This window comes from Amblyomma maculatum, chromosome 11, assembly GCF_055883805.1.
Source record: "Amblyomma maculatum isolate TAMU_Amacu chromosome 11, ASM5588380v1, whole genome shotgun sequence".
NCBI lineage: Eukaryota > Metazoa > Arthropoda > Arachnida > Ixodida > Ixodidae > Amblyomma > Amblyomma maculatum.
Genome location: NC_139354.1, coordinates 32,987,481 through 33,059,569, shown reverse-complemented (window position 1 = coordinate 33,059,569; position 72,089 = coordinate 32,987,481). Strand labels below are relative to the sequence as shown.

General features: G+C 46.1%; 3 protein-coding genes across 3 annotated transcripts; 1 reads left to right on the top strand and 2 right to left on the bottom strand.

Annotated features, from left to right (window-relative positions):
• The first annotated feature begins 14,433 nt into the window (after positions 1–14,433).
• On the top strand, positions 14,434–19,569 carry LOC146173442 (chitinase-3-like protein 1). The gene is made up of 3 exons (XM_084585196.1): positions 14,434–14,628; positions 15,377–15,540; positions 17,718–19,569. The coding sequence occupies exons 1-3, from the start codon at positions 14,434–14,436 to the stop codon at positions 19,216–19,218; spliced, it is 1,860 nt and encodes a 619-aa protein (XP_084441322.1). The 3' UTR covers positions 19,219–19,569.
• A 1,755-nt stretch (positions 19,570–21,324) lies between these two features.
• Positions 21,325–51,222, bottom strand: LOC146173441 (neprilysin-1-like). Its single transcript, XM_084585195.1, has 10 exons — positions 51,087–51,222; positions 49,420–49,585; positions 48,868–49,025; positions 38,028–38,305; positions 37,508–37,618; positions 34,152–34,393; positions 30,610–30,934; positions 25,313–25,503; positions 23,275–23,652; positions 21,325–21,559 (listed from the first exon to the last, which is right to left on the bottom strand). The coding sequence occupies exons 1-10, from the start codon at positions 51,220–51,222 to the stop codon at positions 21,325–21,327; spliced, it is 2,220 nt and encodes a 739-aa protein (XP_084441321.1).
• An 18,987-nt stretch (positions 51,223–70,209) lies between these two features.
• LOC146173440 (transmembrane protein 229b-like) lies at positions 70,210–70,773 on the bottom strand. The gene has a single exon (XM_084585194.1). It carries the CDS (start codon positions 70,771–70,773, stop codon positions 70,210–70,212), a length of 564 nt encoding a protein of 187 aa, XP_084441320.1.
• Between the last annotated feature and the right edge of the window lie 1,316 nt (positions 70,774–72,089).

Below are 72,089 nucleotides of genomic sequence, written 5' to 3'. Positions count from 1 at the left end.
AGTCAGATCGAGGTAAGGAACCGCACTACACTTTCCATTTACGTGGCTGGTTGTCGTTGTTTATAGCTTCTCACCACCAACATCAAGGACAGAACAAGGGGCCGCAAAAAACTGCACAGGCGTGGGCTTCCACTTACGGCTACCGTGTGTGAGAGCGGAAGTGAAGTCTGAAGTCTGAAAAGTTGACTGTGCCCAGTGGAAACGTAGTAAAGTTTTTTTTTACTCATTGCGCCATCCCACTACGCCTGAGACGCAACTTTCCAACCAGCGAAACACTATCGCCAAGCGTGTGTAAGGTGTTTATGGCGATCGGGATTACTACACGTGTTTCTTTTAGTCGCTTTAATCATTTCCCATAATCCTTATTGCCTCTGTAAGGACGTCCGCTTCATGAGCTTCGCTGTGAGCCAAGTGCAAAGTCAAACTCATTGAAGGTTTCGAAGCCGTCAATAAGGTTATCACTGTGAAAATAAAATAAGTTGTAGTTTAACTCTGAGTGACCCTAGTTGAATTAAGATAGCAACGGCGGAAGCTTCTTTTGTCTGATACATTATTCTCCTATCACGCCCTATCAGTGTAAGGTGCTACATTATTGGGGACACTTAAGCTCATCCTTTAAGAGTATGACGCGCGAGGCATGATTCCGTTCTCTCAACGGTAGGATCCTCTGAGTAGCGTCACCTGGCGACATATAGCGGAAATATTGTAAACATCAATACGAGCGCATTTAAAGTCTGCTGTATTCTTTGCCTCAGTGGCGTAATGGATTAACACTACTTACGTGAGCACTTAGCGAATAAAGTATATGTTCGAATCCTGTGTTTCTTACTTTTTTTCTGAATTTCTGTTTTGAACTGCAACATTACAATAAGCTACAAATATCTTTCCTGGGGGATGTTCCCCTTTAGGTTGCATCATGCGATGTTTTTATTTGTTAACAGCCACAAAAACCAGCCGTGAACACAGCCATGAGACAACAGCATGGCAATTCTAACACTATTTAATTATTTTCAACGTAATCATTTCCTGCCTTTAGTGAGTGTATGTTACCTTTAGGTTGCGTTCAGACACACCTCTCGGTAAAAATCGCCGTTTAACCCGCCGAGAGGCAACCAGTGACAAAAAAGAAGATGCGGGACCCTACCGTTGAGGAGACGGAATTACGCTGGTGCGAGGGCGTAAGTTACCAGTCTTCTTCTCCTTCTGCGCCTCTTTCTCCTCGGCTGTTCAAGGTCAAGCGTGTCCTCTGCCGGGATCACGGGACGGTTCGAAACCTGGCGCAGTATTACTATCGCAATTATAAATTACCATTATTTGCGCCCTGAGAGCGGTATGATTACGTAAGAACACATATATAACCACAGAGGCGTACAGGGTGACGCTCGCTGTGTTTTTGCACCCGTTACGTATGCAAAATTCGCTAAGCTGCCGCGATGGTTCGGTGGCTACATAAATAAGATATTCAAATTTTCTCATTCAAAATTGCATGTCAATAAGATTAGTTTTCACTCAGACAAAGGGAGGCAGGGAAATAAAAAGGGCGGACTGGCGGGAAGATGGGAGGTAAGTCAGCAAATGTGTAGATGGCGCGAAGATCTTTAATTCGCAATTGTCGTCTACAAAACTTGCAGCGCTGTAAAGACGCGAGCACATGTTGTTCGCTTCGTATATGTCAGCCTCTTGAAACGCAATTATCTATTCATGGTAACAGAGGTCACCCGAAAAGACACCCCGAACGGTTATGGGATCACTGTAGAAGGTGTCGAAATGTTCGAGGTTCTTGACCACTTCCTAACTCGAGTTATAGATGATACTTGCGGGAGAGCAGGTTACGCTCGCGCGTGTAATCCCCACGGGAAACACTGTGGTGTAGGCCATCCACACCATTTGCTTAATAACTTAATTCATAAACATAACTGTAATGATGTAATGTAATGTGATGTAATGTAGTGTAATGTAATGATGTAATGTAATGTAATGATGTAATGTAATGTGATGTAATGTAACGTAATGACATGTAATGATGCAAAATGTGGCGTGATATTAACTTTTTTTCCGTATGTTTCCCCACCATCTTTTTTTGTACTTCTAGCCGGAGACGACAACCTTGGCCAAGGACGAGAATACGACCAGCATTAAGGACGACGTCGGGGCCATGCTCAAAGAAGCGCAGAACAACTTCGTGGGTGATGACGAAGGCGACCCAGGAATAATTTGAGGCACGGTGCCAGTAAACATCGAAATAAATATGTACAAGTTGCAGCAACAGTAGCGTATTTCTGCGTGACCCTGCCTTTCGAGTGTATTTAGGCGATGATTAAATTGTAACTGTTGTAATACAACTATGGCAGCTCTCAAAGCATTACAGACATGCAAGAACTGCATCGAAAAACAAACACCGTGGCATAACGGGACCTTGCAATTTTGTAAAGTAGCTGACGTAATAATGTCGCAACTTTATGGCACTGAGTCACTGCCAAAGGCGCTTTTTGTGGATCTACCAAAGTCCAATACACAATACAACATTGGTCCAGCGTAATATACATTAATTCACCCCTAATCCACCATATTCCACCTTCATTACAAGAATTTTCTACCCCTGAAATTCCGTATTTTTCTTTTCTTCTTTTAGTTTCGCTCCGATTGCTGATTGTTGTCCAGGGTGATGACGTCGTAACCGTGCTTGACCAGTCTGGGGGTTTGGTGTTCTTTACCACATCACAACAATCATCAATGGGAGCGAAACTAAAAGAAGAAAAGAAAAATACGGAAGTTCAGTACTTGTAGCGTTGTTGTTTTGAGCATGGTAAAAGTGTGACTACTGCGTTGGTTCGATTGAACCAACATACCTAATATTCGTATTGTTGTCTTTTCCGGGATGGGTATTCCTTTCAGGTAGATGTTGAGTTTGAGGTCCTCACTGGTTGGGACGGTCCGGTTTTGTTTGCCTCTCCACACTCGAAGCAGTTCCGATTTCTCGGTCGAGCATGCGAGTCCTCTTTCTCAGAGATATTTCTGTGCACACGAGGCCGCTTCCTGTAGTTTTTCTTCCTTCTCCCCGAGGGAACCGGTGTTCGTCCAGACTGTTATGTCGTCTGCATACATGGCGTGCCTGATGCCTTCGATCTTCTCTAGTTTTCGTGCTAGATCTATCATAGCTATATTGAAGAGGATAGGTGAGATGACTGATCCTTAGGGTGTTCCTTTGTTTGGCACGTGAATTTTGTTCGATCGAAGGTCTCCCATGCCGATGGTGGCAGTTCTATCTGACAGGAAGGCTTTGACGCACCCGTGGATTCTGCGTCCGCAGTCCAGGTCGTCTAGGCCTCTAAGGATCGCCACGTGACTGACGCTATCAAATGTTCCCTAAATGTCGCGGGCCATTGTGACATTTTCACCCGTTCAGGGTACGTTGCGGAGCACATCTTCTTGTATTTTAAGCAGCACGTCCTACGTCGAAAGTTTTTCTCTGAAGCCGAACATGGTATGGGCAGCCCGAGCATCACCACCCGCTCGTAAAACTTGCCGAGGCACGACGTGAACGAGATGGGCCTGAGATTTCCAATTTGGAGCTGTTTGCCAGGTTCAGGAATCATAATTACTTCGGCGTGTTTTCAGTCTCCGGGAACCGTCTCCACCTCCCAGTGTTTGTTTAGAAAGCTTACGAGCTCTTGTATAAGGTCGTCACTCAGGTTTCGGATCAGGGCGTTGTCGATTCTGTCGGCTCCTGCTGCCGTGTTTCTGGTTGTATTCCTTATGGCCGCGTAAACGTCTTCCACAGTTATTGGGTTATCGAGTCTATCGTTTTCGGCTCCGCGATAGGTTCCTTGGTGTCGTGAGGGGTTATGATCACCGAAACATTTTTTTCGTGCCTTCTCTAAAAGGTCGGTGTCCGAATCCTCGAAGGAGTGGATGAATCTGTGGATGCTTTTATTGTTTTCTGATTTTGTTTTGATCGGATCGATTAGTGCTCTTAGATGATTCTAGGCTCTGGCCGTACCCAAGGTTCCCTTAAGCGAGTCGCTGAATTGTTCCCACTTTTGTCTCGCGAGTTGCGCTGCGTATTCTTCAGCTTTTGCCGTAACTTCTGCTATCTTTAGTTTTAGTTTCCTAATGTGTTTTTGCTTCCGCCATCTTTTTGTGAGACTGCGTATGAACCCCAGCGTCAGGCGTCGCCGCAACCCTTTCGAACACCTTGTGTTCACTGTGGTTCTGTTTTTGTTGTGGCGTCGCAGGTGCCTCGCTGAGGCGCGCCGCACTCCCGGCCGCGCAGTGTAGCCAGCCTTGTAGAGGCTGCGTCTCGTCATCTGGAAGTATCTGTCTGGACAGTTAGAAACGGACGGCGAGACGCGGTTTCTCCGGCGCGTGCTTCTATGTTGTACGGAGGAGCAGACTTGAGATGCCTGTCGTACTTTATTAGACCCCCCCCCCCTCCTTCTATTGTTTTCCCCTCTCTTCGGAATCGTGTTTTCGAGTTTATTACGTATAAGTACCCTATAGTTTTTTGTATTGTGCTTTGGTCTGTGACTAATGTGCGTTTTTGTATGAATGTATGTACGCAATAAATTCGCTTTGTGCGTTTCCCCGACAATTTTTTAACACAGTTCGTTGTTGTGAGCGCTAGAGTGACCGCACCTATTCTTCCGTACTAGGAAGGTAGGCAAGAGTTTTTTAATGTCTCAGTTATGTCGTACAGTTCCACAGAGCAACGATACACATATATTATGATTGCAAACCAATAGCCTGTGTGACATGGATATTGTGTGCATGTGCGTGACTTACTGTTTGTTAGAGCAATAAGTGTCCCACAAAAAATGTACTTCAGTTTAGTAGACTATTATGGAAAATAAAATTCTCGTAAGAAGGCGTGCAGCAAACCAAAATGATCCACGCGGAACTGTCATAAGGAGCTTAACATTTATGAAGTGCGCGTTACCGCGTGCCTTTCTAAGCATTTCCACAGTTTGCATGAAAATCCGTGCCACACACGCATCACGAACCCACATACACGTGCACTAAGGCCGCTGTACAGCGCGGTTCCAAACCCGCCGTGATCTACGGTAACGTCGCAGAGCAGACTCCACCTGCCTACAGCGTGGCAGCCGTTATCTGCAATAGCTTGCAAACTAATGGCCTCTCCTTGCAATCCTTGAGAGAAAAGAAGGCTTAGGTGGTGGACGACGGCTGTTGTTGCGGCGCGCGTATTTTTCTCCCTCTTCTTTTTCTTCTCTATTTTCTCTTCTGTGCGCACGAGGCAGCGAAGGTGGCTCAGCTACAGAGCCAGTAGCAGGCCCGTGCATTTTCTTTTCCTTCCTACAGCCACAACAACAAAAACAGGGAGGTGGTGAAGCGTGGCTGTTCCTGACCCTACGGAGCTGGGACAGTAGGTCAACGCCAGACTAGCCAGCCACCGAATTCTTATCTGTTGTAGGCCGTCATTGCACCTGCCACCGCTGAGGTGGTGGACGACGGCTGTTGCGGCGCGCGTTTTTCTCTCCCTCTTCTTTTTTCTTTCTTTTCTACTTTCTCTCTTCTGTCCGCACGAGACAGCGGGGCCCCGCCGGGGTGGTGCAGTGGTAAGACGCCCGACTGCTGTGCCGGAGTACCCGGGCTCGAACCCGACCTCGGCGGCTGCGTTTCGATGGAGGCGAAACGAAGAGGCGTCCGTGTGCTGTGTGATGTTAGCGCACCTTAAAGATCCCCAGGTGGTCGAAATTACACCGTAGACCTCCACTACGGCTCCTCTTTCTCTCTTTCCACTTTCGCTCCCACCTTCCTCCCTTTCCTTACGGCGCGGTTGCGGTGTCCATAGAAAACAAGCGAGACAGTTACCGCGCCTTTCCCTTCCTATAAATAAATCAGTTTAAATCAGAGACAGCGGGGGTGGCTCAGCTACAGAGCCAGTAGCAGGCCTGTGCATTTTCTTCTCCTTCTTCCTACAGCCACAACAGCGTATTCACTTGCGAGAGCCGGGTGGGGGGGGGGGGGGGGTGGGGGGGGGGGGGGGAATCGGTGGCTGCTCTTAGCCATACGGGGCTGGGACTGGTGGCGGCGGGGGGCAGCCTGCCACCGGACATTTAGCTCTTCTAGGCCGTCATTGCACCCGCCATCGCTTCGGAGGTGGATGACAGCTGTTGTGACATGCGTCCTTTATTCCGAAAGATATACTACGCCAGGTTTCGCCTTTTCGCCGTACCGGAGCCTACCCTTCACGGTCGGTGGTCGGTCATGTGAGAACTGACGTCATACCAGAGCGACAGACGGGGTAGCAAGTCGGCTCTTCGGCGCACCGCGGCTACGCTGGTCGACCACCTGCGAACGGCGGCAAGCGAATGACGTCATACAAGTAGAGAGCACGAAAGTTCCCTTTTGGCCTCGATTGCCTGTCGCGGCCTGGAGGCGTTCCTCCGTACTCAAATTTTCCAATTGTGGGGGTTTTCCCAGTTTGGATATTAGTATTATGTTTGCCATTTTCCATTGATCTGGCAACTGGCTCGTTTCCCAAACTTTTCCAATCAATTCCGTTAGAAGACTAATAGAGTCATCGTCCAGATTCCTTAGCATTTTATTGGTGATCCCATCGGGGCCCGGGGCTGATGTAGTTTTTAGTCTTACAATTGGGACGTAGACTGGTACGCCCGCCAGACGTTAGACTAAATAATAGAGAAGCTGTCGCGTGGAGGCGGCTACAAACTAATACGTTCATTAACCCGGTCTGGGCGTTTCACGCGCTACCAGAACTTTGGGCCAATGATCTGTGCAAACACTGTGGGGCGAGAGGGACCCTCGACCACATAATTTGGGAGTGCCCACAATCTCCAGGGATAGGACAAAATATTACAAGTAGAGTAACCTGGTATACCCTGCTGCGAAGCGCGAACCCTGCGATCCAGCACCGCACCGTCCATCTGGCGGAAGAGGCCGCAAAAAGCCAAGGGCTACCTGCCAGCCTCTAATCCACGGGCGCACGACTCCCCGTCTTCCCCGGCACGCGTGCCGGGGGCGGGGAAAAGGACGTCCATTTCCGATGGAATTAAAAGTTGTACAACCAACCAACCAAGAGCTGGCAGGCCTTGTGTGTTGGATGTGTGTTTTGCAGCTTGTGGTATGACGTTCGTAGAGAATAGAATAAAAGTATATATATATATATATATATATATACTTTTATAGGCAGACGGCGTGCTGCCATCTGCCTTTTTATACCCTCGGCCGGTTGCGCATCGGCCTATCGCCAAGGACGCGCGCTGCCCACGCTGCCCCGGAGAGTCATGTCGAGCATGTTCGGAGTAGCGGGGTGATCCCGTAACTTCCGCTCTGTATATGAGGCAGGAGATCCCGTAACTTTCGCTCTATATGTGAGGCAGCTTGTGACAAGCTCCTGCGACTGCTTTCTCCGCTCGCTATCACCAGAACCCAAAGCAACCTCGTGTACAACTAGTTGCCAAGAGATCACTATTTGAAATGGCTACGCACGAGTATCTTTCGGTGCAGCGCATACTACGAGGACGAGAGGAGACAGACACAGCGCTTAGCATTTCTTTGTCGTAAGCGCTGCACCAATATTGTCTAAGGCGACCAAGGCTCTGTCTTGCCAGGAGCATCTGGCGACGAACACGAAGGAATGTGTAGGTAATAAAGTTTGTTTTATTACTTAAATAATCTTATCCCGCAGATTAAAAACATACGTAGCAGAGCAAACTCAATGCGGCCAGTATAATTGTACTACATATTTCAAATAGAGATTTAAATGCTGCAGGAAAAATTGCAGACTTATCTTGCAACACTATGTAGGCTTCCTAACATGACATTGAGGCTCTACTAAGCTTATTCGTTTTGTTCAAAAGCGTTATTTCTACGCAGTTTTTCAGCATGCACGGGCTATCGATGCACCCCTAAACTCCTCCACAGCATGATTCGGACACGCCCACGTACTTACGAGCCTTTGGCGTGTCGTGACGCCTCCATACATGACCTTTCACGTGAACGTGTGACGTCACGCTAGACCGAGAGACAGGGCCCCAGCTCGCGCCATCGGATGGTGGCGGCGAGTCCATACACGGCGCTGTGTCGCAACAGAGAGAGGGCGCTCGCTGTTTGTGACGTCACGCCAGCAGGATAAATGGGGCTGTGGCTCGGCTCCTCGCAGTAGTCGGGGCGCAGCCTTACGGTATGTCGGATGATGCGTATGAGGCCCATTTAAATGGGCAAACAAGAAGTAAAGCTACTAGAAGCAACCAACAGCAGCATCCGTGCTTTCGCATAACTCCAATCTAGATTCTGCAGTGCTCTAATTTTATGCAATTTGGTTTGATTTAGGTTGTTTGGTTAGTTTCTACTTTTATTTTCATGATGGCTGAGCTTTGCTTCCTTTCTTTAAACATGCAATGCTTCCGTACTCCCGATAAACAACTGAAAGTACTGGAGCTTGTCCGTTTGTGTAATACCACACTGACGTTTTCTTTTTGCAGCAGTGTAATTTTCGCACCCGTGCCGATATTTCTTTTCGGTCTCGCTTTTCTGTTGACACCATTTCATTGCCGAATTCGCTTCGTTGCGCATTTAGAGCCAGTGCGCATTGTACATTTGGAATGGATAGCAGTGTAATAGCAGTGGACATCTTCATCGATGGCCGGAGGACTCGTTTTGTCAGCATCTATGCGCCGGTCACTCGCAGTTTGACGAACGATTTCTTCCAGTCTGTTAGGTCACATTTCTTAAGTGATGTACCTTATGCGCTCCAGGGCGATTTTAATTGAGTACTAGATTCCTCTCACGACCTTAGGGGGCCTGTACAGGGAATGTCTGATTACAAAGCGAGAGTTAAGGAAGCTTGTTCAGTCTCTTACACCTGCGTAAATTTACACGGTGAGCAGTTCATTGCAACATGTGCTAAGGTCCGGACTGCAAGCCGTCTCAAACGGGTGTACATCGTCTCCGGCCTGATGTCTTTCCTTCTCAAATGTGATTGCTACCATGTCCTACAGGTTCTGGCAATATTAGCAATCACTTGCCGCTCTTTACAGCGCTGCCAGCAGCGCCTGGCAGCTCCAACAGCCCCTGATGCGGCGGATTGATGCATCAATACTGCACAATCAAGCGTGTCTGACAAAAATCCGCGCAGAACTCAATTCTGCCATGGCGGATATGACTTCGGTGACCCCTGTGGTTTGGTTTCCATTTAGACTAAGTGCTGCGAGGTTCTACGTGCGGGTAAACACTGCGCATTCGTGTCACAACAGCGCTAAATGAAATTCTCCGGCGCATGCGCATAGTGCCGCGACGGAGGACAGCTAACGTTTGCGATGTGCAAGTGCGCAATACACATTTCTCTGTTATTCTTCGTACGGACTGGCCATGCCTGCACTGTTGTAATAATTATTGTCAAGTGTATGCTCTTTGTTGTAATGACTGGCTGACTTGCGAAGGGAGTGAATGTCCCCATTTTTTCCCCTTCATGCTGTTAGGGATGTTGAAAGGGTAACACGTGCATGTTGTGTACTTCTCAACTTGGCATCAACGTAGTAATAATTGAGCACGACAGACCTGCAGCTTGTATTGCATTGTATAATATAGTGTTGGACAATATGTATATCCGTATCTATTCTCAGTTCTCTTAGCGTGCAGGAAACCAAAACGATCCAGGCGGAACTGTCATATATAGCTTATCATTTATAAATACTTATTTCTACAGCTTGCATACGATCCCATGCCACACATGCCACACACATCACGAATCCACATACTCGCACACTGAGGCCGCTGCACAGCACGGTTCCAAACCCGGCGTCATCGGCGGTAACGCAGCAGGACCGACTCCATCGGCCTACAGTCCTGCTACGTTACCGCAGATGACGCCGGGTTTGGAACCGCGCTGTGCTGCGACCTCAGTGTGCGAGTATGTGGATTCGTGATGTGTGCGTGGCATGGGTTTGTATGCAAGCTGAGGAAATTCTGCGCAGTCTTTATAAATGATGATAAATGACCGTTCCGCGTGGATCGTTTTGGTTTCCTGCACACGTAGTATGACCGACTCCATCGGCCCACAGGAATAGGTGGCAGTTCCTGGCCCTACGGGCCTGGGACGATAGGTCAGCGCCACTTGCGGCGAGGGCTAGCCAGCCACCCAATTTTTATCTGTTGTGGGCCGTCATTGCACCCGCCACCGCTTAGGTGGTGGACGACGGCTGTTGTTGCGGCGCGCGTGTTTCTTTGCCTCTTCCTTTTCTTTCTTCTCTGTTTTCTCTTCTGTCCGCACGAGGCAGCGGAGGTGGCTCAGCTACAGAGCCAGTAGCAGACCCGTGCATTTTTTTTCCTTATTCCTACAGCCACAACAACAACAAAATCGACCTACAGCGTGGCAGCCATAGTCTACAAAAATTTGCAAACTAATGGGCTTTCATTCCGTGCTAAATGTGTCGACATGGCTGAAAGAGTTGGCATCGCTCTTGTTAAACTTCTCTTTTGACAATTTCCCAAGATGCATTCATTATAATATATTTAACTTGTAAAATAAGCTCACGAAGTTGTTTCGCGCTAGCATTGAAAGTAATGACGTTAACTGCTAACGAATCGAGGCAAACGTTAGGCTTCTCCTCAAAGCCCTGCGCCACGCGGTGAATCTAGACAATGACGTCATTATGGGTGACGTTTTGAGTTTCACCGGTTTTAGCCCAACATTTCTGTGGGTCTCCCGATGCGGCGAACAACGCGTATTGGTTGTTTTGCTATGCTGTAATTTTGATACCCTCACCAGGAAGACAAATCCGATGGCTTGTGCATTACGGTCAGCTGCTTCAAAAAGAATTCCCTATTTGTGCGACCGAAATAAACGATTGAGGGGAAGTAAAGACGAAAACACCAGCGGCACGCGACTGCCTTTAGCGCGTGCGGAAGGCAGAAGAAGTGGGCTGCTGTCGGCGGAGCGTACCTGCCTCGAATTCGCTTCCTCACTGAAGCCAGGTGAGCGCCTTTGGCATACCGCTACCACTGGGAGACGTCTGTCACACCAGTGTTCGTCTGTCAGCCAATATGGCTACACCGGGCATATCACGTTTGGATGTAGCAATATTGACGACGTCAGGACACCCTTGAGGCCGTAGTAAATGTTGCCCTTAGGACTGGGAATGCAACCATACTTCACTTAGGGGCATTCTCGAGGAAACGCTCTTTTTGACACGACTGTGCTAAAGGTCGCGTTCATAAAAAAAAAAAGCGTCGGCCTTGCGAGCGATAATTCGCGGGAACGGCTCTGGTAGGCGGTAACTTGCAGGTTGCATAGCCAAGCACTGACTGGTCCTGGGGACGCGTTACGTCATTAGCCTGTGGTGATCTTTCACATAATCTGGTATTTTACAACTTTATGCTAAAGAATATGCGCAGGCCGCTTGATGATCAAATAAAGAAAATATAGAGTGTGTAATTGACCAAATAATTGAAATAACAAAAAGAAAAATGGGGTTCAAATGCGGTAAATTGCGTAGAACGAAAAGCCATTCCTTGATATACTAATCAAGAAAATTTAGAGTGTGCAACAGACCAATTATTTATTCGAAAAACGAAAAACTGAAAAATCATGTAAAGGGGTCAAAATGTGTGACGTCATTAGTCGGTGGTGATCTTTAACATAACCTGGTATTTTACAACTTTATGCTAAAGAATATGCGCAGGCCATGAGGCACAAATAAAAGAGCCCTGGGCCCGTATTTCGAGTTCGCGCCGTTATCGAAGTGTCGCTATCTCGCATGACCTCGAGTTATCTGATTGGTCGCAACGCCGGAAATACGGAACCTGAAGAGGATGGCCACATCATATTCCGGAGTTTCCACCAATCAGATGACTCGAGTTCACGTGAAATAGCGACACTTTCGATAACGACGCAAACTCAGAATACGGGCCCTGATTAGGCAATCATCAAAGTGGTTAGACGCTAACTAGGATCCGCAGGGGGAGCCGGCGAACGACAGCCTTTGTTACTGCCACGTCATTCCCTTGAAGGTTGAGCTCGTCCCCAGATTTTTTTTCTTTAATTTACCACGCACTTCTGTATGACGCACAGTTACCGTTCGGGATTTCATTTCTTACACGAGGATACTAAGCGGAATGGGGGTAAAAATCTGCCGCATTAAATACTAAGCATTTTATGTCCTGCAAAACCTCCTTCAGCGATTTAGCGACAAGCTCATTGGTTGAAATTAAGTACAAAGCCATCCTTTGTGCAAGCTGAGTGGTTGAGCGCTCGACTACGTACAGTCACCCGGACCCTGTTGCGGCTACGTTTTTATGGAGGCCAAATACAACCGTCGCCCGTGTGTTCTGTGAGGTTAGGGCACATCAAAGATCTCAGTTTATGTAAATTTATAAAAAATGCATCACTACGGCATCTCTCATAGCTTACGTCGCTTTGAAACGTTAGATTACGCATAAAATAGAAAGTACACACCAGAAGCTACGCCGAAACAACAGATTTATGTGGCCAATATACTTCCTTCAGCTTATCTGTTGCTTGTCGTCTTCCTTTCTGGCTTAGCAACAACCAGCTATAATGTATGGCTCGTTTTAGATAACGCGATTCTACTTTTTGTACGTTTTACTTTTGCTTTGATCTACGCATGAAATATTGAATGAAAGAATGAATCAATGTTAGAAGACGCGTCCTCAGTTTCGAAGCCAATTGACTTTTGCCGCCGCCCTTGCCAGCCTCACCCCCAAGAGCTGTTCTTCCGGTCGTGAGCTGTACCGCGCTTTGTCTCAGCTTTCAAAAGGTGTGTCATTGACTCTGGCATTATCTAGATTTTTATGGCATGCTCATACCGTGTTCTATTAGTTAGTCACTTCATCCCAGAAGGCGTAATGCGGATCGTAAGAATTTGGTAACACAACGCTGTATTCGGCTTTTTTAATGGAAATATTTGTTTGTAATGTTCGGAGCATAATCCTTGCTCCCTCCTTCAACTTTGGTCCGGCTAGGCGTATGCTTCTCTTATTAATCTCAAATGTTTCAACAATTCCTTATGGCTCATAACGGCTATGAATATTTATAATGCAGCGAATGTTGGAGGGACCGGGCAAACATCGCGCGGCCATCGGCGGTGGCGCATGCATCTCAATCTGCAGTGTATCCTTAATCTTAGCCCTTCTTTGATTTGTGTTGTGACCTCGTGCAAAGGGGGCTAGAGCGCTTCACGTGTGATGTTGGTTGGCTGGTTTGTGGGGTTTAACGTCCCAAAGTGACTCAGACTATGAGACACGCCGTATAGTGGAGGGCTCCGGAAATTTAGACCACCTGGGGTTTTTTAACGTGCACTGACATCGCACAGCACACGGGCGCCTTGCTTTTCGCCTCCAGCGAAAAGCGGCCGCCGAGGTCGGGATTCGATCCCGCATCCTTGGGAACAGTAATCGAGCGCCGTAACCACAGCGCCACCGCGGCGGGGTTTCACGTGTGATGTGAATGCCATTCATGATAGAGTTCCCGCACGTATTTCTAGTCCTCAGGCATCCTTCAATAGAACCTATAGCTAGGGCTTCAGCGCAGCTGTCTCTAGGGTTAATATTTTTTTTTTTTTGTAGGCACCAGTGTAGAATTGGCGATTAATTTACTAGAAGCACATTCGTTCCGACATGTTTACAAAGCTCAGATTTTCAAAAAAGGTAACAACAATACATGTCAGCTGACACTATTCTTCGAATGGTAGACCGCTACCTTCGGCAGTACCTGTCGCCGTAACTGTAACACTTCTCTGTGGGCAACTGAACCGTTACGAGGAAGCGATGAAGGTGGGTTTCAAAGAAGAAATAGATGCCGTAGTGCAGGAGAGCTGCGGAATTATTTTAACAATCTGTGGGTCTTTAACTCTAACTGCACTGCATAGGGCACGGATGCCTTTTGTGTTTCGCCCCTATTGAAACGTGACCGATGTGGTCGCTTTCGAACTCCGCTACTCTTGTTCAGGCAGGCTGCTCCGGTTCAGTCATTGAGCCATCGGGCCGGGTACTTTCGCTCGTCCTAAACAGGTTTAAGTTGGGTTACGTACCTGCCATTTTATCCCTGGAACCTCACTTCTCATAACTTCGACAAGCTGAGCAAGGTACCTAGTTGGTGAACTTTTTGCTGGGCTAGTTGGGGCAACATTTCAAAAAATGGACGAAGTGCTAACAAGACATTCACAAGAAAGGGGACACGGACAAGCGCTTTTCCGGGTCCCCTTTCTTGTGAATGTCTTGTTAGCGTTTCGTCCATTTTTGAAAAGTACCTACTTGGTGGAGGGTTTGGGTGTGAAATAATATTTTGTCGATCGAATGTTTTCTCCTCGACGGCGCATTACTCTGCTTTCGAACATGACAAAATTGACAAAATTTAGGATCGTATCGAGTGGGCACCGCTTAAGTTTTCTCCATCGCTCCTTTTCCTCTCTTCCGCAGCAAGCGATACCGATGGGCCAGCATCGCCCCGCAAAGCTACGCCGCGTTCGCCTTGTCAAGGTTGGATCACCGCAGCCCGAAGACGACCACTCCTCAAGGACCAAGGTTGTCTACGGCCTCGCCTTCTGCGTGAACACCGCCATCATCATGGCACTGGTCTGGGCACTGGCCAGTCGAGAGCCGCCGCCCGATGATTACAGGGAGAAGGTGACTACTACGGCTACTCCACGGCACCAACTCGCTCCTGTCATGTGCACTGTAGTGGGCTAGACGTGTAGTAGGGGACTCATAGGTGGCAGGCTCTCCGACTACACAGGCTGTTTTGCCTCTCCAAATTCAGCCATTGCTGCAGATTTTCGTTCAGCAATCTTCTGACCACAGTAACATGTCATAGAGACTACGCATTTATGAAAACCATTTAAATGTTTTTAGAAAGCAATAGCCTCAAACATTCGACATTGAGGAAATCATTCCGCGTATTTGTAACGATAATTAATGACCTCTTTTTGTCAAATCTAATGGCGAGGCGACAATAATGCAAGCCTTAATATTTTTTTCTTAATCTTCTGGTTTAATTCAGCCGCCTAGGGTTCTTTACCTTCGCAGGCGTGGCTAACCAGATGGGATATTCGGAATTTTTCCTCCATCGGAATGTACCCTCCCGTGCTAGAATTCAACCTCATGAGCCGCGACTAGATCAGAAGAAGATGTAATTAGCCAAATCAATTTTGAAAATTTGGGAGCTCGTCGCATCTTTCTTGACGACAGCAGATTCAATAAACAGTAAACATGTATAAGGCAGGCTTTACTGCTATATTTCGGAGCGTCATATGGGGCCATTATCTGCCTGAATAGCGGCTGGAATCAAGGGTTTACTGCTGTATCAGGAGCGCATACCCAAGTTCATCAATGTCTCGTGACATTGTCATGAAATTCGGATTTTCATTTGTTGAAGGCTCTGGACCCATCGAGCAACTCTGTCCCTGGAAACTCTGGTGAAACTGACGGTCGTGGCAGACACGGCCCTCGCAAGCATCCGCCGCACAAACGGGGAAGGCGGCCTGCCACGGAACCATTTTCGGACAGCGAGAATGGCGGAGAACCGCCAAGGCCTCTGGGGTATGTAGAAATAGCCTATATTGCTTACCGTTGCATGGTACCGGACGAGGTCGAACGCTAACACGATGTCATGTCTCCTACAGCCTCAAAATAACGGCTTGAGGGGCTAGTTGGTGCTGCATTGTATTCAGATATGTGGCGCAACAAACACAAACACAAGAGAAGATACACAACACACGCGCACACTACCAACTGTAATAAGAATCTGAAAACACTTCCTCTTCACCACTCCTCCTCTTCTACACTCAGGCACGTCTCATCTTCCTCTTCTTCTCATCTTCCTCTTCTTTGCCAACGGGATAATGGCACCCTCTTCCTCGCAGACCATAACATCGTCCAAACATGGCAGTGACCAATCTCATCTTCCTCTTCTTCTCTTCTTTTCTTTACCAAGAGGATAATGGCACTTTCTTCCTCTCTTCTTCTCTTCTTCCTCTTCTTTACCAACGGGATAATGTCACTTTCTTCCTCTCAGAGAGGAAGAGAGTGCCATTATCCCCTTGGCAAAGAAGAGGAAGATGAGAAGAAGAGGAAGATGAGACGTGCCTGAGTGTAGAAGAGGAGGAGTGGTGAAGAGGAAGTGTTTTCAGATTCTTATTACAGTTGGCAGTGTGCGCGTGTGTTGTGTATCTTCTCTTGTGTTTGTGTTTGTTGCGCCACATATCTGAATACGATCCTACAGCCTGCCTCGCACAGAATCACGCACCCAGTCGCACTCAACTGCAGAACCGTGCCAAAACAAAGACAGAATTGTACCCAGAAATGTGGCAAAACAAACACAATCCCATGAATAAAAAACACAACACAGGCGCACACCAACTCGCCCCTCAAGCTATTATTTTTAAACACAATATTTGGTAGGTTTTTCTTATTGACGCGTTTTTATAAATGTATAGACCTTTTCCATAATTTAGTTCTTCTGTAGTACTCGTTTGTAGTCTCTTTCTTGTAATATTTCTCTGTCATAACAAACGACGCCATTTTTATAACAGAAATTGTGTTGTGACACATTTTTCTCGGATGTGGTTCACTCAGGCTATGGATGGAAAATAATTGTTAGATATTTAAAACCCTAGTTTTCAGCAAGTACGGTTGTTCGGTGGCCAGAGAGTTGAAGTTTTCGTGGCTCGCGGCTCACGGCTTATGTACGCTACGGAAACATAATCGCTTAGGTGTCAATAAGAGTGCGTCACAAAGGTGTCTGCAGCAATTTCATTGCGCGAAGTCACAACCTGTTCAATGCTGTGCAGGTAATCGCAATATTATCGTTGTAACAATCAAGTAAAGCACTGGTATAACTCTCAGAATCGGAAAAACTCAACTATTGCTGCACCAGGCCACAGCGCTGAAGCCGCTGAGAGTACTGCCACTTTCACTTCATTGCTATATATTACCAGGACATGTTTTATATCCAAGGGAAATTGTACCTAGGGTAAGTTTCAGGTGCGTCCTTTTTTGAAGACAAAAGCTAAACGACTATTATAGCAGGCTATATATGACGAGAGCTGTGGGCTTCTAGCTCATATACAATTTCTCCCAGTCGTGAAGTGCATAAACTATAGAACTCTTCACCTGCTTATGAAGCAAGTGATGCCAGCAGCATACGCAACCTAGGTCAGTGAAAACCAGACGACCCTGAATAATTTTAACTAATATTTTGATTGTTTTTGTTACGTTCAAGGCGCCGTCATCTTTCGCGCACGTGCAGTATAAATTAAGTTTTCTCTTTAATCACGTGAGAGCTATTTCATAGTTACAGAGGCACGCCTGATTCAAAGCAGATTCCAAATTGTATTCATCGAGCTCATTTAGTACTGTCGCCAAAGCATAGATACAAGCTTAGTGTCGCATGCGAACGACAGAGGAGAGCCTTTTCGCGTCTTCGCACTTGCGGCACAATAACATATGTGCTCTTACAACCTAGGTAAGAGGTGACATGGGCAGACTGTACCACGAGAAATCTGGAAGTTTCGACCACCTGGGGATTCTTTAACGTTAATTATTTGACGTTCTTCAAGTTGATTGAAATAATTTCAATATATAGACTTCAATTTCGGCTCTGCCGCTAACGGTTTTCTTTTTCAGCGACATACACAAGGGTTGTTTGCGAAACACTAGATATAATTTAGTTGAGAGGTTTGAAGTAGACTCTTCGCGTATTAATTCTGCTTTCGCAGGGACATTACCGAAGACGCCACACACATGGAAAACAATGAGAACGTGCACACTGATGACAGCACCATGAAGTCCACACTTGTTCAGAATGAAACTGAGGTTAAAACAACTATCCTCTCTTGGATTTCAACGGCCGGGACAACTAAAGCTGCGACTTCAGAAACTACCACAATGAGTGCGACAATAACCACAGCGATAACTTCGACTTCTCCGACGACGCCACCACCGACTACTAGCACTACGGTGACAAGCACTGCACAGACGACATTCCTTGTCACAGATATCTCCACCTCGACATCATCGGCTCCACCAACGACCACCGAGGAAATCCTCGATTTTGAGGTCGACATCAGCCCGTCGTACAGCATCGTGTGCTACTTCAACCACACCAGCTACAGAAGAGAGGAGCCCATGTCGTTCCACACCGGCCACGTTCCCGTACCCTACTGCAGCCATATTATCTACGCCTCCGTTGGCGTCAACAACGAATACGCACTTATAGCGAAGGATCCGGTGTTCGATGTCGAACGAAGCGGTTTCGCGAAGTTCGCGGCGCTGAAGAAGCGGTACCCCCAAGTGTCCGTCATGGTTGCCATTGGTGAAGACATTAGCGACTCTAACGCCTTCCAGCGCATGTCCTTGCAAAAGCAAAACGTCGTTGCCTTTGCACGCAACGTGGCATCCTGGATCCAGACGTACGGGTACGACGGCGTCGTCATCCAGTGGAAGATGCCGATGAACCGTCAGAACGACAGCGGAGCTAAGGCATCGCGATACCGCCGAAATATCATCGGTGTTGCTGCTGCTATCCGCGACGTCTTGGGTGCCAAGAGCGAGCTCTTCGTAGCGGTGCCCAACAACGGAGAACTTCGCCATACTTACTTCAACTTTGGTGAACTGTCCCGCCACGTCGACCGGTTTTTAGTGATCGGGAACTGGGTTTTAGATCAAGATGGCGGGAACGGCACAGGAAGCAGCGGCGCGGCAAAAGTTACGACGTTCGCAGATCCCCTCAACGACGTCCTCCAGACGCGCCACGCTCTTGTCGGAGCTGGCAACGTGCAACTCTTCCGCAAGTTCTGCTTCGTCCTGTCGGTCGGAGCCAGGACCTACACTTTGCTCAGCTCGCATCAGCACGACGCCCACGCTCCTGCTACGGGGCCCGGGAAGCCCGGGCCTTACACCCGTCAGCCCGGCCTGCTGGCTTATTACGAGGTCTGCAATCAGACCTGGCCCACCATGGTGCAGGGAACGTTCGCGTCATATGTGGTTAGAGACGACCAATGGGTGGGCTTCCTGGATGCCAGTAACGTGCAGCGTCTGCTGAGGATGGCGCTGTATAAGCACAGAGCTGCCTGCCTCGGCATTTGGGACGTGTCCCTCGATGACTTTCGCGGTGTGTGTGGTGACCCATTCCACTTCACCAAGGTGATCTCTGGGTGGCACGACAAGGAGTGGAAGTGGCGTCACCGTGAATTCGGGCCACGACCTATTGAAAAATGACGTGCTACGTGGACGTTTGTTTTAGACAGTATTAAATGTTCAAGTAATTAGCGGCTCAAAGCCAGGTAACGTTTGGGGGGGATGGGCGTTATGTAAGAAATTTTCTCATGTCGTACGCCTTTTTCTTCTCGCCTCGTAATTCGTGACAACGTTAGCACAATAATTATTATTGCGCAGCGGTAATACAAAGCAAGCTAAACTAAATTCCTCATTCACCCCATAATAGTTCTCTTTGTTCTACCAGTGGCCTATCAGACATACGGGTCAGCCTTGCCGTGATCTATAGCTAAACCTCAATCAACCTCAAGCAATGACTTCGTAAAAGCAGAATGATGAGTTTAAAAATAAATATGCACCAACCCAAAGTACTCTTCTTCTGTCCTCGAAGGGCCACTTCAGTTTACTGTAGTTATCGAGGTGCTGAATTTACACAAGGAATACATCTACTTAGTGGTGGTAACTATCGCTGATCCAAAGAATAGCGTGAATTTGGCAGCTGCGCTAGGATATGAATGGTATTTTGTAGCCTTCAAGGTTACCACTGCTTCATTTAAGCATCATCGGCCTCTAAAACTGGCTGTGCGCTTTATAAGAACTATGTTAGCCACTAATAAGTAAACAAACATAGGACCGCGGGCCGAGCCCTAACTTTCCTTGCTATGGGCTGACAACCACTAACTTCTATGTATGTCACATTTCTCTATAAAATTTGTTAATCTCTTAGCTAACAACTTTTAAAAGTCCGCATTAATGCATGATAATATATTGTAATTAGTATGTTATTCGCTATGACGTCCGGATCATGCCCTTTGTATGCAGGGGCTACCCTTCTTAGGCATAGACACCTGTTATGATCATTTGAATACATCTTCTAAACATTAAACAAAACAGCAATATTCTCCTTTAGTAAATTTATTGATATTCAACCGTAGCCTAAATCCTTATTTGCTTTCTTCCGGCCAGTGACATCAAATATCTCTTGTGTCGTAATTTCTGTCAATAGGAACGCGTTATATACCGCAGTTGAAAGAGCCATGTGTCATGAGCCATTAGATGTTGACTAAAAATGATTGCCTATTCGAATAAAAAGTCGCTAAATGCTTCAGCCAGATATGCGTGATCATCGTCAAAATATGGTAAAACAACGTTTCAGGACGATGCTTTTATGATCGAGTTGATGTTACGCCATTTATCTTTAGAATCATCATACATCTCGAGACTGGTGTCTAGTCCTACTTTTTGAGCTTGTGCATCAGGGAGAGGAATAGATTTCGAGTAAAGAATGACAGTTTTCAACATCGCTGTCTTAATTTAAACGCTTTAAAATCAGTGATATGGCCTGATATCCAAAGCAGCGCATATTGGCATGGAGGAGCAGCCTCGCTGTACGCTGTCCGCAAACAAAGGCAACATCCACTAAGAGACGAAGGAGACAAAGACCGCTTGCATGCTTGCGGATTTATAGCATGCATATATTTACCTTTAATTGGCACGGTTATTTGTGCCGTAAAGGTCACATGAGATTGTTTATGACATAGCTCCGTCTAACTAATCAGTTCGATCCGTAAACGTGTATACAATACAGTCGTGCACAAATAAACAATACAGTCAGCCACTAAAAATGTCCAGGTGCCATTTGTCCCTACATGAGCGAAGCGAGTCCTTTTAAGAAGAGTATAATCACATCAAAAACCTTCACTATATAACATTTCTTACAAATATTTATGTAGCGATTATTTCCAGGTTATTTTAAATGAGGGATTATGGCGCAGACAAGGTGGGACAATAACCAATAAATTCTGCATATAAGAGTGCCGATTTTATCGCATCAATAACGTCTCCAGGTGACACCTATTAATGCTTGCCATTATGTTCAGGCTGAGGCCTGCTCCAGTCTTAAAAACTAAGACATGTGCTCAGGCGGCAGAAGCATAAACAGGTGACTGAAGTGGCACAAAACACGGTGATCAGGCACCAGCGGACGAAGCACAGCATAGCACAGCGTAATAGTGGCACACTCATCACTACATCATCACTACAACTACATCACTACTCATCACTACAACTGAGCGGAGCTGTAGCCTCTCCAGAATTTTCCGCCGGCAGTCACATGAAGGGGCACTTTGGTTCCACGTTGAGCCGGTCGTAAGTGCGGCACGAAAAGGCGTCCGCAAACTCTGGCATGTTGGCCACCGACATGTGACAGCGGTATCGGGGCCACAGCTCTCCCACTTCCTCCCGACTCGTGCACGTGAGCATGCACAAACGCATGAAGAAAACGCGGTCGTGCAGGCGCCGGTCTCGGGTTCGAATCACGCGGGTCCGGTACTTGATGCGGTACCTGCGACAGTGAACGGTAGCCGTATCAATTTATGTCTTCAATAATTGCACTTTGTCTCGATGTGCCGGCCAGACTTGTCTGAAGAATACTCCTGGAGATGTGCAGGGCTCTCCGGATGCAGATCAAGTTATCGTATCAAGGTCAGTTCGTGCTGTAATAATCTCCGACTAGAGCCGAGATCGGTCGCTAATAAAAATTGGAACTTTAGTGACTAAACCTAAAGAAAGAGGATAATGTAAGTGTCAAAATACTTGCTTACGCGCCTACGAGTTTTCTCGACACGTTGCCATTTTATTCTCAGCCTAAAACAGGTGAGGACAGGGTCGACGAGCCAGAAATAAGAAAATCTAATCATTTGAGAGATAATGTTCAGCATTCACCGGTGCTGCAGTTTGGTTTTCAATTCAGAGAACATAATCCTGCTGGTGACTCGCTGGACCCCGCACATAGCGTGAAATTGGAGCCAATTCCGAGCTGACTATTGCATTAACTCGCAGCCGTCAAATACCACACTGGAAAAATTACATGTTATCCTTGTTTAAGAGCCTTGTAGCCTAAATAAAGAACTCTATCGCTTCAGCAAGCTTGGTTCAGTCTTTTCTGTTACGAGCTGCTAATTTTTGGCGTTCAAAGATCATTACTCTTCGATGTTTTTGCAGATTCAGGGAAAGAAGGTGGCGGAACTTTTTTGACGCTGAAAGGACACGAGCTCGAATACTCCACTAATACTTAACTTAATACTTAAGTTCTTTTAACGCACTCAAGTTCTCTTAAGGGCTCATTTTGAAACCTTCAGGGGCACTTTCACGATCTAAAGTGCGCAGAAGCGAAAGGCAATTGCGTAATTGTGACGTCATTGCCCGTGCGCAATCGTGGTGGCTACTAGGTGTCGATTGAGGTGAGCGCACGAGGACAATGATTATGTGCAGTCTTGCGCTTAAGGTGTCTCAAAGCTTACTATTAACTAATTATCATTGTATAAATAACTTATTCTTATTACACTAACTCATTATAGCTGACTAAATACCTTATTAGCCTTGAATAATTATTTAATCATTGCCTAACTAATTAATTATCCTTACTAATGTTATTAAGCCTACTACTACATGGTTAACTATCAGTACTGAAGCCATCCTAATCCTTCTGAAGATGATTGACAGGTGCCGCTGACATACGGACGCACGCACGGAAGGACACGTCGGCGAGTCATGAGCAACAAAAGACTTTCGGCTTACAATTTGTTTATTTTTATCTATACAACTACATGGACAAAGAATTTGCAACAGGCTTGCAGCGCCGAAGGTGCTATGGCCGGCTACTGTTTTGGCTGGACTACCATTTGGTACCGCAAACTGATACAGCGGCTGTAGAGTTGTGGGAACTGGGCAATAAAGACAATCGTAGAGTAAATATCGCCGCCTATATGAGCACCACGCAATCCATTCCTTACATATAGAATTAGCTAAGAGGCACATAGAGGTCAGCTAGTGCAATTTCTAATGAATGTGTCTTCGAATGACGTAAATGACGCACGTTCAAAATGGCTGTTGCACCCAAGGATTAATACCTTCTTGACTCCCCTTTTGAAATGGTATGGCGGTGAGCGCACCCTTGCGTACGCCTTCTGTAACCTGCGGTAGCACTCGTCACAACTGGCTGCACGTCTTATGAACAAGACCAGAAGTTCTCCAAGAAAAAATGAGAAATCTAGGCACCTCTGGAAGGCGATGCGCGTGGCTCGGGCCCAGAGGAACACCTGATTGCGCATCTCGTCGAGGAAGGCGGTGGAGGAGTTGCTGAGTTTGTGGAACATCTCCTCGTAGCAGCGGCTCGCCTCGTTGTAGTTGTACACTGTCTGGTCAGTCCACCACAGTTCTTCGATACCGCTGGCCGACAGGCGCGACCCCTCGCTGCTCACAGCACTGCTCAGCGCCATGGCCACCAGAACGCCCAGCGTGCCGTAATTGAAGGGCTCGCCCACACCGTCCGGGTAGAACATCGGAGGACCAGTGAGCAGCGTAGGTACGAAAAGCTCGGCACCGCTGCGAAGGCTCCACAGCTTGAGGTAGGCCACGTCGCCCTCCAGCTGTAGCCTGCGTATGTTGCCAGGACGCCTCCGCAAGCAACGAAGGGGCATGCTTCCAGCATTGATTCCAATAATTTCTTCCGAGCAGTCCTTTCCTAGCAATTTCATGTCATACGCGGGCCATGATTGCCTCATTCGAGCTATTGCCTACCGGCAGGGTTAACTAATTACATAGATTTAGTTTCGCAGCTGTTATTGCCTACACCGGTGCGTCAGATACACACCGAATGTTTTTCCTCTACACCCGGAGCTAAAACACTGCTAGCACTTTAGAGGACCATGGAAACACGCGGCTGGCGATACGAGCTGTCCCAGCTCTCGTTATGGCCACACCAGTGTTAACGGCGAAGCTCTGAAGGCTGGACACCAGTTATGGGGCATCTTCCTGTCAGAGCAAAACAAAATGTAATCGACTTCTGCGATCTGCACTACCAGTAGTCTTCTATGAAAACAGCGTGCGTGCCTATAAAGAAAATACAAATTCCTGCAGCAAAATCTATTGTATAAAAGTGCCGGCACGTGGTAATACGACTGCCTGAAATGCGGGCCAGTGCGAGTAGAGCTTTCGGTTCATTGAAGATGTTTTAAACGAGGAGTACGATTAAGTTCTTGGTCATATCAGAAAACTTTCCATAGGCTAATGCATTCAATTCCGGCACGCTGGCCGCTCCTGTGCACATGAATATCTGATTGTTACGCTCCTGGGAGCATCCGTATGAACTTATCAGCATGTTTTTGAGATTAGTGCAGTGTAAGGTGTGGGAAAACGTGCTAAATCACTATTTCGGCGTGTTTTAGAAGCAGGAGTGTAGGGAGCATCGCGTTGCCGGAAGAGCGCGCGTCGCGGCATCGCATCGCACGACAGAGCTTTAACCTTCCTGCACACGTAGGCGGTCCTAAATGTCTCTGCTGAATTTTAATACCAAAGAATTACTTTTCCCATTCTTCACAGAGGCGGAGGCATTCTTGCCCGCAAGATTGCTAGCAGAATATTTTATCAGGAGCAGCACAGGAGTAAAAATGAACGACACCATTAAGAGATCGTATGATGAACACACAGCAAGCTGAACATCCAAGATGTCTTAACTAATGCACATTGAAACTGGATTCAGATTTCACTCTCCTACTCGATTCCGAAGCCCGAGTTGGCAGAGCCTCCGAATTCAACGACGCAGGGAATTGTGGGTAGGTATGAAACTCGTGAAATAGGTCTTTCTCACTAAGAAAGGGGCCACCAATCTGCAGCTCAAGCACGAAGCCCAGAAGCCGCGTTTTCGACTGCTGAGCTCTGGAAACCACGTGGAGGATTGTAGACGTAAATTACGATTCTCTACTGATAATGGAATAAGTTTTGGTAGAGGATTCTGATGCCTACACATTTCCAAGGCTTATGTTGAGCAATGTATTCATGCAGAGTCTGTTCTCAGAGTTTGCATTGTTTTCAGAAGTGTTACCTTCCTTACATCTTGTTAGCGACATCCGTTTCCGGCTTTTCCACCAATCGGATGGGTTCAGATCAGGGAGATAACGACACTTCTGAAAACGACGCAAAATTTGGATACTGACCCAGCCCTCCTCCACAACCCTCGATGTAAAATTCTAAGTGACCACGTCTATCAGTATCTCCTATTGCGGTCAGTACAGGTGTGTAACGCGACGACACTCACTTGCCGTAGAGACCGTATTCCTCCTTGCCCACGTCTCGTCGTAGTGCTGTGTTGAGCTGAGACGCCTCAATGTAGCTGTTGACGAAGTCTTGGGGTGGACTGCTGAGCCTGGAGTAGTTCACCTGGCGACTCACGGTGGACGCCAAATCCGTAATGTTGGGGTTCACCGCAATTAAGCGCACGTTTTTCACCTGCGGAGTAGCGTGACACCTATGCCGATTGCCTAATCTTCGATACAGGCGGTATACCTTATTTGCTATTGAAAACATCAAGCCATGTATGTTACCAAGAATGCACGTCTTCTCAAATTCACAGCAAATGAGACAAACCTCCAGCCTTGCAGCAATACTCTCATCCCGTAGGGATTCTGAGATTAGTAAACATCACAAAATACCCAAAGGCAAACTGTTCTGGCAAATCTTTAAGCGGGCTGAACTCAGAGCAACAGGTTGAGCCCTAAAACCCAGCATTTCCTTTGATTGGAGCCAGAGAAAGAGAGGTTTTTTAATGTTAGAAGGAGATCTCAGTAAGGCGGTGAGCTTCCCATGCGAGCCATGGCGAGGGTGAAAAAGAAGTGAATGAATAAATGACGTCATACAAGTCACTCACACACGATGTTACATGATCCTGCTACACGATGTAACATGATCACACGATGTTACACACAGAGAAATTCCAAATGGTGTCTATCGTTGAACAAAAAATAATAAGGCTTTCTGGGGGATCGTGAAGCGCACAAGGTACCGAGGAAATGTTCAAGGAGCGGGGGTCTGTAATCAACTAACTCTAACTTAGAACCTAATATCCTATGAAGTGGGATAAGCATTTTGCAGTAGCATATCAAGTGTTTGAAAGTCTCCACGCCTATCACATGTAGAGCACAGAGGGCTGCTGGATGTACCGATTTTGTAAAAGAAGCAATTTGTGTATGATACGTTCAAGCGGAATCGGTGCAGGCACTTACGATGGCACCAATCCAAATTGAGCGCATTCACTCAGAAATGCGTTCATTTCGATGCAAAGGCTGTATTGATCTTTCGAATCACACCACACAGAGCGGTGCGATCGCCATGATTCAGCAAACACAAGTCTGTCAGCATACCTTCATGAGAATGGAATTGTGATCAGTTGTTATTAATCGTCAGGTATTGCGAAATCAGGGGGTAGACGAGCCGTACGTGAAAGTGCTGGAAGATATATACAGTGGCTGCACAGCAACCATAGTTCTGCATAAAGAAAGTAACAAAATTCCCATAAAGAAAGGTGTTAGGCAAGGAGACACAATCTCCCCAGTACTATTCACAGCTTGTTTAGAGGAAGTATTCAGAGACTTGGAAAGGGAGCAGTTAGGGATAAGGGTAGATGGAGAATACCTCAGTAATCTGCGATTTGCTGATGACATTGCCTTGCTAAGCAACTCGGGAGATGAACTACAAATAATGATTGATAACCTAGACAGCAAAAGTAGAACGTTAGGCTTGAAAATCAATATGCAGAAGACTAAGGTAATGTTCAACAGCCTCGGGAAGGAACAGCAGTTTATATTAGGTAGCGACAAACTGGAAGTAGTAGGCGAATATGTCTACTTAGGACAGGTAGTAACCGCAGATCCGGACCATGAAAAGGAAATAACAAGAAGAATAAGATTGGGATGGAGCGCATTTGGCAAGCACTCGCAGATTATGTCTAGCAGCTTACCGGTATCGCTAAAGAGGAAAGTATACAACAGCTGCATCTTGCCCGTACTCACCTATGGCGCTGAAACGTGGAGGCTAACCAAGAGAGTTCTACTTAAGTTGAGGACAACCCAGAGGGCTATGGAACGAAAAATGGTAGGGGTAACATTAAGAGATAGGAAGCGTGCAGAGTGGGTCAGAGAAATAACTCAAGTTACCGACATTCTAGTGGACTTTAAGAAGAAGAAATGGACATGGGCAGGACATGTAGTGCGAAGAGAGGATAACCGATGGTCGCTGAGGGTAACAAACTGGATTCCAAGGAAAGTAAAGCGTAGCAGGGGGCGACAGAAAGTTAGGTGGGCGGATGAGATTAAGAAGTTCGCAGGGGTCAAGTGGATGCAGCTAGCACAGAACCGGGTTAATTGGAGAAATATGAGAGAGGCCTTCGCCCTGCATTGGGTATAGTCAGGCTGATGATGATGATGATGATGATGATGATGATGATGATGATGATGATGATGATGATGATGATGGTGGTGGTGGTGGTGGTGGTGGTGGTGGTGGTGGTGGTGATGATGATGATGATGATGATTGTTTTTCCAGCGGCTTGCGCATGGTCGTTACTCGCGATGCCGCAGCATGTAGGCAACCACTGTAGCACAACGCAGTGGCGCAGCTCGCAGGCCTCAGTGTGTAGCCTATTTAAGTCGGTGACGGACTGTTGCTGAACCCTAATTGATTATAACAAGAGAGGTACAGCTCGACAGTCACTGAAGATAACCCATGCTGCAGAGGAATTTTGCAGAACATACTGAATAGCTTCTCGCAGCGCTGCTAGCTCCATAGCCGAAATGTGGTGATTAAGTGTCGCTGAGATTGCGATATGCATTGGTGATGAGGAGACAGGCATGACGGAGGCATCATTGTAGATATCATAGTGAGGACCATAGTATGCATAGATTTGCTTGAGGACGAAGTATAACTGCAGGTCCAGGGGTGTGGGCCTTACTCATAATGCCAGGTATAGCTGTACAGATTTTCCATGATGCACACCTCCAGGGTGGTAAATATGACGAGCTAGCGAGTTCTTATTGCACCGGCAAAAGATTAAAGACTGATGTCATCATGTACCTCTGCAAATGCTAAATTCACGCTCTACAAACCGCAGCTGGGCACGACGCATTTGCTCTGATAACTACACTGACAGAGATAGACGCATGCTCTCTGACGCATGCCCTCGTAGAGTACGCACTGTGAATATGTTTTTCGGAAGACCAAGGAAGACCACAAGGCTTCAGTATTTTATACCTTAAAAGCAGCTTTATGTCTTGTTGCCAGAGGCCCTGAAGAGCAAGGACACTATAGCGGAGAGGGCTTTCTCAAAGTGCCCCATAAAATGTTAGCAAAGAACTGTAGAATAGTCTCTCTTCTGGTATTGCACAGAATATGAAAAATAGAGACGTACGAGGAGGCTTTAGTCTTAAGCTGATGAACGTGCAGTGAAGACGAGGCGGACTCATCAAAGGTAAAACCTCGAAATGTTTGGGTTGGAGACATATTCTACAGTGATTCCAGAAACTTTCATCACGTAGGAATTAAGATAACGCTGGGACAAAAGTTTATGCGCCCATCCCTACAAACATATTGATACCGCGCTTGTTTAAGAATAATGCAATGCAGCCTATTGCGTTCTTCAGTCAAGTATAAACAATGCCCCTGCTCTGTAACACCACATACAGGTGTGATAAGCATAGAGGGAGATGCAGACATTAGGTGCCAAGCAATCGTACAAAAAGCAGTTGACTAAAGATGTAGGTATACACATGTATTTCGCAATAAATTTTAGACAGTTTATTAAAGTAATGGGGATACTATGCACTTGCAGAACTTCCTCCCCATACAGAGCAAGCGCCGGTGATGATGAGTTAAGGAGGTATATGTACAGACATCGCAAAGCACACAGGCGATTTGTTTTTGCTCTGCACCGAAAAACGACCGCCGCGAACGGGATTCGAACCCGCATCCCTGGGCACAGCTGTCGAACGCCCTAAACACTCCACCACCGCGGCGGCGCAATGCGCTGTTTGGATTTCACACGAAACGAAATCAAAGTTGCTACGTACAGATGCAGCTATGGAAGCATAGGTAGCGATAAGGTGCAAGTGGCTCGATGCAGTCCTCATCAATGGTGCATTCCACTCACTCTTCGGCGCAGTGAATGCCTAATTGCGTGATATAATCTTGAAGCATTCATTGGCGAATGTGAGGTCTGATTGGTAATGAATCAGCAAAAAAAAAAAAAAACAGAGGTAGGGAGGTATCAAAATTAACAGCTACAGGATGCAGAGAAGTCACATAATGCCGTTAAGGGCTGGTCAAAGTGAAGAGGGCGACTGACTTTTGCCTGAACAAACTGAGATATCCTGCCATTGAAATGATGTAGGCCCACTTACGGGCTCTCGGCTACAGGCCATTGACGAGACGTCTACCTGTGCGCTATGACGAAACGAAATACAAAGGCTGAGGTGGGCCTAACTAACCGGTTGGTTTGAGAACATGGTGTCATCCCTAGCTGGCCTGGCTTTTCTCAGCATATTATTGCGCAACTCACTTAGCTGCCTTACGAAAGGCGCTGGTATGCACAGCATGTGTACGAGAGCAGGATTCTTACGTGCTTCTTACGTCATAACACTGCCACAAGGGGCTCAGAAAGCGAGGCCGCCATCCCTGAGTGAAAAAATAAAATTAAATCGTAAATTATTTATTGCACGTATGTCACTTCAAGAGCATGTGTCATGTGTCCTAGAGCAATGCGCTACACCAGAAACAAAGAACGAGCCGACTGAAAATTTGACCCCCACTCCTCTTTGAAACGCCTAAGGAAATACGTACGCAAGCCTCAAGGCCAAACAGCGACTGTTAAAAAGCATAGTGTACGTGCCCGCCGGTGAGCAAAAGTTAGTTGATATTTAAAATTTGTCTTTTTTCGCATCCTCGTTCGTGCTATCTTGTGCCACGCCTAAATATCGTTTTTGCGAATTCTCAGAATCAACTGGTGATGAGGTACTAGCAGCTTACCGGTATCGCTAAAAAGGAAAGTATATAACAGTTGCATCTTACCTGTACTCACCTATGGCGCTGAAACGTGGAGGCTAACCAAGAGAGTTCTACTTAAGTTGAGGACAACACAGAGGGCTATGGAACGAAAAATGGTAGGGGTAACATTAAGAGATAAGAAGCGTGCAGAGTGGGTCAGAGAAATAACTCAAGTTACCGACATTCTAGTGGAAATTAAGAAGAAATGGACATGGGCAGGACATGTAGTGCGAAGAGAGGATAACCGATGGTCGCTTAGGGTAACAAACTGGATTCCAAGGGAAGGAAAGCGCAGCAGGGGGCGGCAGAAGGTTAGGTGGGCGGATGAGGTTAAGTTCGCAGGGGTCAAGTGGATGCAGCTAGCACAGAACCGGGGTAAGTGGAGAAATATGGGAGAGGCCTTCGCCCTGCAGTGGGTATAGTCATGATGATGATGATGATGATGATGATGATGATGATGATGATGATGATGATGATGATGATGATGATGATGATGATGATGTACGGCTTCAAACCGCTCACCTTGGCGATGGCCTCCAGGCGCGATGGCAGCTCCAGCCAGGTGGCCCTGTTCATGTGGTCGACTACGCCGTCGAGGATGTCGTCGTACAGCTTTCGGCTAGCGTCCACCGCCGTGGCGTTGACGGTCAGATTGGCCACCAGCGAGGGCCACGTGTAGAACAGGAACAGTCGCGTCGTGTTCAAGCACACGGAAACCACGTCACGCGCGTTCTGCTGCTCGTAGCGTCGGAAGAAGTCGAATCGCAGGATCTCCATTACCACCTGCACCGTTATGTAGGCCGCGGCGTTGGCCAGCCCGCCGCCTGTCACCAGGTCCATCACGATCCTGCGAGGAAAAAGCATGCTAGAAAACTAAATTTCGCGGTTACTGTGACGGTGTTTTCTTTTCGTGATGATAAGACATTAAAAAAAAACAATGGCATATAATTGGACACATCTTTTCCTCCAAACTCTGGGTAAAATTCCAGAATTTGATTGCGCTGAGAGCCGAGAGGTTTTTTTAGTTTATTTTGTTTTTTTATGTTCTTCTTTTGCATCAATACTGTGTGAGGAAAGTGTACTAGAGGCAGCCATTCAAAATTTATTTACAGTGCCTGGCTTTTTTTATGTTACATACGACAGAAAAGAATCTGTCATGAAATTAGGGCACTTAGTTTTTTAAGCCGGTAGCGATAATTGTTATCGTTACCATAAGCTTAACCTCGTCCACTACAGGCCCAAGGCTGCTCTCATGTCAGTTTGGATGATCCCCGCAAGCTTGCGACCCCTTCCGTCAACCCTTTTCTGTGACGCGTCCTGCTACAATTTCCTTCCGTTTTCCGCTAACATAATTATAAATCATTTCCGCTAACATAAAGTGCCCGTCAGTTATCTACCCTTCTCATGCAATGCACTGGGCATGTTCATTTCTTCTCGATTTCAACGAGGATCCCAAATTCTCGTTTGCTGCCTGAGCCATCCTGCTCTGTTCCGGCAACTTGCGCTGCACCTGTCAGTTTTCCATCAATAACCCGCTGCATAGACCTAGAATGAAATTCAAGCCTCTTAGTCTCTAAGTTTCCGCCCGTTCTGTGAGTGTTGCCAAAACACAGCCGCTGTTCGTGTACTTTCTTATTGTGTCAAAATATATCGTAGCTTTACCTTTCTACCATGTAAGAGCTTCGTCTTTCGAAATAATAGCTTTCTATTGCAAAAGCTGTAATCATTCCGTCTTTGCTGAGATATTCTTAATTTCTCTTTCTATTAAGTGATGAGCAAAATGTTTAGAGGATGCTTAATTAAACAACGTGACAACAGTAAGGTTTAAATCCTTCTCGGCCTGCATCTCACCTTCTATCATTGTTTTCATCACATTCTTTGAGCCTCAGCAGCCATCACTATGATAGTGAGTGAAACTTTAAAAATCTCTAACCGCCATTTTTTATTTTGAAAAGCCCGACACTTCCTGGCTAGCTCGCCTCCATCCTCATGGATGACGCAGGGAACGTTGTAGGCAGCTATAAGTAAAGGTGCCCTGCGTCAAGAAAAAAGAGGCGAAGCTAACAGAGGCGAAGGGAGGGAGTGTGTGCAGAAAGACAGGCGAAGGGAGGGGGGGGGGGGGGGGGGGGGGCGAAAAGGGAAAGAGGTTTAAAACCTACGACGAGTCACGGGGTCGCGAGGTCCAGGTACAGCGGTGCTCGCTAGCGTCTTTTTTCTTTTCTTTTGTGAGATGGCCAAAGATGAGCGGAATCCTTACATGAACACACAAGGAATGCTGCCTCTAAGAAAGGCTTTCGGGTAGCAAACAAGTCCCCCCCCCCCCCCCCCCCCCCCCCCCCCTTGATGGGGCTGGAACAGGTAGGTCACCGCCGCTTACGGCGGGGGCTAGCCTGCCACCGAATTTTTATCTGTTGTAGGCCGTCATTGCACCCGCCACCGATTCGGGGGTGGACGACGGCTGTTATTGCGGCGCGCGTCTTTCTATCCCTCTTCCTTTTCTTTCTTCTCTATTTTGTCTTCTGCCCGCACGAGGCAGCGTAGGTGGCTCAACTAGAGAGCCAGTAGCAGGCCCGTGCATTTTCTTTTCCTTCTTCCTACAGCCACAACAACAACAAGCCCTCCAACACTTTGAGGATCGCGCTGTCTGTTTTCAAAGACTGACCACCTAGAGAAAAGGCGTGATGCATTGTCTTGGAAATTCCATGCGCCGACTGTGACGCTAGCTACATTAGCGAAACGAAGAACCTAAAGGTAAGAATTCGACAACATAAGAACTATATACAAGAAACATCTTAGAAGACCGCAAACCCATAGCTTAACATTCCGAAGACTCCCACCAGAAAAAAGTCCATCCTAAGGATTGAGACCAATTATAAAAAAGAAGCCTTCTTGAATCGTAGTATGCCCACACGACAACAAACAATACCAACCAGACAAGAGACAAGCTTCTGTATGTGTAGCTGCTAAGAATCATACCGCTAACTCACAAAAGAACATAAAAAAGACGCCAGCGAGAACCTCTGACATCTTAGGTTTTAAGCCTTTCATTGCCCAACCCCACTAACTACACTCAGTTTATTTCCTCGCCTGTATTCTATTCACCCTCTCCTTGCCTTTTCTTTCGTTTACTTGTACCTGCGTACGAGTCCTCCGTCACTCTTGAGAAAGAGCCAGATCTGGCTCCGAAACAACAGGTTTCTGTAAAACAAACAATGGTGGTTGGAGAATTTTCAATTTCACTAACCAGCCCTAACAGACAGGCGAATCTGTCAAAATGTTTTGGTTTTAATCCTGTATTGAGTGACGTACTTCCGTGGTAGCCCTTTCCGCATGAGGGCTATTTTCCACTACTATAGACACAAGCAGGGTTGATTCTGACTTCATAAAAACCTGGTACACGGCCCTGTTAGACACACCTGCACGAAACAACGTGCAGATACGGAATTCCAAAAGGACAGCCCATGACCAGCGCACCAGAAAACTCAGAAATGGCACTGTCATAAGGTTAGGCAGCTAACCTGGTGGCAGAACAGAGCTCGGCCATGTCATGTGACCTTGTGAAGTCATCACACTCTCGGCCAAAAAAGTGAATTTTGTTATGCCATGAATTTTTACATGATTAAGCTCGTACCACTACAACTATTTCGTCGTAACAAACATTGATGGGAAAGCTCCTCATGAGCCGAAGACAGCTTGCCAGGTCCCCTGACCTTAAACGAGCCACAGGTCACAGTGGGATTGTATAGCATAATCGCGGTACCATCTAGGGTGTACCCCCTTGCCCTTTCACCTTGGCCTTGGACTTTGTCCGTGCCTTTTAACCTTATGCCCTTGGATGGCAGATACAACGAGTCACGTGTTCCCCCATGTAGTTGACGACATCCTCGACTCCATAGCCTCGGTAATTTATTCATTGCAAAACATCATGTCCAAACCTAAGCCTAACCAAAGCAAAACCAACCAAAACTACACTTTCGTTTCGAATAACTACATTTATCAGGGTTTAATCTCTGCTGTTTTCAATGGAAGGCCACAAGACGCTTCTTGAAGCAGAGCATGCTTGCCTGATCTGGTCGAAGCCTGTGACGAGTATCTCGGAGTCGTTCTTCTGCCAGTGCCTCGGGGACACGTCCCTGTTGATGCGCTCGAGCCAGACATCTGGCGTTACTTCCTCGTGAAGCTTCCCCAAGTCAGAGAAGTTTGCGGACTTGGTTCGCGACGGCTTAGCGAACGTCGTTTCCACGACACGGTCAATGTTCTCCACGAAACGGATGCTGCCTTCCAACGCCGACCGAACACCGATGACCTACGTTCAGGTTAAGAGGTCGAAAGGTCGAAAGGTCGCGGCTGTTAACCCCTTCACGCATAAGTATGCGCTACGCCTGAAGGGCTTCGTGTTATGAACTCATAACATTCATCTGCGGAACCCCCTTCACGCAGAAGTATGCGCTACGCCTGAAGGGCTTCGTGTTATGAGCTCATAACATTCATCTGCGGAAGCCAGTATTGTCCGTGGGCGCTTTAAAGAAAATAAGTAACTGATTATAGATGCACTGACTACATATTAAAAATAACTGACTGTTATCTTTAAGATGTTTTTAAGATGTTTTTGCTGAGAACTGACTTACTTCTGCGTTATTGTCTTCCAAATACTCTCGCCTCGGAAACAATTTACCGGACACAGCCAATTAGTAGAGGTTACCTGTACGTTGTTACACATTACACATTGTTATTTTGCTGAGAACTGGCTGTTTTAGTTTAAAGCTGTCGTTCATCCCCCAAGGAACTCATTCGTTTGTTCATATCCCCAGCTGCTTCTGAACACTCTCCCAGTTTATGCGGTGGAAAGAACAATACTACACTTCTGAATCTCTTACGGGACAACAGCTTATTGTAGTGCATTGCTTTTACGCTTTAGTGTTTTAATTACTCTGGGTAGCTACCAATATGCGATGATTCCGTGAAGGAGCTTGCAATACACTTGAAAAGTCGCACTGAGTGCGATTTTTTCACACTGGTTTCAGCTCAATTAGCCAACCCCCCCCTCCCAGAGTAAAGGGAATTTTTATTATTTCCCAGTTTCTTCTTTTTGTATAGCCGCAAAGACGGCTTAAGAAAATACCTTCAGAAAGAGTCAGCGAGCCAATGAAAGAAACATACATGACTCCCGACGCATTCACCAGGGTCCAGACTCCGAGTTTGGATCGTTTTCAGAAACGTCGTTTTCTTCCTGACCTCTAATCCACTGATTAGTGAAAACGCCGGAACCGGAACACAAAATGGCATCCAGTTCGGGTGTTTTCAACAATTAAAGAGAGGGATGACATCTAGTCATCTGATAAATAATTCCGAGGCCACTGTGTAAACTACACTGCAGAAATACGAAAACCCAAGCGTTGCTGGTGCACTAGATGCATGCTCTCATTATCATTTTCAAGTAAATAAACTGCCATCATCATTGCTAATGTCATCATTGTCATTTTCACTCATCGCAGTTTCATTGTGATCGCTTCTATCATCCTGAGAGTAAATAAAGAGAATTATGATGTGCATTTCATGGTCCTGGGTATGGCACAGTTTAAGGTTAAAGCGCTTAGTTGGGGATGTGAGGGATGGTGTTTTCATTTTAACTATCTTCTTCATGATAGACTGGTCGACGACATCCGGTGATGACGTCACAATCTCGCGATATCCAGCGGATTATCGCGAAAAAGTATGACACTTCTCGTGGCCGGACGGACAGGGTTATGGCCCCGAGTATGAGACATTAAAGGCTTTCGGCTTAAAACTCCGGATACGGAAACTGAACTAGCATTCGTTTCCAGTGTCTCCACCATTTAAGAAAAGGGAATGTGGAAGTGTAAGAAGGGAACCGGCGGAGGAAAGTACATTGATCTCGGTGGGCGTTCTGAGCTAAAAATCCCGAGTATATGCCTCTGGCATGTGGCAGTTTGCAGGTCACGTGGATTGCGGGGGGTTGGTGTACACTGCTATCTGCATCGAACGCTGTCAAACTGGATGGGGGAGATGGCAATCGTACCCCGGAGCCTTGATTCCCCATTCCGATATGCAATCCCTAAGCTACCGAGGTAAGGTAGGGTATTACTCATATAAAGCGGGTGCTTTGTATTTACTTCGGACGGTTTCTTCACATGATGCGTCTATATGTAGTGTATGTTTCAGATGATGTGGGAAAGGATTAGACGGTAAAATAACAGACACAAATTAACCGAATAGTAAATGCGCTACTAACAAAGTACATGGACGCTAACGTAAATTCGAAAAGGGAGACTTCAAATCTGAGTGTTAACCCGCTCATGTCATACACCTGAAGAAGGAGCTTAAGAATTGCGCGTATTGCTCGTGGAGAAATTAGTTTGCTTAGAAGAAAAACACGCGTACGTCACCAACGTGCTGTTTGAGGCAACGTGAACGTAAATAATAAATAACTGAGAAAGAATAGTAAATACTAAATAAATAATAAATAACTGAGAAAGAATAGTGTGTCAGTTGAAAGAATGGTTTCGACGATAAAATAGTGCAAACTGTATATGTATGAGAACGTGTATCTCAAATTCATTACGTCGGCATTTGAGAAGGTCAGGGCCCTGTCAAGCTGTTTCCACAGCTTTTAGTTCTGGCTTCTTTCCCTGCAGGAAGGAAAATAAACCTAACTTGACTACACTTAACGCCTAAGCTAATGAATGTGGACCGGATTTGTGCGTCCACGGAGCTGTCAGACCGTCATTGTCGAGAATTATTTATTTTATTATTTGAACATACTGCTGGCCTCACATTTGTGGCCGTCGCAGGAGTGGGACATCACATACACTAGGATAACACAGGTTGATAACACAGAATTGAATTGATTGATGAAAAAGAAAATTGTTTTATGAGGTAGATGGTGAAAATTATGTATGTGTGCAAAATTTTGTTGATGTGGAGTAATTATTTAGATCCAAAAGCCAATTAGACGTCAAAATAGCCAACGACGTCGATATAGTATGTAGACTTTAAAACAACCACGGGCCTGGAAATTGAACAAAATACTTCGCACTTGTGCAGTAAATGCTCCCACACTTGACAAAACAGCATAAAAAAAAAAAGAGAGAAAAACGGGAGAAAGAAAAAAACGAAAAATCAAATGAGCTAAAGAACGACAAATGAGTGCGAAGAATAGCAGGAAAGGCTTTCGCCTTACCGCACTTAACAGATTTAAGCGCCTCCAACTAATTTTTCACATTTAAAACACCATGAGAGCTACGCTCAAATTTTACATTACTATGTGCCGCTTATGGAAACAAAATTGATTGACCCGGAAAGCTACCAGGTTCGAAAGTCTAAATTACAGGAAAGTGCTCTGCATTACATCTAATCTGTAACATGTGACATTGTGCGCGCAATTTTCGCGGCGGCTTACCTGCAACATTTCCTTCAAGTAGTCGAGGTAGATGCGCTCATTCGTCACGGGGGTGGCCTTGTATCGCAGGGAGCTGCCTTTGCTGATGTGAAGAAGATCTGCGTCTCCGACCTGAGTGGGAACAAACCGACAAATGGGTCGAGTAAAGAGTCGCAATACGCACAAATCCACCACAGAACCTTATTAGCTCCATTTTTGCGCTGTCTACTCAGCATGTGCTTGGTATATCTGTAGGACGTAAAAATAAGGCACCAAACAAATTGCAAAAAAACATTTACGGAAGTCACCAATTGGCGCAGCGAATTGTTACTAAATGCAGCGGGCGACGTATTATTTTGAGGTAAGTGGCAAGAAATAAACGCCACTAAATTGGGCAGCCAGCACAACTTATATAAATTCGAAATGCTTTTCCGTGAATAACAAGTAAAACAGCAAATGCGCCTGCCGATTAAAAGTATTTATTTCACAATAAACTCAACGAAAGTCTCAGTAAATTGCTCCGCCGTATACAGAGCCTGACCTTGGTGAATCCCAGCTCGAAGACGGTGATAATTCCCCGGCTGATAGCGAGGTGTATCATATGGCTGATGAGCTCGTGGGCGCTGCTGCCTGTGATTGAGCGGGTGATTTCCGTCCGCTCGAAGACCATGCGCACTTGTTCATGCACCGTACGTCGGGTAGTCATGAAGCGGTGACAGTTGGCGTACAGTGCGTACAGCAGGTGAACCCCATTGGCGTCCGGCGGCGGGGGCTGCTGGGCGTCTAGAAGGCTGCGGTTCACGCTGCTCCAGAAGGCGTCTGCGCGTGCCAGATCCCCAGGTAGTCGAAATTACTCCGTAGCCCTCCACTACGGCTCCTCTTTCTCTATTTCCACTTTCACTCCCATAATTCCTCCCTTCCCTTACGGCGCGGTTCAGGTGTCCACAGAAAACAAGTGAGACAGTTACCGCGCCTTTCCCTTCCTATAAATCAATCAATCAGGGAAAAACAGTCACTTCGGCCGAGGATAAATAATGTCGTTTCTTTTATTGCGAAAGCAATACTACTCTAGGTTTCGAACCTTCAGCGTAGTGCGGCGGTAGCCACGTACGTCTTACCCACGTGACGCTGTGACGTCACACCCAACATGACACTAGGGTGTGGGCTGGCAGGAGCTGCCAACTTGGGTCTCTCGTTTCACATGGGACGGTTATGTCAGAATCAGCCTGCAAGAACCCTGGCATTCACGTTACCCTTATAGGCCACTAAGGCACGTTCATACGGCTTGGTTAAAGCGGAGCTTTACATGTGGGCTGAGGAAAAAGAAAATGAGAAGAAGAACACTTTGTCACCCACAGCTAATGCTTTCGCTCAATATTTGGTTCGGCAGCCTTGAACCCTTGTATTTTTTTGTTGTTGTTGTTGTTTTGAAAGCAACACTCCGACAGCCAAAGCTGAGACCTCGAGTGGCCGCAACTACGCCTTGAAGAGGCGTAGCTATGGTCTCCTCATAAAAAAAAATGACTGCCATGACATTTGAATTTACGTTAACCCTATGCCACGGGCAGGAGCTGCCAACTAGGGTCGCTCCTTTCATGTGGGATGGTGATATAATCAGCCTGCCAAAACAGTTTGCGTTCTCGCTACCCCTACGACACGCAGGCACGTCCATATGGCTTGGTTGAAGCATCACTTTATATGTGGGCTGGTAGCTTACGCTCTCGCGTGATACCCTAAAAGGATGAGCTTAAGTGTCCCCAATAATGTAGCACCCTACACTGACAGGGCGTGATAGGGGAATAATGTAGCAGGAAAAAGAAGATTCCGCTGTTGCTATCGCAATTCAACTAGGGTTAATGTTACGACCAAGCATCCGCAATTGCGCGCTCTATTGTTCGCCTGTGGGCATGGATAAGTTTTGTGAATATGTGGTGATGGTCCAATGGCTCTAAGTGAGCCTGTTTCCAGGAATCCTGTTTTGTAAGCATGTTTTGCTTTGTGGACAACCTGCAAATGCCAAATTGACCCTGTCAAGAGAACGTCTGGAAAAACACAAAGAAACGTCCCCCTGAGGGAAATAGCAGGAAGTGCTTTCTTTCTTTTGTTCACCCTTCCAGTCGAGAAGTGCTATCCTCCAGTGATGAATGCCTCCTATCCAAAGGAGACGACAGAGTGACATGTCCGCTGACGTGCAGGACAAGAAAGGAGCATGACTCATACGGCCATTAAGTGATTTCCCGGGAATGCAGGAAAGATTTGCAATTGTCGAAAAGGGACCATGTTGGGAGCCCTATGCGGCGCCACGTGCACTCGGGTTTCTGAGAAGTAAAACCCCTTGTCAGAACCAGCCTGTGGTTTCTTTGCTGAAGAATAGAAATGTACCTCCTCTCCTCGCCGTTCCCAAGCTTTTCCCGCCAACAAGTGATCACGCCCAACGAATGAATGCCGGACCAGTCAGTGCTTCAGACCATCAGTGCAGTGATGTGTTCGATTGGATGCCGATACCTGAGGGGCGTGCCCTGGATTTGGTTGGTCAGCATCTTCAGAGAGGGGCTGGACATAGGGGGTTTTAAGGACGCTGCAGAGCACGAAATGTCGCTCTGGGCCCTGGGTAAACGGCTCATCCAGTCGCTTCTCGCTATGAACTCTTAACGCTTGTCATTTTGCTGATGTACCCTTCTTCTTCATGTAAATATTCTTGTAAATAAGTTTCTCAAAGTGCCATTAAACCTGCTTGTACATATTTCACCAACTTAGAAGATTCAGTCCTTCTTCAACCCCGAGTCTCTGCACGCTACCAAGTGAAGGCCGGGTCGACGTAGCCCCAGCGTCACGACAACTGGTGGCAGCGGTGGGATCTGGATCTACAAGCCACAACATCTGGTGATTGGAGGTGGATCTGAAGCTACAAGCCACAACATCTGGTGATCGGAGGTGGCATCTAAAGCAACAAGCAGGCGCAACAATCGGCCAACAAGAGAGCAGCTCGGAACATCGATCGCATGTGTGGGTGAGTGCTTGGCTTTTCTTCTGATGTGGACCAGGTTCTAGAACAGGGTTAGATTTTAGAACTGGTAAAAAGTGTTGAAACGCCTTTAGGTTTGGTAGTTTGCACTGTTGTTTTGGAAGTAGCCGACACTCGGAGCGATCATGGACCTACAAAAGCTGCAGAAACCGGAACTGTTGCAATTGTGTGAGGAATTGGGAATTGATACAAGTGGTTTGGCACGAAAACCTTTGATTATAAAGGCAATCACAGATTTGGGAACCGATGATGAGGAGCTCAGTGAAGCATGGAACCTCATCGGTCAAAAAAAGGAGCAGCTCAGACAGCAGAAAGAGCGGGAAAAAGAGGAAAAGGAGCGCGAACGTGAGAGGGAAAGAGAGGCAAAGAAGCTAGACATTGAGCTCCGGAAATTAGAACTAGAGTTGAGCAAGAGGTCGGGCGATTGTCCCCAGCTAGCGGTACCTCGTCTCAACAAGGAGGCAGATTTCAAGATGTCAAAGTACATGCAGCCATATGTGATATCAGGGGATATCGGTCTGTATCTGGCTAACTTTGAGCGAACCTGCGAAAAACTGTCCTTCCAGCGAGACACTTGGTCTCAGAGATTATTGACGGTTCTGCCCTGCGAGGCAGCGGAGGTTGTCGCGCGGCTAAGCAAGGAGGACGCGGACAACTACGAGAAGGTCAAAGCTTGCCTTCTGAGAAAGTATAGGCTTAGCGCCGAGGCGTTCAGACAACGTTTTCGGAACGCTACTAAGTCCAGGGACGAGAGTTACCCTGAATTCCTGTACAATTTAAGAGTAAATTTGGGCGAGTGGCTAAAGAGCACAGATTCCTACAGTGATAGGGACGCTGTAGTCGAGCGAATTCTTTTGGAGCAGTTTTATAACTGCCTCCCAGAAAAAGAAAGAAATTGGTTACAGGACCGAGGCGAAATTAAGTCGGCAACTGAAGCTGCCGAACTTATTGAGGAGTATGCTTCGCGCCGACAATTCAGCAACCCAGCAGTGGATAGGCCCCGCAATCCCAAGTTGTGTGTGAATAACCGTCAGGAAAGGCACTTTGCTAGAGTTGGAAACGAAGAAATGAAGGTTTCTTCAGGCAAATTCCCTAGAAAGGACGGCAGTGAGAAAAGTGGGGAAGTGACCAACGCGCAGAACACAAAGAATAAGCTTGAGGCTAGGAAGCCGCTCACATGCTTTAGGTGTAATGAGCAGGGTCACATTGCCGTCAACTGCCGGAAAGAAAAGATTGCTTTCTCGTATGTCAGTGACTGCGATGAAAATATGCAGCTTTTAGAACCCTACCTGCATGACCTAGTAGTCAACGGGAAGCCTTGCAAGGTACTGCGCGATTCGGCCGCAACGATGGATGTTGTCCATCCGGCGTATGTGTCGCCTTCCGACTATACAGGACAGTGTGCGTGGATCCGCCAGGTAGTGGAGGAACAGAGTGTGTGCTTGCCGATCGCGAACGTGGTCATCGAGGGCCCTTTCGGCGAATTAACAACCGAGGCTGCCGTTTCAGGAAAGCTTCCTAAGTGCTATCCGTATTTGTTCTCCAACAAATCGGACATGCTGCTGCGAAAGAGGGGCATCCTTTTCGGAGACAGAGTTGTGCAAGCCTTAACACGTTCAAAGGCGCGAGAACTAGCTACACTGCTCATTCCAGAAAAATCCACAGCGGAGGAAACGGCAGTTAAAACAGTGGTAAATGCGGAAGATAGCAGGTCAGAAAACTTTGAGAGCGAGGCATCTCAGATATGTCAACTTGAAAGTGAGCTTGATGAGACGCGGAATGAGGACGTTCTTGAGAGTAACCTCTTGCCGCCAGTGTCTAGTAATCTCACGAGACTTTTAAGTGGAACCCGAGAGGACTTAGCTATAGAACAAGCCAATGATCCCAAGATACAGGAGATCAGGGAGCGCCACCGCGCCACTAAGACAGCAAACAATATTTCTTTCGAGATGAGAAAGGGAGTGCTGTATCGCTTATTCAAGGATAAGCGCGGAGTAGAGCGGGACCAATTAGTCATTCCCCAAAAGTACCGCGGAGACTTACTGCGACTTTCCCATGGCAGCTCGTGGTCATGTCACCTTGGAATAAGGAAAACAAAGCAGAGGCTGTTGCAAGAATACTATTGGCCTGGATGTTTTAAGGACACGGAAAATTTTGTACGATCATGCGACACGTGCCAGCGGGTTGGAAAGGCGCAAGATAAGTGGAAAGCTCCGATGGTGTTAGTACCAATCATTACCGAGCCGTTTCACCGGTTAGTAATAGATGTAGTTGGGCCACTTCCTGTGACAGAGTCAGGGTACCGTTATATCCTCACTATGTTATGCCCAGCCACAAAGTTTCCAGAGGCTGTTCCGCTGCGCGAGGTGACGTCCGAGAGTGTAGTGGATTCGCTGCTGTCAGTGTTTGCACGAGTTGGATTCCCTTCCGAGGTCCAAAGTGATCAGGGTAGCGTTTTCACGAGTGTCCTCACCACCTCATTTCTCGAGCGATGCGGCATTAAGGTAGTGCATAGCTCGATCCATCATCCGCAGAGCAACAGCGTAGAAAGATGGCACTCTGTTCTCAAACGAGTCCTGAGGGGACTGTGCTATGAAAACAAGCGCGAATGGGATACCTGCCTGCCTGCAGCGCTTTTCGCTTTGCGGTCAGTGCCGCACGAATCCACTGGATTTAGCCCAGCCGAGTTGGTGTACGGAAGGTCACTGCGCTCACCTTTGCGAATGGTGCGCGAAGCCTGGGAGGGGCGCGGAGAAGACCCAACAGTAGTAGAATTTATTCTGAACCTCTTGAATCGCTTACATAACATCAAGGAACTCGTTGAGGCCAGCATGAAGTCAGCCCAGGCTCGTTCCAAGGTGTACTATGATAAGACAGCCCGTCAAAGGACGTTTTGTATCGGGGACCAGGTGATGTTGCTGAGAAGTTCAAGGCAGAATAAGCTCGAAGTACAGTGGGAAGGACCGGCTGAAGTCGTTGCAAAGCTTTCTAACACTAACTACGCAGTGAAAATTCCCGGTAGGCGTAAAGAAGTGCGCATTTATCATTGCAATCTTATGAAGCCTTATGTGCAGAGGGAAGCCGTGGTAAATCTAACGTTAAACCTTCCCGAGGAGATGGGGGACAACTTGATTTGCCTCAGCGGAAAAGGAAGCAACGCTCAGGAGCTTCTCAAAAAGACGGAGCAGAGAGGAGAACTAAAGAAATCCCAGCTGTCCGATCTGGGCGAGATAATAACAGAGTTTGAGGCCTGCTTCGTGGACAGGCCAGGGAGAACTGATTTGACTGAGCACGATATTGAGCTGACTTCAGACGTGCCAGTGCGATCAAGGTGCTACCGATTTTCTCCAAGGCAAAGAGAAATTCTGGATAGGGAAGTAACTCGCATGCTGGAATTGGGAGTAATAAAACCCTCGGAAAGCGATTATGCTTCGCCTATGATCTTAGTAGAAGCTCCAGGTAAAGACCCTAGGCCTGTGGTAGACTACCGAAAGCTAAATTCTCTCACCAGGGATCAAGTGTATCCTATTCCGAATATTGAGGAGAGAGTAGAACAGGTCAGTAGAGCGGCATATGTGACTACGCTGGACCTTACTCGAGGATACTGGCAAGTACCGCTCACTGAACGCGCCAGCCGATACGCGGCTTTCGTCACTCCGACGGGCAGCTACCAGCCAACAATGATGAGTTTCGGGCTCAAAAATGCTCCATTTTGTTTTTCCCGACTCATGGATAGGGTTTTAAAGGGGTGTGAAACATTCGCGGTGCCTTATTTAGACGACATTGCGGTTTTTTCCGACTCATGGGCGGACCATATGGTACATCTAAGAGCTGTACTGAGCCTTTTGCGTCAAGCTGGACTAACCGTAAAGGCCGAGAAATGTTGCCTGGCAAGGGCGACCGTGGACTACTTGGGTCACAATGTAGGTCAAGGTTTCAGGAAACCCAGCGAGATTAAGATTTCTGCGGTAGCAGACTACCCGCGGCCGAGCACGAAGACGGAAATTCGAGCATTCCTGGGTCTGACGGGATACTACAATCACTACATCCCTAACTATTCATCTTTGGCTAGCCCTCTGACCGACGCTCTCCGCAAGACAGAACCGACAAATGTAGTCTGGGACGAACAAAAGGAAGCCTCCTTCGTAAACCTGAAGGCTGTGCTGATTAGCCGTCCGGTATTGCGAGCTCCAGACTATGACCGAGAATTCACGGTCCAGTGTGATGCCAGTGATCGAGGGTTAGGTGCTGTTCTCTGCCAGAGAGATGACGACGGTAATGAGCACCCCGTGCTCTACTTGAGCAGAAAACTGAGTTCTAGAGAGAGGGCTTATTGCGCGTCAGAGAAAGAATGCGCTTGCATTGTATGGGCCATTCAAAAATTGCAGTGCTATCTTGGAGGGGCCAAATTCACCGTAGAGACGGACCATTGTCCCCTGGCTTGGCTGCAAACTGCGACATCGAAGAACAGTCGCCTTCTTAGGTGGAGCTTGATTTTACAGCAGTACAATTTTGAAATAAGATACAAAAAGGGGAAGTTAAATGGGAATGCGGACGCGCTTAGCCGCTCTTTCTAAGCGGTCCGAGATGTTCCTCACCATGTATCCAAATTGATAATCAGGTTTTTTTTTTTTTCGTGCGCTTGTATATGTGTGGCTATGTAAAGCAGCACGTTTGGTTTTCTAGGAATACGTGGGTCCTGAACGTCTTAAGAGTGGGCTTTTCTCGAACAACAATGGCAGTTTTCTTTTGACCTGGTCTCTTCAGACGGGAGCCGAGTGCTTGCTTCGACATGTGGTTGAGTTTCAGACAGCTCGAGCAATTTGGCCTACAACAATCAAGACAACGCGACAAGCAACAGCGAGCTTCAAGCGTTCACGTGCAGGCCATTAAGTCGTCTCTTCATGCAGCAGCTGGGACTGCTGCCCTCCGAGACTCTTCTGGCGGGGGAGGAGGCTGTTACGACCAAGCATCCGCAATTGCGCGCTCTATTGTTCGCCTGTGGGCATGGATAAGTTTTGTGAATATGTGGTGATGGTCCAATGGCTCTAAGTGAGCCTGTTTCCAGGAATCCTGTTTTGTAAGCATGTTTTGCTTTGTGGACAACCTGCAAATGCCAAATTGACCCTGTCAAGAGAACGTCTGGAAAAACACAAAGAAACGTCCCCCTGAGGGAAATAGCAGGAAGTGCTTTCTTTCTTTTGTTCACCCTTCCAGTCGAGAAGTGCTATCCTCCAGTGATGAATGCCTCCTATCCAAAGGAGACGACAGAGTGACATGTCCGCTGACGTGCAGGACAAGAAAGGAGCATGACTCATACGGCCATTAAGTGATTTCCCGGGAATGCAGGAAAGATTTGCAATTGTCGAAAAGGGACCATGTTGGGAGCCCTATGCGGCGCCACGTGCACTCGGGTTTCTGAGAAGTAAAACCCCTTGTCAGAACCAGCCTGTGGTTTCTTTGCTGAAGAATAGAAATGTACCTCCTCTCCTCGCCGTTCCCAAGCTTTTCCCGCCAACAAGTGATCACGCCCAACGAATGAATGCCGGACCAGTCAGTGCTTCAGACCATCAGTGCAGTGATGTGTTCGATTGGATGCCGATACCTGAGGGGCGTGCCCTGGATTTGGTTGGTCAGCATCTTCAGAGAGGGGCTGGACATAGGGGGTTTTAAGGACGCTGCAGAGCACGAAATGTCGCTCTGGGCCCTGGGTAAACGGCTCATCCAGTCGCTTCTCGCTATGAACTCTTAACGCTTGTCATTTTGCTGATGTACCCTTCTTCTTCATGTAAATATTCTTGTAAATAAGTTTCTCAAAGTGCCATTAAACCTGCTTGTACATATTTCACCAACTTAGAAGATTCAGTCCTTCTTCAACCCCGAGTCTCTGCACGCTACCAAGTGAAGGCCGGGTCGACGTAGCCCCAGCGTCACGACATTAACCACAGCTAAACCACAAGTAATTTGTTTTTCAAATTTATTATTTTGCTCCCAGCCTCGTTCTTTTGGCTTTTTGCCTGCCATACAAATGTGGTACAGGCAGAGCCATTACTTCCTATTAATTTACAATGGCCTCAACACGAAAATTAAATCAGCTATTTGTGCCAAGAAAATGAATAGGCCGAACATCTACTCATATTAGCATTTATTAATGAAGGACAATATTTGGGTAAGCACTCAGGGTGTAAATAGTTTTTCACAGAAATAAAAAACTTCTTCATGTCGCTGGAGAGATGCAACGTGCGACCTACCAAGAGCATTGGATTTGCGTTTGAATATATTTGTATTCTTTGTATTCTAATTTTGAGAGTTTTTACGAGCCCCATGCACAAACGGACATAGCATCCGACAAGGAATTGTGTTCAAAAGAAACACAGAAACAGCCATGTTCGTGTGCCAAGATGACACAACGTGTCGCGTAGCCTGAAAAAACATGTAACCAGAACACACTTGGGGACTGCAATAGATTCTTATAGCCATGGCGCTTCATCCCATCGTCTTCTTCGGGGCCTTCATTTGTTTTTGCGCTTTCATTTGTTAACGAATGATTTATGGTATATGCGACATAAATTCCTTCACAAATTCGAGCATAAAAATTACCCGACAATTACAAGACTGCCTAATGTGAAATTTGGCCGCAGATTTTTCTCTGGTAAGAGTAACAGCTCCGGACGTCCCTTCGATTGGGGCCGTGAAGTGCTTACTAAAACAGTACTTCTACTCGGTCCCGACATGCCTTGCTTGAGCAAACACCCAGAGGCTACCTGTGCAACAGCTCTATTGCATTAATCATCTTAACACTTGGATGTCATTGTCGGGGCATAATCCGTCATCCTTCTTGTTGAAACGTGTGGCACTGCCCCAGTCAAGATTAGACATCCAGCGATGGGCCACGTTAACACCACCGGAACACGCGTAAATGTTGAGCGTTTTTCGGCAATGAACTCCTGCTTTGGGGATGTGACTCCTTAATCCTTTTGGCGCCACAGGCAGTTGTAAGCTTTTCTTCGCAAGCGCGCACCACTGGATTACGGCGTCGTCTTCGCTGATGTTCTACTTGGGAGCCTCATTTACTAGCAGCATAGTTGACGAAGCCCTTCAACCAATTCAATTGCTCATTGTTCAGAACAAAAAGCTCAAGATTACATTCGGACTATTGGTGCTTCCTACTCTTCACATGTGCGAAAGTGGTGACAAGTTCGCACTTTTTTTTCATTCTCCGTCATTCCATTTGTTCTCTCTACAGGTTACGAGCGCTGCGCCACAAGTCGACAAACGAAAGGGCGCTTAAAAGTCGCACTTTTTATTAATGAATTCTCCACGGGCTGCACGTTCCTACGCGTAATCGCATGGCCTTGGGTATAAAACTTTGCGGCATCCTAAGGAAGAAGGCGTACCGAGACACGGAAGGTGACAATATTCTGAGCATTAGGCTAAAACCAAGAGGCCTAGCAACGATTTGGAAGCCATGATAACCAATGCAAAGGCACTGGATGTACCCTTTGACACCCTCAGTTATGCAGCCTGTGCAGTTATGCAGCCTAATTGTCTCGGCACAGTCTCGGATAAAAAGGGTGCCGTGCTAGTGTTCTACAAGGTGAGCTCCACCTAGGGCTGAAGGCCCACCTCCGTCAGGTCTAGCAAGTAACACCCTCTACATTGCTTCCCATCGCATAAAAGAACATTCCCAACTATTCAAAAACGTCACCTTGATGCAGCCGGGGGATGATCCGGTAGCCGTAACTGTCAGACTATCGTTTGCATATATTCCGTTTCAAAAAGAACCTATAGGTGTTTAAGCATAACTATGACCAGAATGTCGTGCCGTGGCACCGCTTTTCCTGGCTTAGCATTGCTTTGGTCTGCCGAGTCAAAAACTTCTGATTCGTTGGCTCCAAGTGTCGCCGTTGTCCTGCCAGCTGTTGTTCTCTTCGTCGAGCTTTGCAATACTCTCCGCAAGGCAATCGGAACCAGCCTGGGTTAGCCGCTACACTAACACAAGAAACCAGGCCCAACCTGTTCAGGTGTCAACATCATCCTCGCGTACGCCAATTTAAAATCCAATGAAGGAATGTTAATCTGCGCTGAGGATTTTTGAGTGACAGTATTACTCCAGTCCAAACTCAACCTCAGCGTAATGAAGCTGTCTTTTGTGCTTAATGCGGAGCGCTTGCTGTGCTCAGTATATGAGCAACGTAAGCGGACTTGAATACCCATGAAATGATGATGAAATGATGATGAAATGTTGATACAATGATGATGAAATGATAATAAAATAATGATGAAATTGAAAAATTTTATCAAATTCATGCCTCTCATTTGGGGGCTTTGTTGCATGGGCTGCGAGGGAACTCACCCTTGAGGTCTTGGACGAAGGAAAGGGCAGAGGAGCGGCGGTGAGACCAGGCGCTGCAGATGTAGTCGTAGAAGTTGTTGCACGGGTCCACGCTCTCGAGGATGTGATCCCTCACGTAGGTGGCTGCCGCTCGGCACTCATCCGTGTAGCATTCGTACCTGCACACAGCACCACCCTACTGAAAAACCAAACGTCCTATTGGGCAATAACCTCTAAAAATATTATCAAATCGCATAGACTCTCATACGGTGCATATCATTATCATAAAATATCGTACAGAATTTATGATAATGTGCGAGAAGCTGTGACACCTTATGCAATTATATGTGACTTGTATATGATTTCTTATGTGAATTGGGAGAGATTGCGCGAGAAAATGTGAGGTTATTGCCTCACACATTTTTTTTTTTTTTTTTCAGTAGGGCAGTAATGCTGAAAGAGCTCACTCTCAGCTCCTAACTGAAATTATTCATGTTCATTTTCGAGGCATTTCGAAACCCGTTCTGGGATCATGCGCGAGCCTTCCTGCGCGTGCCGGAGTATAATTCATACCATTCGCGCGATTGTCCGGACAGGTAGAGTCCGTAGATGCTGACAACGAAGAAGAGCACCACAAAAAAGGCGGCCATGACGGTAATGACTATCGCCTGTCGAGAGATTCCGCGAGACTGGCGGACCGCCTCCACGTTGCGCACGTTGCCCAGGAGCTGTAGGATGTCTGCGTAAGGAGACGAAATCGTTCAGCCAGAGTTCAGGGCTTTCATACGTAAGGAGTTGCTCTAGGGAGAGTGTCATCTTTCTATGGACATACATACATACATACATACATACATACATACATACATACATACATACATACATACATACATACATACATACATACATACATACATACATACATACATACATACATACATACATACATACGTACATACGTACATACGTACATACATACATACATACATACATACATACATACATACATACATACATACATACATACATACATACATACATACATACATACATACATACATACATACATACATACATACATACATACATACATACACACACACACACACACACACATACATACATACATACATACATACATACATACATACATACATACATACATACATACATACATACATACATACATACGTACGTACGTACGTACGTACGTACGTACGTACGTACGTACATACATACATACATACATACATACATACATACATACATACATACATACATACATACATACATACATACATACATACATACATACATACATACATACATACATACATACGTACGTACGTACGTACGTACGTACGTACGTACGTACGTACGTACATACATACATACATACATACATACATACATACATACATACATACATACATACATACATACATACATACATACATACATACATACATACATACATACATACATACATACATACATACATACATACATACATACATACATACATACATACATACATACATACATACATATACCCCGCCGGGGTGGCGCAGTGGTTACGGCGCTCGACTACTGTTCCCAAGGACGCGGGATCGAATCCCGGCCTCGGCGGCAGCTTTTCGATGGAGGCGAAAAGCAAGGCGCCCGTGTGCTGTGCGATGTCAGTGCACGTTGAAGAACCCCAGGTTAAATTTTTGGAGTCCTCCACTACGGCGTCTCTCATAGCCTGAATCGCTTTGGGACGTTAAACCCCACGAACCAAACCACAAACTATACATACATGCATACATACATGCACACATACATGCAAACCAGGCGATCGCCGCGAAAGATTAATGATTCTTCTTCGCAGTGAATTCGAATCGCAAGAATCACAAGCGCCGATCGTCACGCAGAGCCAAACGCAGCACAAAATGCGAGAGCCTTGCGATGCGAGCGCCATGCTGCGGAAATGCGCTTCAACACGGTAAACACCTAGTTTTTAGCGCGCCTAACAGAACAGCGCTTGACCCGGACTTGTAGATAAGGATATTGAACGGCCGCGCCGGAGCTAATCACTGGATATGGAAAATAGGAAGCTACAGTTGAGGCAAGCGCTGAAGCGTTCGTGCTATGCTTGCTTGTGACTTACGGGAGTTCTAAATACGGGATATTGCGCAAAACAAACAAAATATAGCCCTGAATGAAAACATCCACGAGCATGCATGAACATTCGGGGCACTCGCCTTCTTTGCCGAGGAAGACCTGCCCCTCGAGAAGGTGGGGGGCGAAGCGGAACACCCTGGCGGCTGCTCCTGGTTGCACGGGACCCACCTCGCCCGGGTGGAACATGGGGCGTCGGCCTCTTTTCGAGCGTCCCATCGCGACGCTCGGCGGTCGTAGCAGCAGCGGACGCCGTCGCTTCGATGGTCTCGGTAGCGACGATGCGTTGCTGAAACGGATTCGGGCTTCTTCTTCCACTTGTCACGTGGCGCGTGCCCGGCACGTGGCAGCCACCGAATTCTATTTTTCTTCACTCAGCACACTAAGAAAATAATTGCAGCGAGTGAAATGACACCTGGAAGTGCATCAACCACTTCCAGGTACCTGCATTGCATATAAGGACGCATCAACTATAGAAAATGGCGGTAGAACAGCAGCTACTAGTCCAGCACACAGCGAACTAAAGGTACATACAGAACATGTTTCAGAATACGCTGACCTGCTTGTGATGGAACTCTAGGCAATCCGCGATGCCATGGAGGCCATAAATAAAATAGATTCCATAACAGAAGCCCACATCTATAGACTCCTTAGCCGCCATAAAACAACTGAAGAAAGTGACGAAGACGCTATGTGTTACCCAGGAAACCCACGCACTCAATGAAAAAACAAAGATACGCATCCAGATACATTGGACACAAGACGATGCTGAGAACGCTGAGCAGAGAAAAGTTGACCACCTCACACACGGAGTTCCAAACACTAATGCGCCCCCCACCAGGCTCCCTTTCGATGCCCGCTCCGCTGTTCCCATCTTAGCATCCTCTTTAAGGAGGAGTACACGTGCCCTCATTCCCCCGTGTACATTCCCCCTCCCTCGTAACTAAACGAGATTGGAGGAGGTTTCCCTTAGAAGGATAAGAGCTAGGGTGGTCCTTACCCCATCGGTAACATGCCGATGGGAATCTCGAGCAGACATCGGACCCCAACCACATGCCCGAAGTGTTCCACACCAGCTGCAGAAGTGGATGTTCGCCACCTGCTATGGACTTGTGCAGGGACAAGGGCATCAAGGACACAGATTTTGCGCGAAGTGGGACTAACCACAACAAGGGAAGAGGACATTTCTAAATGGCTCACCGACAACGCTAAGAGCGGGAGCCTGCTCCGGTTCCTCACGGAAAACCATTTACATCAGTTTCTATAATATGCCTTATGGAAAGCTTGCGTAAAAAAGAAAAAGAAAGAAATGGCAAATGAATGATCTGAAAAGCGTCGAAAGCAGTGGAGAACTTAGCTGTCTTATACACGTTGTTATAAAAGCAATTTTTGCTTTAGTGAAGTCGCGGTTAGTAAGAACGATTGATGTCCAGGCGAGGATTCATCATGTCTATTGCTCTGTTTTCGTACTTTCGAACTTGCTATAGATTCTGGCTTAACGTGTTTCACTTTTTCGTGTACATCTTTTTTTCTGTATACGGGTCTAATTACACGAATTTTGATGAACAGAAGGGTCAGATTAGCTTACTTTTATTATATCACTTAGCCTCAAAGCAATGAAAACTACATCGAATACAAGTCCTTATACCGTCATTGAGACGAGTTTTCTTCAAATATTAGGCATAAAATGTTTTCAGCCGCAGCAGAGCAATACTGAACTCCGGACGCGCGCCTGTTTCAGTTGCAGAAAAATCGCGCTTATCGAACATATGGTGGTGTATCATATTCAACGCTTTGGTCTAACTCAGAAGTGGCGGCCTATCAGCGTTAGTAACAGATGATATAATATTAAAGTTAGTGGTTAGAAAAGTGAATCCTGCAGACGTGCCCAGTCTGGATCCAAACATAGATACAAATTGGCTTGCGCACCCAAGAAAGTTGAGAAAATACTGAGCGATATCACTGCACCTATAGTCGCCTGCGTAGCTGACTGTTGCAGAAACGCTTAACCAGCAGGAATTGTTACTCAAAGGTGTCCTTAGCCCTTAGATATATTTGTAATGCTTGATCACAAAACCAGAACAAGTTCCCTCGGTGTAGGAAGTTTGATGTGACTGACGCGTGTATGTAAGGTGCCTTACCAATTTCATGAAATACTTTCTATTCACTTTGTCTTACTATTTTAGTTCATTCTAATCAAGGGATTGCAGCGTTGCATTTGAAGAGCTATTGACCTAGGAAGTTGAACAAAATAAATCTACAGGCCTGCGAAAGTATGAGGCATCATTTCTTTCGTGGTACGCACGCTTATGGCATTCCTTATTTATATTAGGATGTGCATGTAGCAGCCCCTTAGCACAGCTACAAATTGAATGAAAGCCGAAATGTAAAGTATATATATATATATATATATATATATATATATATACAAGTATTAGACCAACTGACAGAATATAAGCTTTCCCTCGGGCCTGAAACGCAGCAGCATCGGCACCGTACCGGAATTTGCTCTATTACGAAAACCTGTTCACAGACACTGACGGTTGTATGTGGGCTTGCAAACGAAGAAGATCAAACAATCATCATCATCATCATCATCAGCCTGACTATACCCACTGCAGGGCAAAGGCCTCTCTCATATTTCTCCACCTAACAATCAATCTAACTGAAAAAAAAAAAAAAAAGTGTGTCGTTGAATTGGCTTTGCCACACAAGTACCCTTTATGCAACAAAGCCCGCTTTACAATAGCCCCCTCTGGTCTCCCTTGAGGGCCTATAGCAAAAAAAAAAAAAATTGTTCTGGTTTAACTGCGGTTAACCCTAGTTGAATTGCTATAGCAACGGCGGAAGCTTCTTTTGCTTGCTACATTATTCCCCTACCACGCCATATGATTATAAGGTGCTACATTATTGGGGACACTTAAGCTTATCCTTTAAGATATTAATCTTTCTATGGGCGACGACAAGTCCATTTGCCGAAACGTTGGCTCGACTTGCGAACTGAGACCACCCATATACCTTGTTCAGCGCCTCTTTCATACTGTGTAGCCATCTTCTTTCTCTCCTTGTATCGTTGATCATTGCAGGACACTCTGCGCACTTGAGGAGATTCAACACTTTGTTTCGGTGCGTTAACACAAGGTCGTGGCATGAAACCTTTGTTGTCGTTACCGAAATTTGTCTTTTTCCTCTTTTTTTACACAAAACGCACATGGCAGGAATGATTGGTGAAAGAATTTTGCCGAACCATGCAGGCCACTAGAAAGAAGGCAAGACACCGACGCTGTAATTCAAGTCTGCAACAACTAGCCCAAGAAGAGGTGTTAATGGCAAGACTAACAAAAAGCATTATTCTCTTCTTTAATCTCACAAACAACGCAATTTTACAGATTTGTCGCATCGCTAATCTAAGCCGTCGTCAGCTGTGAGTAAGAAAATGATAAAATCATAATTGATTTGTAGTTGATATAGTCAATGTTTTTCCCACATTTAATATTTCTCTTACGATCGGCATTTTAATATCTTGGGACAGAACGCCGGTTTAGAGTATGCCGTCTAATACATTTAGCATCAGATCCTTCACCTCATTGAAATGAAAGCATAATTCTTAAAAAGGAATTCTATTCATTCCCGGTGGATTTAGCAGATTCGTCTGTTGAATGATGTTTTAAAGCCCCACTCCATCTATATGTGACAGAAAAGCCACGCGTTCACACGCGCGTTCTTCTTTGTATTCGTCTATCTGATGTTCATTCTTTTCTCGTGTCTGTCGAGGAGCTGTACTGAAGCACCAATAAACTGATAGCATATCTCATGTGTGTTTGGGGTGGGGAAGTCATCTTTGCTCCTATCCTCACTGCTGTCCTGTTTCCCTATGCATGTAATGCAAGTTCGTTTGCTCCTTTACTTCTTTCAGTTCACTTCTGCTATGTTCACCTCATTCTCCAACGGGTTGCTCTGCTAGAACTTTTTATAAGTGAGCAATAACCAGTAATATGTATTTGATTTCCATCTCGCTAGTTACCCGGCATAAACTTAATTCATATAAACTACGTTACCATATTTTCCGAGAAAGCTAAACCAGACAGTCATATGCAAGAATTTGTCGCAGGAAATGCGTATCGCAAAATAGTTTGCCTTAGTAACTCACTGGTTAGGGCGCTCAACTTCTCATTCCGAATCGACGTTAAACCTCCTAGTACTCAATAATGTAGCACCTTACACTGATAGGACGTGATAAAGGAATAATGTAGCAGGCAAAAGACGCTTCCACCGTTGCTATCGCAATTCAACTAGGGTTAACCAGAGATAAACCACAACATTTTTTTAATTAAGTCATATGGAAGCTAGAATTCCTTTTGTTGGGTTTCATGACTGACTCCATTTTTTTACTTCAAATTTCAGTAATTGCGGGATGCACACCTGCGCATGCCGCACGCAACTCCTCATCCGCATCCTCTTTCCCGCACCCGCACTTTCTTTACTCGACCTTGAAATAGTGCGCCTGCAATTTTACATATAATAATTACAGCACATTCATAACCTATAAGGTTATTTGAAACACCCCCTGATAGATATCAAGCGTCGTTGGACGCCTCGGGATCCAAGGGTTCTAGAAGACTGGTTACCTGTCGCACTCTTCAGCTTCAAATAATCTACCTGCACAAACACGTATCCGTTACCGCGGTCACGTCAAATCCTCAAAATCGGAGCTTAGGTTCCCCCTGCCTTCCTCCTCTCAAACAGTTACTGCGGAATGTTCTGGTACTGGAATTCTCTTGCCTGCGCCCTCTCCTGACTCTTCCTTCATTTTCACCCGTCTTTCTTTTTGTGCACTTTGTCCAGCTTTCCCAGCCTCATCAAAGAGAAGTACGACAGCTAGGAGGTTCATTCGGCCATTGTTGATATACACTAGGCATTTCATGGACTGAGAGGAGACGAGGAAGCCAGGTTCCATATTAAAAATAATAAAATAATAAATGTATACCGAATTTGCACTATAATGAGTCACAAGGGATAAACTAGAGAACAGATACGAGGTTCGGAAGACTCTTCTAAAGCGGTCCACACCGGTTGACCTCAAGATGGGAACTCCAGCTCTTTCACAATAGTGCAATCTGTTTCGACTCTTTGCGTGACTGGTCCCCATTCACTTCAGACGTTGTGACTAACGCACAGCCTCACGTGTTGGGACAAGAAAATTACCACTACTATATTCGATTTCATCGGAGAAAATTAACCATCGAGGGAAAAAATTACGAGGGACTTAAGCGACTGAAGTAGTGAAAAGCGAAAGCCTGAGTGCCGCAATCTGCTATGCAGCTGGCACTAATTAGGAAGTAAATAATTAGTTAGTCGTTAATTACTTAACTGTGTTATATGTTATTAATCTGATAATTAATGAATTAATTAGTTGTTATTTCGTATAATTAGTGAATGATTGAATTCATTATTTAAACAATTAGGCAATGATTAATACGTCATTGATTAGTAATTCATCATTTATTGGCATACGGCCATATAGGGCACGTATTCGCGCATACTGTGGTCGTGCCCTGTGATTGGTCGATACCTCTATGACGTCATCCCGCCTCGGCCAATTAGAGCCGCCGCAAAAGCGGGACACATTTTGTCCACGACAGTACGAGCCATTAAAAGCATTTGCCTTAAAAACAGAAGGGAATGGCAACGGGATGGTGACCTGCACCGCACGTGCCGGTGGCTCCTGTATTGTCTCCATTGTCTGAAAAAAAAAACTGACTAGCCAGATGCAGACAGCAAGGGTCATTTCCACAAAACTGGGTCGAGATATGGTTGTTTTCTACTGCCACAAAAAAGGGGCTCTACTAAGAGGTGGGAGTCAGTCAGCTCCCTGTGAACGGCACTGCCCCGCTGTCTTCTCAGAAACCTGACAGAGCAGTAGCCTTTATTCGTAAGAAGAAAATGACCCCTCTGTGTACCTGCTAAATTTACAGTCATGTTACGAATGCATGCTATGCTTCCTATTCACGAGATCACAGAAAAATAAGTGAGCAGTCGTCTAGCCGCTTGAGAGCACATTTATTGGTACTAGCTACAGACCCTGCTTGACGGGGATACGATTCAAACATGTAAAACGGTGCTGGACTGCCTTGAGCTATATGCGCCACTACCCGGACGGCAGCAGCTAGGCGAGCGTCCCGGAGCCGGTCGCCAACGTAGACAACGGCAGGTCTGGGACAAGCAGCATGATAATACGATATAGGCAATTGGAATGTTGTCGTTCCCTGGTTCTACCCTTCCTTAAAAAGTTATGTTACCCCTAAGACGAAATGATTTAACACATTCCAGGATACGCTTTGCGCCTTGTGATCACTTAGGTTCTAGAACAACGCAACAATATTCGTATGACTTCTCTTCTTTACCAAAACCTTAGGTCAAATTTAATAATATCCTTCAATAGTTAAGGTGTATTGTTTCTTCAATCACTACAGAATTGCAATAGGAGATATACAAAACTTGTTTAGATAAATCGGGCGCATAAAACGTATGGTTTCGTTTCTTTAGCTTACAAGTAGTCCCGTCCCTTCCTTGTTGCAGGTAACTGCATTCTTCAACGGCTTATTTTCTGTTCAGATACATCAGGTGTAGGGGGTATGCAGAGTGTGTGATGGTAAGCGTGTTTGCGGTAATTTCGCAAGGAAATTTTAAGTAAGAAAAGAAAAATGCACCCTCTTCATGGCTTTTATGACGTCGTTAAGTCTTATCGGTGTGGGAACCAGGCTCCGCTTTACTACTCACTGGCCTGTTACAGCGAATGCAAGGTCGTAAATCATTGTGACATGAAACAATTACGTCATGGGTATGTGCCTGAGGCGACGTCTCTGCGGATATTTCATAAGTTTATGAGCCGCTTCGTGCTCTGCTCTGGCTGGTCTTCCAAAATTTACGCACCCGGTCATGGACATGGGTCATTGCATCCGCTTTCCGCTTGAAACTACTACAAGCCCTTCATTTACGATGGCCTCCTGAAATAAAATTATAATTTAATAGGACGCTTGTTGTCCGTCTTCGCTGGTCCTCATTAAAAATCCTTAAATAACTTTTCTCTAAAGAACGCAACTGGGAGCAAGCACGAGGTCACGAAGAAGATAAAAAGCAGGAACACAGATGTTTCAACGGATTCTAAAAAATGTTCAGAAACTCACATTTCTTTTTAAGTATCATGAACGAAGGAGTGTTGACAGGCTCCCCAATTCTTTCTGATTTGTTGTGCCTATATCAATTCACGCGTGATTTTGTCTTTACTCATGTTGGCAACACTGGTTTCTCAAAGCCTTGCTTCGTGCGTTTTCTTTTCTTTCTTTTCGCATTCCTTGCAGTGATGTTGATTTTTATAGCGCTGACGAAACACCACAGGAAGAAAGACACAAAAGGACAGAAGCGCAACTTCCAACTTTAATGAGCAGAAAAGGAACCCAGGCACTCTTTTATAATCTCTGGTCTGCATGAATGTGCTATAACCACCACACTAAATCAGAAAACCAAGAAAGAAAAAAAGGACGAAAAATTGAGGCGAGATTGAACCATTTGAATCATAGCAAATCACATGGGTGAAAGACAGGTCGCATGGACAAAGACAAGATTATGATAAAGGCGGCCAACCACAAGAGCTTAAAAATCGAAGTGCCTGGGTTCCTTTTCCCCTCATTGAAGTTGGAAGTTGCGCTTCTATCCTTTTGTGTCTTTCTTGCTGTGGTGTTTCTTCAGCGCTATAGAATTCAAGACTATGTACCAGTATAACAGTCCTTTTGCAGTGAAGAGGCGCATTTCAATCTGCGCCCTTCTTCGGGGCCAGTGTGTGCTCTCTTAAACGTTCACTGATACAACGACCAGCCACACTTCAGTGGTATGCTATACACAACACCTACAGCACATTCCACAAAACATTTTCACGCTTGGTTAGACACATTTTCTAGTTACAATTTCCAGAATTATTCATTCGGCAGATTAACTCAAATTTCCTAGGGAAGAAAGGACGGCGGGAACTTAGTACTTAACGGCAACATGCATCAGATTATGTGCAACTTTACGGAAATGCGGAACTACCATGGGCCTTATTTTCTTTATTGAAGCTTCGATTGCATCAGAGTCTGTTTTTTTCTTTCTCTTGCTTTTTTTTTTTTAGTAACACTTCCGTTGAACGCAGTGATCGCAAGCAAGAGAGAACAGGGCAATAGTTATCCTGGCCTTGTTTCTTCAGGATTTCCGGCCTCAAAAAAATTCGACATTCCGAGTATTGTCGAGATTAACTCCCCGCTTTCTCTGCAACGTTAGCATCATCGCTAGTGATGTAAAAGCGTTTGTAATTCGCTATTTGTTTGCTTTTGGCTACTAATCAAAACCCCAGACAGCAAATAAGTAAAGGCGACGTTCTCCTTTTGGCATCTCCCCAAAGGGTCATAACTCGGTGCCACTTCTGCCTATCCGTGAGCTCGATTGCAGACTGCAACGCATATCACAGTACAGGTACTGAGATTGTTAGTTCGAGTCAGTACACCTATCCTTACAACCTATCAAACTGTGCTCGGTAGTCTTCAAGTGATCTAGAAACCGAATACGTCTATTGCACGGCGCCCATGCGGAATCATTCGTATAGCTTCTGCACCTAATAAAACTGCCAGAAGATTTGTCCAAATCGTAGTGCTACGCCGTTTATCAGAGAGCCTTTTATGAGTGATTTCTTTTCTACCACTGCCTAAGCCAAAACTTTTGCCGCCAGTCTATAAACAAAACACCTCTTTCGAAGCAGTCAAGAAAGCTTCAAATGGTTCCTCCTAAGGAGACCGCAATGGCCGCATCGAGTTCTTGCAGCGAAGAGTAGAGTCCGGCATCGAGAATATATAGCTAGGATTCACAATGCATCCAATCGCTTGCACAAAACTATGCAAAGGGCGGACAAACAAAAGGTACTAGATGTACAACATCGACACTTCTTTAGAGATCACGATAAATATTTGAAGGCTTTTGCAGGCACGTTCCAGATCAGAACAAATAACAAAGCAGAACAGGAGATGACAGAGTAACTGACGCCTGTCGCAATAAGGGAACGGCTGGGCAGAGGACCATGAAAAAAGGAGAAAAAATAGTACATGCAGGGATGTTATCGTAAGCAGAGAAAGTTCACCGTTCTCCCTGTTACGACACACCGCGTGCTTCATAAAACAAGAAGGCGAGCTCCGACCTGCAATAGCGCGGAGCATTGAAGGCATGTTGTTGTGTTCAGTAAGGAAAAAACGCCAGGCGAAGCAACGCTCGCGCAGGGAAAGAAAGAGGGGAACAAGACACGAGACAATAAATAAAAGCAAGAAGGTGAACAAGTACGGAAGAAGTTGGCTCCTTTCTCTCGTTTTTCGGGCTGTTCGATGATTTTTTAATGTTATATTTACGGCTCATTTCAGCTGTGTGCGAGCTTCATGTTTTTAGTGCGCATACTTCATTTCGTACCAACTCCTTTTTACTTCCAACCTGAGCTCAGTGTGCCCTCTCGTTGGGCAGGCAGCAGGGCGTATTGGAGGTGATTCCCCATGCGGTATAGCAAACAGAGTTAATCGTGTGCGAGAGATCAGCATCCGAAAGATATTCACCCCGCTTAGAGTGGGGTTCGAACTAACGACGGGGCTAATCGCGTAACTGTGAATCTCGACGCCTCTGGAGCACTCAGCCCGCACCACCGCTTTAATTGTTCGTTTTATTTTTTCGTGGCTCGAGCAATAGCTTCAGGTGATGGAGCGCAACGGCACGAAGCCTAGACGAGAGAAGGGAGCAAACACAGCGCTGCGGCTGTCCCCTTCTCTCGTCTAGGCATCGTACCGATGCGCTGCATCACCTGAAGCTATGTCTGAGTAACCAGCCCACGAGTTCAAGTTGTCGAACCATAAACATCGGCCGAAATGAAACAAGACACACGTGGAGCAACCATTTTCATTTCCGCTCGTCGAGCAAATCATTTTCGCAACTTCTGTTTTCTTGGTTCATCTGAAGTGCAACATGTTGGCATAAAGATAGCCGCTGTCTGGTCATTCTACCCCGTACGTAACCGAAACTTAGTTATTACTTATCGTTACCGTCGGTGCGCTCGTTTACCCAGAAGCGTGGTAGTGCTTCCACTGGGAAACAAAATGTGAACTCTTTTAGACTAGTATCTCAATGGATTACCAACTAGCCCAACAAAGGACTATTCTGATGTAAATTCTTTGTGCAGCAGTGAGTTGCGCCACAGCGTTCTAAGCCTCATGGCGAGCACGGCCAGCTGGTGATCAGAAGTATGTTTCCTTTTTTCTTCTCTCTCTCTTAACAACCAGCGGCACAGTTTCTCCTTCTGCAGGCATTCAAGAGAACTATCTGAATCATGCATACGCGAACGATTCGCTACGCAGCAATGGCATGTCTATAAACCCCGAACAATACTATTCTTTCTCGCATTTTATACCACGAGTGTATACGTAAAGTACACTTGCGAGAAGTGCTCGTGAAATCCAAAGTCAATCAAGCATGGATAGTTTAGAAGGTATCGAAAATTGGATCTCGTGGCAAAGGCCCGAAATCCAACGCATGTCCCCAGCCATGCAATACAAGCCACATTCTTCACTCGCGTATCCCTTACCCAAGACTATGTTGGAGTTGTCTGCGCATACATGCCTTTCTTTGGTGTATTCCTGCAAGTTATAAGCAAGTTTGTTGTCACAGGCAGTTATCACGCAATTCTTCAAGTGGCGGTAGCTCTGGAAGTGCTGCTTGTGCTTTTCCGATCGAAGTCAAGTATAGCCACTGCAATGGAACGCCAGCGCCATCTCGGAGACTGCAAGGAAGTCAATTGAGCCCAAAACCTCGCGCGATATTTTGCTTTGATGTTACGATATTCCACGGCCCGTTGTCGCTAGCATTTACGCAAACGGCGATCAAAGGCCTTCGAAACGTAGGATGGTTCTCCTAAAGCGCACCTCTGAAGAACTGGAGTTGTGAGAAAGCCTGAAGCATGCGGAAAAGGGAGCCGTTTTTAATAACTAAACTTTGTCTTGGCCATTCATTTATGGTCCATGCTTCTGAATTACGTTTGTTGATTTTTTATGCGCAACTCTTACTACACGCATTCTTGGCTTTCACGGGGGACGCTGTGTAGCCCCCTTCAAGCAATCGGTCGACGCCAAAATTGACAGCCAGGGGGTTTCGACCCCAGTCCAAGGCAAAGGGATCAGATACGCTGGCCACTTCTTTACACCACTACGACATCTGAAGAGGCGATTTCTTCACGTGCAATGCTGCCTGAATTTTACGTACAGCTTCACGTGCTGTCGTGTTCGTCTCCTTTGATTAATTTGCTCTAAACATATTAATTAGGTCACCTTCATGCTAAAAAAATATAGATCACCTGCTAGATACCTTGCAAACAAGCAAGACATAGGAAACATGCCGAAGCAAGCTTAATGATGTAAAACTTAGCTAAACAAATGCTTAATAATCGTTCTGAAAGTATATATGGACGTAAAGCCAAAGTAGACTACCACTTATCTTAGTATTTTATTAGTCATTTTACATGGTTATGGCCATCTTATAATATTCCCCTGATCTGTTCTCTGTTCTGTGTTCGCCGGCTTGCCACCCCGTAACAATATTATTTTGATAAAAGCTCCAATTTTACAAGTGTTCCTAAAATTGCTGATATCCTCTTTTTTTTTAACGAACAGATGCCGCGAATAGAGTCGTTGTGCTAAAAGGTGCGGCACTAGGCTTAACACACCACACTGCTCCCGAACCATCCATCCATTGTGTTACATCACTCGCCACTGTCTCGATCTATTTCTCCACTCTGCGATGCTTGTTCGCTGGAAAGGAAAAAACATTTGGCGCAAACCTAATGGCAGATTCAAGGGTACTTAGCGCTGGAAAATAAAACTGAGTATTGAAGCGAGACATGTACGCGTCTTGAACATGAAAAAAGGATTGTTACATGTCTCTCACAGTCTCGGAGTTTATGCGATGGCGTCTCCGTGCGCACATTATGCATTGTTGATAGGTGATGGCCTTAACTGCAGAGTTATGTAGAGGGGCTCAGTGCGGCCAATTAGCGGCCTTAGTTTCAATTAAGCTATTGTTGAATGTGACGTGTGGCTACTGTCTAATATATGAGGCGTCGAATGAGGCTTCTAAACTATTGCCCTGAACCAATGCAAAGTGATGTAGCGTGCCCTGCTTGTAACCGAAAGGGTAGTGGTTCAGTTCCCGCTCGACCACTTACTTCTTCCAGCAAGAGTGCTTTTCTTTTGTAGGAGACACTTAGCAGTGTCGGTTGAATGACGTCACATCTTGCGACTTCATCACTGTGTCGAAAAATTGGGGAATTTCGTTGTGACTCCAGCCTCTGAAGCCAAATTGTTCTCATCTTCCTTTCCTGGTGCGGCCCTTCAACAGAGAAGGATAGCAACGAATGATTGTTTCGGTTTGGTTTATAGGGTTTAACGTTCCGAAGCGACTCAGGCTATGAGAGACGCCGTAGTGGAGGGCTTCGGAAATGTTAACCATCTGAGGATCTTTAACGTGTACTCACTTCGCACAGCACACGGGCGCCTTGCTTTTCGCCTCCATCGAAAAGCGACCGCCGCGATCGGGATCCAATCCCACATCCTTGGGCACAGTAGTCAACTGCCCTAACCACTGCGCCATCGCGGCATGACGAAGGGATAATGCGCCGACAGCAATCACTATATATATTACCGACTGCCGTTCGAAGCGGGCCAGCATAAAAGGCTTCGAAGTGCGAGGAACAAACACTCACCGGAGCCTGCTGAACGCGCACATTTCTTAAACGCCTCATACAGAACGCGCGGCTGGAGAGGATACGGATACTACAGCAAAACAAACCGAACGCAAGCCCATCCTAAATAGTGTCGCCGTGAGGCCATTAGACCGGCACCGCTGGCGAGAAAATAAGAAATGAGACCGAAAAGAAAACAAGTAGCTGAGGTCGGCAAGGGCTGCCTACAATGTGATCCTCAGAAGAGAGAGCGGACCAGTAGGTGCTGCAAAAGCCGTAAGAGCAACGCTGCCTTTGACGCGTGAACGGCCAGCCAGGGACATGCAACGCACCACAGCTAGCATTTGAGACTTGAGCAACGAAGTGACGAAATCTGGACGTCTTTGTGCAGCATTCCACTGCCGTACTGGAAGCAACTGGAAGCTACTTTCGCCAAGGTAGACAAGAAATCTGAAAACAGAAAAGCATAGGTGCAGAGAAAGAGAAATTCCAGCTCGACATTGGACAGGAGCGAGAAATGAGAACAAAGCACGCTAACAATTTTTTTTGAAAAAGCTTCAGAACAAAACTGAGACGAAGTAGCAGTCGCGTGTTTTTCGCTACGCTGTCTTTGAAATTCTTCGTGCCGACGTTCCCAACTAATGTTGCACAGAGGAACGTAAGCGAAACGGCGTTTGCGCAAAACCTAGTACAACGAAGAATTCTCTTCAAATCAGCATCTTCGAGGTAAAGCAAAACGAAAGAAAAAGAAAGAAATGAAGAAGCTTGCTGGTTTTCGAATACTTGCTAGCTTTTTGCCTCGCGTCTGTGTATCGCGTAAAAGTGCCACTGTACTGTGATACTCGTAACAAATTGAATGAATGAATGAATGAATGAATGAATGAATGAATGAATGAATGAATGAATGAATGAATGAATGAATGAATGAATGAATGAATGAATGAATGAATGACAAACTTTATTGGAAGATTCGGGAGCAGTTTGCAATTTTCACGTAATAGACGCCACGCTGCGTCTATGAAGAATCGGTAGCGCGCAGAACCGGTTTTGTTGTTGTTGTTGTTGTTGTTGTTGTTGTTGTTGTTGTTGTTGTTGTTGTTGTTGTTGTTGTTGTTGTTGTTGTTGTTGTTGTTGTTGTTGTTGTTGTTGTTGTTGTTGTTGTTGTTGTTGTTGTTGTTGTTGTTGTTGTTGTTGTTGTTGTTGTTGTTGTTGTTGTTGTTGTTGTTTTGGTAATGTTCGGCGTCGGCGCATTCAGACGTTTTCCTGACTGCTTTCCTTTGTGTACATTGGACATTTCTACGCCAGAGACGGCACACTGCGGCCTCGCCGCGTTTCCTTCGGCGGAGAACTCTCAAGGCAGATTCACGCTGCGTACGTGATACTCGTGCTGCGCAGCAAGCACTTTCAGATGTCATCTTGGAAGCGTCGTGACAAAAAGAAACCTCGGCCATACGGCTGTGTGGCTTTCTGTACGTTAACGAAGTTGAGAATACAGAAAGTATTATTCAATTTCTTCTCACTCCCGGAAACCAGTAGAAAAGCCAGCTTTGATAAAGAAACTGCGCACTGGCAACCAATCACAGCCTCAATGCATGTCATGTGTTCGCGGAATATTCAGCGGGGTGACCACTTCGCTCCAGTTAAAAAAGCCTATTTGCCATAATAGCATTTTTTTTAAAGTGAGTTTAAAATGAAACTCCCGTTACTCAGAGAATTCTGGGTCACCATTGGTGTAGGCGTTGGCGTTGTGAGCAGACAATCACGGCCATGGCGCTGGCAGGTGGTGCATGGCAACTGACATGACTGTGCAGTGCTTTTTATTGTGAAAGCAATACTACTCGCACTTTCAAGCCTTTGCGTGACCCGGCCGCAGTTATGTCTCACCCACGTGACACTGTGACGTCACGCCCCACGTGACACACGGGCTGGCAGGAGCTGCCAACTTGGGTCTCTCGTTTCACATGGGACGGTTATGTCAGAATCAGCCTGCTAGGACCCTAGCATTCATGTTACCCCTATAGGCCACTAAGGCACCTTCATATGGGTTGGTTAAAGCGGGGCTTTATATGTGGGCTGAGGAAGAAGAAGAAGAGAAGAAGAACGCTCGGTCACCCGCAGCTAACGCTTTCGCTCAATATTTGGTTCAGCAGCGTTGAACCCTTGTAATTTTTGCCATGTTTATTGCCTCGGGGCATGAAAGGAATGATATTAAGGATGAAGGATATGACCAAATAAATGAAAAAAAGGTTGGCTGATGTAATGAAGTCTAGAAGTGAACGATGATACTGTCCCTGCGTCCAAGCACCATATGACGAAGGTTTATGGGAGGAGGGGCCAGCTGCCACCAGGTACCGGATCCGCGTCGGCTTCAGCTCTGGACATTCCCACAGCAGCGGCAGGTGTATCTACAGGTGTATCTACGGCAGGTGTACATTCCCACAGCAGCGGCTTCTGTATCTTATATTTAACGAGACTAGATACATCAGAAAGTTTGAAGGTGCGGCCAATTCAGGTTGTCCAACTGAGGTGAAAAGGTGGAATAAGAATCAACCTTCCAGTGCTTTGAATGTTGAGTATAAGGCGAGCTATACATAGGGCAACGCAGGCTCGTTGACGTGGCCTCTTTTTAAAGCGGGGCTATATATATGGGGTAGACGCCTATGCGCTATCGCGTCATACCCTTAAAGGCAAAGCTTAAGATTCCACCATAATTTAAATTCAACAACTATGGTGGTAATCAAAGTGGTTGTAGCTGTGGCCGCGCGACGCAAGCTTAACTCTCGCAAAATTGAACTTCGCCTTACCCGACGCTGAAGCTAAATAACAAATAGGATCATCATCAGCCAGACTATACCCACTGCAGGGCGAAGGCCTTTTCCTTTAATTTACCAGGTCTGAACCTGATCTGTCCACCTAACTTTCTACCGCCCCCTGGTATGTTTTCCTTCCCTTGGTACAAGTTGTTGCCCTTAGTGACCATCGGTTATCCTCTCTTCGCACTACAGCCCATGCCCATTTCTTCTTCTTAATTTCAACTAGAGTGTCATTTATTTCTCTCCTCTCACCCACTGTGCATACTTCCTATCTCATAACGTATGTGATATGCATACGTGAATTCAGGAAAATGTGATATTCTCCCGTATTCGTTTTATATGTTTGCACTAATGACTGTTTCTTTGATATATGCATGTTTTACTGTCCGTAAAGAAAGGCGCAGAAAAGAAACGACCAAAGCGGCGTGAGAAGAGCGCAGTTCATAAAGTAGGAGTCGGTGTTCAAGAAAGGTAATAAGTTACTTTCAGGCCTAGATAACATTCCGGCAAGGGTCAGGTGCACATGCTAGATTTGCCAATATATTTTGACTTCACTGTTTCAGGCATAATCAATAAACGAGTAGGAATAGAAGCACGTATTTACTCGCTGCGTGCCTGTTTCGAACCAACGGTACGTATTGATGGTACCGACCGAGTTCACGGCCCAAAGTAGAGATGTGAGCAGGCTTATCTCGGATTCTTCGACTGGGTATTTGCAGAGAAAACAAAGCTAAACGTTACAGCATGAATTTTAGAGGTACACGCGGTGGTTGTGGCTCATCTTTGTGTTATTCTGGTTGCGAAACTAACACAGACAATGCGCTACTTTGATTGACAATTATGAGCGGCGAAAAGAGACCAGCTCCACTTAGATGCAGGATGAGCCATCCTGAAACTGCCATTTTGGCCACTTATTCTGCCGCCTGCATTTTCATGCAGTACAGTTCTTTCGTTCACTGCTATTTCTACTACTCCGCTGCTGAAATCAATGAATGTTCCTAAACCACCGCGACAAATCGAGAGCCACTCCCACACTGTAAGCAGAGTGCACATGGGAGGCGAATAATGAAAAGGGCTACCAATAGCTACCCCCTCCCCGACAAAAAAAAAAAAAAAAAAAGAAAACCCTGAGCGTAAAATAAATGAAATGAACGTACATCGCCACAGAACACTATTCCCGACAAGCAAGCGGCAAACCTCTGAGGTTACGGCCGCAATCAGCGACCGTTGTCAAGGCATGGCCGCTATCGAGCAATGACTAGCCGAGCGCACCGAAACATCGTCGCCAATTACGTAACCTGGAAGCCATCGCTAAGATTGTGATGCCTATGCTGTTGCTTGCAGAGCAAGAATCTCCGGCCGCTATCAAGCAGTGACTAGCCGAGCGCACCGAAACATAATCGCCAGTTATGTAACCTGGAAGCTATCGCTAAGATTGTGGTGCTACTGCTACTGCTTGCAGAGCAAGAATCTCCTTGAGCGTCTGCCTTCCCAAGAATATATTAGAGCAGATGGCCTGAGTAAAAATAGACTCCTCGATTGTATCGGCACGCGGAGAACATGTCATGCGAGCCTTTTCTCGAAAATCTATTGTCTTGCGAGCAAAAAAAAAAAAGAAGACAACAACGAAGCCTAAAGTCTCGGGTGAAAGGCGTTAGCTCACTTCAACAGACGTACTTGAGTCATCTTGTGATTTGAGACGAATATCTCCAATTGTCAGACACATATTTCTTTTCTTCTAAGCAATCTGCATCATACGGCGGGCCGCGTTAACTTGCTGCGAATACAGTTTTATGCTGGGCGAGTTAACATTTATGGGATGAAGTCGATTTCACTCGGCGGCAAAAACAGGCCCCTAGACCGCATCTCGACCAATACTTTCTTCATTGCTTTCCGCGATGTTTCCTGCGCTTTTCTGGGTCTCCTGGATTTATCGCCTAGTTAAACATTTCCCTACTCTCTGCTCCTACTCATACACCGTGACCAGGTCGCTCATGCGAGCTATAAAAGAAGAAAACATTCCACAGGAAAACAAAAAGCAAGCGAGACGCAGCGATGGCTATACTTATATTCAGCATTATTTACAATCAGAATGGTCTTTCCTATAAGCCGTGGTTGTTTTATATGTCAACGAAAACAAGCTGGAGAACGCGCCTTCATTATCGCGATCATTCCTGAACGCCGTCGAATCGGCTTAGCAAAACGTTTTTCACAGTGAAGAAGCTCGTCTAAATCATTAATTATAGACGTTAAAGCACTCAATACTCGTGAACAAGAGGACCAGCTTTTTTTTTAACTTCGCTGAGGCCTTCAACAAAGCCATCACATAGGGTTCTCAGTAAACGCTATTAAAATAGTTTAAATCGCAGAAATCACCACACTAATTCCATCATTATTCAGTTCACGTGAGCAGTATGTATAGATACGAAGCTCCGGTTTAACCAAGTCATGTAAACTTACCAGCATGGCCTTGAGGTAGCCTATCCCCCCCCCCCCTTTTTTTTTTTTCTTAAAGAGCTGCCAGTGCTTGCAGCTCTTGCCCAACTCTACCGTGTCATGTGGTATTGTAGCGTAGTACCAACCAACTACTAGGCATCGAAACGCATGAAAGATGAAGATTTCCAAAGCACTAAGCTAGGAGCGTTTGGACTGTATCAGGAGCTGATGAAAGTGGGGAAATGCGGTCATATTCAAGGAATAGCGCAACAGACTAGCACTTGAGCACTATGCACGGTGAAGAAAGTCTATTCGATGGTTGAGTGGTTTTAAGGAGTTGTATAAGCCCCTGTCGCCGCGATTTCAAGTCGTGATAGAAGTCAAAATTATGCTCAGTTTTTATTCCTGCAAAATGCACTGTGCGACCAATTTCGGCACCACTGTGGTCTCGTTCACTTAACTGTTGTAATGAACGCACATTATTACAGGAGCGATAACTCATTAGCATTCACTCAAACACAGCCACACGACTACAAAGAGCTGTGCAGCTTTCACGGAGGCTTCGCAGTTTGGCGTCCTGGCTTTGAGAGAACTTTCAACTCCAATCTTCTAAAGGCATACCTTTTTTTTCTCTCTCTCTTTGTGGCCGTATGGCTGAGCACGAATATTGGCTCGGTGAGACGCTAGGGAGTAATTTCTCCCTAAACACAATTTGCTACACCTAAATGGAGTCTGCAAACATATTGTACTTGTCCCGTGCGTGTAGCGCCAAAAACGCATAGCATAAACAGTGGCGGTTTTGGCATACTGCAACAGAAAGCGCTAGTGTCATTCAGATGGAGATTTTATTTAAGTTTGGTGCAAGAACACGAGATCATAATTGTGGTGATAAAGTATCTAGCGGTCTTATTGTGAAAGCACTGTTTAATGCAAGGGACCCTTTAGTGCGACTTTTTACCACATAGTGCTTCTGGATTGTATCAGCAGATTCGGCAGCGTCACTGGAAATTCATAGTTTTCTGTTAACACATTTGTAACAATCTACCTCTGAAAAATCAGATGAAACGAGCGATGATGTGCTTATATCTTGAGATTTTGTTCCTGTATTGTTCACACAACCACAGCCACACTGGAGACTGTCCTCTTGGTCCTATGGACGTGTTCTCAATCACGCTTCGAAATCATAGATGAGTGCCCATTGTTCGCGTGACTCACTGCAACATCGGGCCCGTTAATGCCAGTCATTTGAGGTTCCACTTGGTGTAACCACACCAGTTTTTTCACGTTGGGCAGGAGTAGCACTTCGAAAAGCACGCCGCATAGGAACCACAACGGAGCGTACTCCAACGTCACCAGGCCAGCAACGTTGTATCGGAAGTTCCTGTAGTCCCAGGGACACCATCCCATCGCCCTAAGCACAAAACCCGTGGAGAACTCCCAGGCGTAGATCCAGCAGGTGTGGACCAGAGCCCTGGCAGGGACCGCAAGGCCCCTCCTCTTGAGGATGCTACTGATCTTCTCCATGACGGCGCAGGAAACAGAGTAGATGACGAGACTCCATACGCTGCTGTGGCCTCGTAGATCGAGGCTTCCAGAGGCCACCAGGTTCCAGACGGCCGTGAACGTTACCTCGATGAAGTACCCGTGAAGCGCATAAAGGTATAAGCGGCCGGCCAGGGAAAGCGGACACCACGCCTTTATCTCCCGGGAGCGGCTTGCCGATGCCATCGTCGGCGTAGTTATTGCAAAGGGCGAGCCGAAAAATCTGCATATTGTTAAAGAAACACCTATGACTACTATGTTTGTTTATTGCTCTTGTAAATTATTATCTCCATAGCGAAAAACCCTATGAGACACAATAACCTCATACAAATTCTCATAGTAAGCTCATACTAAACTCGTATAAATCTCCTATCATCTCATACAGATCTCATTCAACGTATGAAAAATATATGAGATTGTATGACATTGCTATGAGTTTAGTATGAGAAATCTGTATAATGTTATTGTGACTCATTGAGTTTTTTCACTAGGGCTGGCTTTTATTTCATTTTTTGCTGATAGTGTTTTCAGGGAAAAGACGCGTTATCTACTGCCACGAAAACCGGAATCGCATACCTTCCCGGTCTTCGGTTCAAACCCGTGTAGTTATTTGCCGGAGAAAAAAAAAACAAGCATCGAATACAAATAATAGTTGTTCAGCGTAGTCTCCGCTATCGGAAAAATTGATGTTCGACGCATACGTTTCGCAAGGCGAATCATCAAGCGATGACGACACTTTCAATTCATTGTTTCGTTCTTTTCTAACTTATAATAGCTGCATTTTAGGTGATAATAATCACTTTGTGACTAGAATGTAGCACCCTATAACAGACCAACTTCTATTTCTGCTCGTCAAGCATTTAAAGATTCCATTTATGTAGCCAGCATGGGAAGGCATGAGCTATGCTACAGGATAAAGCCCGCTTAAAAAGCGCTTAGGTGGAATACAACTTCACCACTTAAGTCCTGTGAAAAGAAGTGAGCTCAAGCAAGCTGAGTTCTTCATTCACTACGCACAATGGCTGCATACCCAAGCCTGAAAAGACACGCAAGTGAATACATATAGCCCTTGCCTATCGCTCCTCTGTCACGGACAGTGCAGCAAGTGTATCAATGCACCATAGCATTTAAGCTACCATAATGAATAGACACCATTTTTGTCGGTTCCGCTGTGAGTGCTGACATGGAGAACCAGACATCGCAATAAACTAATCCTCTAGGTGAAAGCTCTCGGTGTGAAAAGCGGTGCATATCTGAGCACTCCGGGCGGGTACTGAGCCACCCCCTGAGGCCTACTTAGAACGTATCACATCAACTAACAAAGCGACAGATGTTCCCACCTAGACTTAATGGCAGGAGCACATCCACGACGGCAGTCACGAGCACCGGGGTTAGATTTCCTTGGTCGTTGCTCCTGGCGGACACTTCCGAAATGCGACACACCAACCAAGGTGTGTTTGGTCACGCTTTTGTGATGACTGCCCTATAAAATTAGCGTAGTG

Bases quoted from the DNA above. Each gene is read 5' to 3' on its own strand.
- LOC146173442 (XM_084585196.1), top strand. From the start codon at position 14,434: ATGGGCCAGCATCGCCCCGCAAAGCTACGCCGCGTTCGCCTTGTCAAG. The intron at 14,629-15,376 runs GTGACTACTACG...CATTTGTTGAAG, and splicing joins CCGATGATTACAGGGAGAAG to GCTCTGGACCCATCGAGCAA. The intron at 15,541-17,717 runs GTATGTAGAAAT...CTGCTTTCGCAG, and splicing joins GAACCGCCAAGGCCTCTGGG to GGACATTACCGAAGACGCCA.
- LOC146173441 (XM_084585195.1), bottom strand. From the start codon at position 51,222: ATGGGACGCTCGAAAAGAGGCCGACGCCCCATGTTCCACCCGGGCGAG. The intron at 38,306-48,867 runs GTGAGTTCCCTC...TGGCACGCGCAG, and splicing joins CTTCGTCCAAGACCTCAAGG to ACGCCTTCTGGAGCAGCGTG. The intron at 21,560-23,274 runs GTGCCTAGATTT...TCACTGTCGCAG, and splicing joins ACGCGCATCGCCTTCCAGAG to GTACCGCATCAAGTACCGGA.
- LOC146173440 (XM_084585194.1), bottom strand. From the start codon at position 70,773: ATGGCATCGGCAAGCCGCTCCCGGGAGATAAAGGCGTGGTGTCCGCTT.